Source organism: Equus asinus, chromosome 18, assembly GCF_041296235.1.
Source record: "Equus asinus isolate D_3611 breed Donkey chromosome 18, EquAss-T2T_v2, whole genome shotgun sequence".
NCBI classification, from domain to species: domain Eukaryota; kingdom Metazoa; phylum Chordata; class Mammalia; order Perissodactyla; family Equidae; genus Equus; species Equus asinus.
In genome coordinates this window covers 2,369,656-2,441,744 of record NC_091807.1, presented here as the reverse complement: position 1 = coordinate 2,441,744, position 72,089 = coordinate 2,369,656, and the positions used below count along the sequence as shown (strand labels likewise).

Here is a 72,089-nt window from a genome sequence, read left to right as displayed (position 1 = left end):
ATATGGAGATTCCTCAAAAAAATTAAGACTAGAGCTACCATATGATCTAGCTACTCCACTGCTGAGTATTTATCCCAAGAACGTGAAAACTTGAATGGATAAAGATGCATGCACCTCTTTGTTCATTGAAGCATTATTCACAATGGCCAAGACTTGGAAGCAACCTAGGTGCCCATCAAGGGACAAATGGATAAAGAAGATGTGGTATATATACACAATGGAATACTACTCAGCCATGAGAAATGATGAAATCTGGCCACCGGTGACAACATAGATGGACCTTGAGGGTATTATGCTAAGAGAAATAAGTCAGAGGGAGAAAGTCAAATACTGTATAATCTCACTCATAAGAAGAAGTTAAAAACAACAATAAACAAACACATAAAAACAGAGATTGGATTGGTGGTTACCAGAGGGGAAGGGGGGAGAAAGGGGTAATTAGGCACATGTGTGTGGTGAAGGATTATAATTAGTTTTTGGGTGGTGAACATGATGTAATCTACAGAGAAGTCAAAATATAATGATGTACACCTGAAAAAAAAAACAAAAATCAAAAAAAGATTTTTAAAGTATTTTTTCAAAAACTGATCAATTTTTTATCTTCTTTGTTTTAATGTATGAACACACTAAAGGACATTTAGGGAATGATTATATGCCAGAGTGTTGGTAGTGGTGATTTTGTTTGTTTTGCATAGAAACTGCATTTCAGTAAGCAGCAGGACATCAGTAGGAATCTGAAGGAAGTGTTCTAGATTTCCTGATATAATATTTCCAAAATTCTCAAATACCCTGAAAAATGGATACGTTAATTTCTCTAGGAAAAATGCTACCGCACTGTTCTCTTGATATAAATAGTGGAAGGGTTTCAGTGAATTGAGGAAGATATTAGTAAGGCATTTATTACATTTCTTCCCTTTAAACTCTGACTGTGGCCTCCCAATCCTGATACTTTCTCTGCTTGTGACTCCATTTCCTGAAAATTTCTCCTCTTTCATAATTTACTTTTCCTGCAGGAGGACTGTGTACTGCCTTGCTGTCCCTTCACAGAGCCTTGTTTGTCAAATACAAACATGAGAGACATTTGTGAGCAAGAATCACTAGGACTTAACGATTTATTTGATATTGCCGGCAGGGAAGATGACGGCATTCAGATACGGAGAAGCTGAAGACTTTGGTTACCAGCAGAAATGGGGTAAGAATTTATTTATTCTTACAAGTGATAATCATCTGTTGCACAGTTGCCTTACTGAAAAGTTTGCTGCCAGCTTGGGTTCTGGAACATTTTTTGAAGTTTCTGCGCTGTCCGCAAACAATCGAGAAACTGAGAGGAAGAAATCAGAACTGTCCTAACCACCCTTTCTGAGTTTCTGTCTATTTTAGAGTGCTTTTTGCCTTCATTTGCCGAAACAGTTTAGACTTTTTTTCTCTGTGCTGCCTTACCTGAAAGCAGGTCTTTTCTTCCAGATATTGACTATACACTTGAAACTGGAAACTTGAAAGCTTTTCACTGGGAAACAGTCTCCTTTGAAAGTCACATATGCCTAAAGTGTTACAAGAAATGTAATTTCTTGTCCCTGACTCTGAGCCCTACCCACTGTGAGTCCAGACACCGTACCAGCACTGGGGGTTCCATGGCAAATGAGAAAACCTCCCTGTCCCAAAAGGCTTAAAATTTAAACATGCAAAAAAGTAAATAGCACACAATATGGCAGGTGCATGATAAAAAGGAACGGAAAAGATGTCCATGGGGAATTCACAAATTCTACCCAGAGAACCAGGTATCACAAATGGCTTCACAGAGGCGATGCCTCTACCCACTTTTGAACAAGGAATAGGTGTTTGCATCTCATACAGAGAGAACAGGTGAGTATAGGTAGAGATGAAGCAAACAGACTCGTGCTCAAGGAATGGCAAGCAGACTAGTATGTATAAAACAACAGTGCAGAAAAGTATTCTACAAGAGATAAAAATGGACAGGCAGGCAGAACTCACTTTACAGGAGACCTATGACACGTCTGGGGGCATCATGCTTTCCTGTCCTACACCCACCCACCTATCCACCTTATGCCGCAGCTGTGTGGTCTGAGTGGGAGTCACTCCTCTCCAATCTCAGGGATGGGCCACGATTGACGTCAACCATCAGGGTAATCCCACTCCCCCTGCCACAGTGATGGGTGCAGTGAGAGACAATAACCGCAGCCTAAATGAGCCAATGCACTGCAATTTCCTACCCAAAGGGATTTGTTCGAAGAAGGTCCAATCCGCGTGAAGCTAAAGACCTTTTTTATATGATGGTGGGAATTGACTGTAACCTCCTTTCCTCTGGAGAAGGAAGCTCCTTGTCCCATTTGTAGCCGAATAAGGTCAGTCCAAGAATGAAGCTAATGCAGTGGGAGGGAGAGTCAAAGGAAAAGCAGGAAGAAAGTGCACGAAGCCCGCCTTACCGTTTAGTGAGATGATCCAGTCAATTGGCTTTACCATCTAGACAGAGTTCGTGTCAATTTTCTGATACAGTACCCTATGGAAGCCATTGAAACGTTTGGTTAGAGAGGTAATATTACCAGTTTTATGCTTTAGAAAGACCGTTGAAGCCACAGGCATAGAAGGGATTAGTAAAGCACACGATCGCGGTCAGGGCAGCCTGTCCAAAACCCGGTCAGTAGCCCACTGGGAGGAAACAACACTAGAAGAAACATTTGAAAATACAGATAAGGAAGGGAACAACAAATGTCGCTGGCAATGTCCTAGAAGAGATGGGGTGAGTTTGAATCAAGAGCACAAATGTAGAAGTGAGCCATGAATGAGAAAGGGGACGTCAACGCAAGGAGGTGGTTGGACATCTTTGACCCCCAAGGCGGAGTGCGGGCTGGGCTCGTGGTCTGGCAGAGCCAGGCACACGCCTCCATTTTACTGCGGTGGTTACTTTTCAGTGCTTTTCTCCCCATGAACCGTGAGCTCTGTGCAGCCCGTCTTGGTGTGTATCATCTGTTTCCAGGCCTGAGAACCGCGCCTGGGACGTGACGCGCGCTGAAGAAACGTGTGTTCGTAACCGGCGCTCCCAGAGCAGGACTGAGCCCTCCTGACTTAAAGGACGCGCTCTAAAGGTGAAGGAACTTACGAATAACTTCACTTAGCTCTCACTTTATTCCCATGGGGTCTCAGGATTAAGTAACATGAATAAAATAAAACACTTCAAAGTTATATTTGAGTTTTCTTTCTAGATTGTATTGGATTTTCTTACCATCAGAGCTGTAAATAACATTACAAACAGCTCCATATGCCCTCAACCTACTCTCACAATTGTCACCTACCTTCATTGAATAAAGGTCCTCCAAATGGGATATGCTTATTTGCAATTAATTCTTTCAAAGATGTGAAAAATTCTCCTGTTACGTGACCTCAGAATTATCGCTGCTACTTAGACTCCGTATAGCACTATTCTCTCTAAAGCATAAATAACTAAAGAAACTCCACAGAGTCCTTTGTACTGATGATAAAGTCAGAACCGTGTTTAGTTAAGCAAGAATTCCCCAGCGACTCACATAATCAATATTCTCTATGAAGGAATGGGGTTTAAAATACAAACGGGGTCTTTCCCTTTATACAAGTAAGCACACAATTGTGATCACCGTTCTTGCCCTTTCTCTCTTCCCAAAATGTCTCTAATCATATAAACAAAGGACCATAGTTCATGATCAGTGAACAAGAATAAGATGCCTTACTTTTGAAAATCTTATTTCAGAGAGACCTTGAATATCTTCGAAGTTCGAGTAACTGAACTTTCTTCATCCTTAGTTGATGACTTGGTTTAAGTTCTGAAGGAGAGACTGCAGGAAACAAGATGCGAGTGTGAAGCCGCTGCCATTGACTTCTACAGAAGAGATTACACCTTCTATTAAGAATAAATTCTTGACATTTTGTACCACATTTCAAATGTCATTACAACCAAAGATTAATGCAATATTGATTTCCAAGCTCTTACCAATGACCCACTTAATTCACATGAATGTTAGGAATACAAAATTTGCCCTCTAAGTGTTGACTTTAATTTATGTTACTCTGTTACAGCCCTATTGATCCTTTTGTATATATGTACCTACTAGGAATCTGTTCCACTCTAAGTGACAGAAAACCCAATTTGTAACGACTTACACTAATAGTTTATTTTTCTCACATAATTAGAAGTTCGAGTGAAGGAGGTGGCTGCAGCTGGTCGGCTGCTCAGTAACACCATCTGGCTCTCTGCGGCACCATCTTTAATATGTTCATTTGTTTCTCATGAATGCCAGCTTATGATCACAGTGTGTCTGCTACAAATACCTGTTGGTTTTCAAAACGGAAAAAGATGGGGATGGAAGATGCTGGCCACCACTGCTCTCTATTTCAAGAAAGGAAAAGCCTTTTTGGAAATCCCTCCACATATGGTCATTTCGGTCTCACTGGCCATTCCTAGCTGTAAGAGCGACCAGGAAAGCAGAGAACAGCATTCTAGAGATTGGACTAAACCAAACGTGCACTGCCTAGGGCCATGCTCACTGTTGTTACAAGCAAAACAAAAGAACAACGAAAGAAGAAAAGGGAGGAGATGGATTTGGGGTAGACAACTAAGCATGTCTGCCACAGTACATAATAAAGTTTCTATTATGTTTAGAAAATACAGTTCTACTTTTTCTAGTTACAAAAAGTTTAGGTAGTAACAACTCGACTATATATAAGCCCCTCAAGAGCAGCGCCTGTGATTTTCTCATTACTTTGTTACCACACAGATACAATAACTGATATATAGCAGACATCCAACAAACTTCTGTGGATGAATGGATACATAAATGAATGGACGACTGCAACCATACGTAAATTACTGACTTTCAGAAACTTGAGTGTCATGACATCATTCAGTACTAAAATTACATTGAATAATAGATATTTTATGACACATTATATAATTGTGATCCCCTCATGTTTTTAACTTCCTTTTAAATTTAATTTTTCCAGCTTTATTGAGATGCAATTGACATATAACATTGTGTAAGTTTAATGTATGCAACAAGTGGATTTGATACACTTATATATGGCAAACTGAGTACCACCATAGCATCAGCTAACACCTCCATCATGTCACTTAACTGCAGTTTCTTTTTTCTGGTGAGAACATTTAAGATCTACTCCCTTAGCAACTTTAAAGTATATGCTAAGTATGATTAACCATAATAACTGTGCTGTACATTAGATCCCAGAACTTACTCATCTTATAACAAACTTATTAATAAGTTTGTATGCTTTAACTAACATGTGTTTCCCCCACCTCCTAGCTCCTGGTAACCACCATTCTAGTCCCTGTCTCTATGAGTTCAGCTTTTTTAGATGCCAATATCGGTGATTTCATATCCAGTCACGTATCACAGAATGGCATCTTGGTCAACGACTGACTACACACAGATGGTGGTCCCATAGGATTAGTATCATATAGTCTACGTGTATAGTAGGCTATTCCATCTAAGTTTGTATAAGTACCATAGGGGAGGAAGAAATTTTTCTCTAATCTTCTAGATTCTTCTGGTTAGTCTAAGAATTAAAATGACATGAAACAAATTAACAGCAGAAAAACAAAGAAAAGATTAACAGTATGTATACATGTGAGATGTCCAGGAAAACTGAGTAACTGGCCAAAATGGTCAAAACTCTCACCTAAAATGCATCCTCAGCTGAAGACACAAGAAGATTTTGGGAGTGGGAAGAGTCAGAGACTTCAAAGGGAAGGACAGCAATTCACAGGTAGGGAAAAGTAGCAAATGTTTGGAAAACAAGTATTTGGCCACAGAAACAGAACATAGAGGGGAACCTAAAAAATGGCCTTTTCTAGGTTCCTTCCAGTCTAACACCTGATTCATGTTATGCTAGGGTGATAACTCCTGAGACAGGATTTTTAGTCTGAATTCTTTTAGGCAGTTAAGGGGAAGGTAACAAGAAAAACTTTCTGAGTCTTTTGTTTCTCAAAAACAATCAGCCTAAAATAATCCTCATGTTATAGAGACAAATTTTGGGTTGGCAAATTTTGCTCTCCTTTAGTACACTACGATGTTCACATAATGATGAAATTGCCTAACAATGTATTTCTCAGGATGTATCCCTGTCGCTAAGTGATGTATAACCGTAGTATTTGTCTTTCTCTGTCTGACTTATTTCACTTAGCATAATCCCCTCAAGGTCCATCCATGTCGTCCCAAACAGCAGGTTCCTTCTTTTTTTTGGCTGAATAATATTCCATTGTGCATATACACCACAATTTCTTTATCTATTCTTCCATCCACAGACACTGAGGTTGTTTCCGTATCTTGCTATTGTGAATAATGCTGCAATGAACATAGGAATACAGATATCTCTTTGAGATCCTATTTTCATTTTCTTTAGATATATGCCCAAAAGTGGGATTGCTGGATTATATGGTAGTTCTATTTTTAATTTCTTGAGGAACTTCCATACTGCTTTCCATAGTGTCTGCACCAACTTACTTTCCCACCAACAGTGCAGAAGAGTTCCCTTTTCTCCATAGTCTCACCAATACTTTTACTCTCTTATTTTTTTGATGATAACCATTCTAACACGTGTGATGTGGTATCTCATTGTGGTTTTAATTTGCATTTCTCTCATGATTAGTGATGTTGAGTACCTTTTTATGTATCTGTTGGCCATTTGGATGTCTTCTTGGTAAAAATATCTCATCAGTTCCTCTGCCCAGTTTTTAAATCAGATTGTTTATTTTTTTGTTACTGAGTCGTATGAATTCTTTATATATGAACATAAACGTTTTATCAGATATATGATTTGCAAATATTTTCACCCACTCCATAAGTTGTCTTTTCATTTTGTTGATGGTTTCCTTTGCTGTGCAGGAGCTTTTTATCTTGATGTAGTCCCACTTGTTTATTTTTCCTTTTGTTGCCTTTGCTTTTGGTGTCAAATCCAAAGAATCATCACCAAGACTAATGTCAAGGAACTTACTCCCTATGTTTTCTTCTAGGAGCTTTATGGTTTCAGCTTTCACATCCAAGTCTCTTATCCATTTTGAGTTGATTTTTGTATATGGTGTAAGATAGGGGTCCAGTTTCATTCTTTTGCATGTGGCTGTCCAGTTTTTCCACCACCATTTATTGAAGATACTATCTTTCCTCCATTGTGTATTCTTGGCTCCTTTGTTGTAAATTAATCTGGTCTTTGTCATTTCTATCCTTTTACTAACTTTGGGCTTAGTTTATTCTTCTTACAAGTTTTTAACTTCTGCAAAGCCAGAAATGTAAAGGCAGTTTCCTTTCTCAAAATGGAGATGCCTGGGCCAGCCTTGTGGCCGAGTGGTTAAGTTCGTACACTGCCCTTTGGGGGCCCAGGGTCTCACTGGTTTGGATCCTGGGCGCGAACATGGCATTGCTCATCAGACTATGTTGAGGTGGCGTCCCATATAGCACGACCAGAGACACTCACCACTAGAATATACAACTATGTACTGGGGGGCATTGGGCAGAAAAAGAAGAAGAAAAAAACAAGATTGGCAACAGTTGTTAGCTCAGGTGCCAATCTTTAAAAAAAAAAACAACTTGGTAACTTGGTGTTCTTGAGTGTTTAAAAAAATATGGAGATGCTAAGTTATTTAGATATTAAATGTAGATATTAAGTGTATAAGGATAAACAATAGAGTAAACATCCATAGTAATTGGTAGGAAGGAGGGAAGGAGAGGTAAAGGAGGAAGAGAAGCACAGAAAAGAAAAAGGAAAGGAAGTGCTCAAGCTATCAAAAGATTGTCAGGCTTTGGATGACAGCCAGAGGTCCAAGAGTGAAATGCAACATCATCTAAAGTCCTGGAAATAACAACGAAAAAGTATAGGTTGACTTAGCTTTGTCTTTTCAAGTCTAAGAATAAAACTAGGATTAGATTAAGTAGTCTTTGATGATAAAGTATAATAGAAAAAGTCCTTAATTATACCGGGACATTAGAAGCTCTTTAAATAATACTCAGAAAGATAGTTCTGTCTTTTTAAACAGTATTAAATAGTATGAGGTAAGCGAGGATTTTCTTCTCCCTGTAAATCCCTTTCTCTATTGTCCAACCCTCTCCCCAGTCTTCCACTTTTGGCAAAAGGGAGTCACTGGCTAGATTGAGAAGAGCCTCCTAGATTGCCCAGTACCAAACTAAGAAACTGTCAGTAGGAAAGTGAGAGAAAATTTCACACTATTTTCTGGACTCTATATGAGCCTATGATAGATAATAGTAAGTGTTTCTTGCTGGAAATAAGCTACCTCCACAACCTTGTAGAAGGTGCAAATGAGAAACTACCCTTTTTTTGCAGCTATTTTTCATAGATCTTAATTTTTGCAGGAAAAAAATAAGGTTGAAAAGTATCCAATACTCTATTTCTCTTAACCACAAATGAAAAGACTTGTTAAGCTCATGGGACTGTGCCCTCCAAGTGAGAGGTGTTTCAACTGCAAGGCAAATATGAAGGAGGAGACAAATAGCACTGTAAATGTCACAATTCTGTGCAAATACAAATCAATCAAGTAAGGGCAAATTCAACAGAACCATAAAAGTTTAAAGCAAAATAGACCTTCGAGAACAATGAATCTAACCTCCTCATTTTAATGCAGAATAAACTCATATTTAAAGCTATATAAGTGGATGGCAGAAGTCAGACTAAACCTAGGTATCCAACGGCATGAAATTAATCCATTTCATCATGCTGTAAATTTCTGGAAAGTATATGACTGTCTCTTGATTGAGTTTATCATGGGGACCATCAGATATGTAAGCAAATTTATATGTAAATAGCTGAAGTTAACCCAAAAACCAGTTTGACAGATTTTTGTTGACTACCTTGATTTGCCTAATGGCTAATGTGATTATGAATTTTAAAATTGTCCATATTAAATGAGGGTTCTTGGCTTTTGTTATGCAAAATTATTATGCATATAAAAATTAATGTGTGGAAGTTTGCATACATACTTGCCTGTGAAATTCTAACATGCATAATGTGGACATTAACCCTGGAGTGAAGTCTGTCAATGTTATGCTGCAGCTGGTAAAATCAAAGATGTGGCTACCTGCCTGCAAGTTAATTGCACATAACTTTTGTCTGAATAGAAAAGCATTGCTGCAGATTTGCATTCATTTAAAATCCATCCAAATTGCGTATGTGGTTGCCACAGACTAGATAAAAAGTTAATATTTCCATTGAAATTGTATGTGCTGATCACAAACACTGCCCTACCATGCCAACTTCCCTAACTGGGTATCGAATGTTTTCTTAATTATCTGGTATTATATGAAGGGTGGCACAATAAATATCATGGCAATGGTTTTATTTAATTAGTAACATACAGTTTCCTGCAGATTAGGTTTTTCTTTGTTTTTTGGAAGAATATCTTCATGTTTTATTGAGAAAATTAGCTGAACGTTATCTTATTGAACATATCAAAGCAAGTCTGATGCAGTTTATTATAATGAAACTATAACTATTTCATTTCTGAAGTTATAACCATGTTTTCTGAAAATCCAACATTAGATTTTTGTAAATATTCGACTAATGTCCATTTCCTCAGATTCTATTCACCATTGTATCCCCTGTCTCTTGTGCAATGACTGGCAAAGAGCTGCTCCTCAGTAAATATTTTACGGATGAGTGAGTGAGTGTGTGAACGAGTGTTGATCACAGGGGAAAGGCTAGCCCCTTGTCACAGAAGTGTGATCCTGGGACCAGCAGCAGCTTTGCCTTGCTCTAGGGTCTTAATAGAAAGTCATAATCTCAGACCCATGCAAACCAACTGGATGAAAATCTACATCTTAACAGGATCCTCAAATGATTCCTATGCGTTTTAAAGCTCAAGAAGCACTGGGATAGATTTTGCATGTCCTCCAGACTTTAGATAGGCAGATTCAAAAGAGTTCATCAAAAGTAATATGTGTAATTTTATTACATGAATGCCTGGGAGGGATTAAAGCAACAAATGAAAGTTGGGGAGCTCTAGGAAGTGATATTTTGACTTTAAAACTAATTCTGATGATGAATAAAAGAGTGTGGTATATAACAACAAAAGAAATATCAAAATGATGTTGAACGGGAGTTCTCTGTGAGTTCAGGTTTTCAAAATAACTAGTGTAACAGCTAATATTTAATGAAAGCTTTCTACATGCCAGATGCTGTTCTAGGCTGTTATATGAATTAACCTATTTCTCCCTTAATAATTGATTAATTACATTAAACCCATGCAGTGTGAGGGAATGCTGTCTCCAACGTTTAGATGGAAACACTGAGAAACAAAGAAGTTGAACAAATACCCCAAGTATAAATAGCTGATTCATTTTGGAGGCAAGTTTCAAATCTAAAAACAAATCTCTTCCCTATGAAAGTCATAAGACATTTGAACTGATCTGTGACTATAGCGTTTCACAGTCTTAAAACCAAAGTGAGGTTTGTGACGTCTACATATAACACAAAGGCCTTTCTTTTCCTTTCTGTTGAACTGAGTTTGAATAAAAGAAGATCAAGAAAGAGATAGTCTCAGTGTTTGGGCCCAAAAGTATAATTGCTGATGGAGGAAGAAAATAGCAAACTTCTTCAGTTCTGATTTTGTGGCTGTCTTCCCTGAAAATGGCAATAATCTCTTTACTGAAAGTGGTAGAACAAACAGTTTTAGAAAGGCAGATAAACTTGAGATGGAGAAGAGATTTGAAAATCCACTTTAAATGAGTTAGTCACTTGGGCACAGACAAGTTACATCTTAGGGTATTAAGGAAACCTAAAATAAGAAAATGGGGAAACTATAAATGGTAATTTAGAAATATAAAAAGGGAAAAAATCCTAAAATCTAGAAAAAGGGGAAGAAGTGAGTTATCAAAATTAAAAATATAATTTTTAAATATCTTGACAGTGATTCTAATAAAGATATTAGAAAAGTTTGTATTATATAAGAAAAAGGCTATACATACATATGAATGCTCATTTCAGCCCTGTTTATAATATCAAAAAACTAGAAACAACCTAAATAACCAATGATAAATTATTATGCAAATTATCCTGTCTCCATGCTATAGAACACTTTGCAGTCTATAAAGGTAACTCTGTAGACAACTATATGAGCATGGAATGTTTAATAAATATTTCTTGTTTGTGTGGTGTGTGTTTAGATGTAAATTTGTTGGACAATGAAATGTGTAGAAAAAGTTCATTGAAAGATAAAATGTGTAGAAAATTTTCTAATATTTATAGGAGAATTTGTGGTGATTTTAAACATATTTTTATCCATATTCCATAATCTTTATATAATAAACAAGAATTCTCTTTGAGTTTTTAAAGTCTCGTAAAGCAAGCTTTATTGAAGAGATGGTTTATGAGCAGCCCTCACCACTCCAAATGGGCTCATGTCTAGTAAGGTCCGCTTATGTCTCAGGGAACTAACAGACTAGTAGAAGGGAAAATCATGGTAGGCGTAGAGGATCTATACCAAATAAGCAAATTAAGAATAGAACGTCACTTCCCAAAACTGATAGAAGTATCTCGTTTCAGTTTGCTGAGAGGTTGAATTTTGCCAAAAGATTTTTCTGCATTTACTCCCATGATTATACAGTTTTCTTCTATATACTGTTCATACAAGAGATTACATTCATTCATATTAGAATGTTAAGCCATTCCTGGAATAAACCCTACCTGCTTATGAGGCATTAGCATTATATGATTATGATGCCTAAAGAATGTGCAGTGATAATTCATCTTTCATTCACTAAAAATCTATTAGAACTGTTGAACAAGTTCAGCAAATTAAGGGTTATATGATCAATCCATAAAATTCAATTGTATTTCTAGACATTAGCAGTGAATAATCCAAAAAAAGAGAAATTAAGAAAAACAATTCCATTTCCAATAACATGAAAAAAGAGAAAATACTTAGGAATAAACTAAACAAAAGAAATACAAAATGTATAGTCTGAAAACCACAAAACAGTATTGAAAGAAATTAAAGAAGACATAAATAATTGGAAAGATATTCTTTTTTCAAGATTAGAAACACTAACATGAGTAAGATGGCAATACACCCCAAATTGACTTACAGATTTATCACAATACCTATCAAAAACCTGGTTGGCTTCACTGAATAAATTTACAAGCTCATCCTAAAATTTAAATGAAAATTCAAGGGATTGAGGATAGTCAACACTATTTTGAAAAAGAACTCACATTTCCCAATTTCAAAACTTACTACAAAGCTTACAGAAATCAAGAAAATTTACTATTGGCATAAAAGGATAAACATATAGATCAATGGAATAATATTGAGAGTCCAGATATAAACACTGACATTTACAATATTGGTTTTCCACAAGGTGCCAGGATAATTCAATGGAGAAAAAAAATAATCTTTTGAACAAATGATGCTGAGACAACTGAATACCCAATTGAAAGTGGACTCTTGTCTCACACCATATACAAAAACTAATCAAAATAGATTAAATACCTAAACGTAAGAGCTAAAATTCTTGGAAGAAAATATAGGAATAAATCTTATTGACCATGGATTAGGTGAAGCCTTCTTAGCTATGACACCAAAGGCACAATCAACAAAAGAGAAAATAGGTAATTCGGACTTTACCAAAATTAAAAACTTCACAGGACACCAACCAAGAAAGTTAAAAAACACCCACAGAATGAGAGAAAATAATTGAAGATCATATATCAAATAAAGGAGTTGTATGTAAAAATGTATAAAAACTCTTATAACTCAATAATACAAAAACAACACAACTAAAAATGAGTGAAGGATCTGAATAGATACTTCTCCAAAGATACACAAATGGCCAATAAACGCATGAAAATAAGTTCGGCATCATTAGTGATTAAGAAAAAGCAAATCAAAACATCAGTGTGATACCACGTCATACCCAGTAGGATGGCTATAATCAAAAAGGCAGATAGCAAGCTTGGCAAGGAAATGGAGAAACTGGAACCCTCATATTGAATGTAAAATGCTACAGATGCTTTGGAAAACAATCTGGAAGTTCCTGGAAAGGTTAAACATGAAATTATCATAAGACCAGCAATTCTACTCTTAGGTATGGAGAGAAATGAAATGAAAACATGACTATGCAAAAACTTGTACATTAGTGCACATAGCACCATTATTCATAACAGTGAAAAATGAAATAAACCAAATGTCATTCATCTGATGACTGGATAAATAAAATGTGATGTGTATACCCCTACAGTGGAAGACCATTCTGCAATCAAAAGGAACAAAGTACTGCTACATACTGTAACATAGATGATCCTTGAAAACATGCTAAGTAAAAGAAGTCAATCATAAAAAACTATGTATTGCATGTTCCACTTGCATTAAATGTCTATAAGAGGCAAATTTATAGAGATAGTAAATTAGTGGTTACCTAGGACAAGGGGCTGGGGTTGGGGAAATGGGGATTGAGTGTCAATGGTTATGGTGTTCTTCAGGAGATGCTGTATATATTCTAAGATTGATTATGAGATGGTTGCACCACTCTAAATAAACTAAAAACCATTAAATTGTAAACTTCAAAAGGGTGAATTTTATGAGACATGAATTACAGCTCAATAAAGTTGTTTAAAAAAGACTATAACTAAGGTATGAATTGTGTTAGTGAAAGAGCAAAGAAGCAGGGCAGGGGTAGGAGGGAGAGAACAGGCCTAGAGACAGGGCTGAACAATAAAGAAAGGGCTGGAATTGGAGCTGGTAGGATTGTCCCAGAGATTTTATAAAAACTCAAATTCAAACTTTAAAATACTTACTGTAGAGCACTACATAACTATTCTTAGCAGTACCTTTGACTTTAAAATTAAATCAATATACACAACTGTTTTCCATTCATAGTGTTTTGGGAGGAAAAGCATACTTTTAAATCAGTCAATGTACACAACTGTTTTCCATTAATAGTGTTTTGGGAGGAAAAGCATACTTTTAAATCAGTCATAAGATGGATTTAATCCAATATATGCCACTTACTAGCTGGTTGACCCTATGAAAGTTATTTGGCTTCTCTAAGCCTTAGTTTCTCTATTTGTGAAATAGGAATTCACACATTTCTCTTATTCTCACAATACATGTAAGGTGCTTGTGCCTGGCATGGTTTGGACTCAATAAATGGTAGTTGTTGGTGGAAGTAGTAGTAATAATCATTACCATTAAGCGACAATTGCTAAGTTACAGTGACGGTTTGCCATAGTCTACTGAAAGTTTTGCACATAGGATAATCTAAACCTTGATACTTACTGGAGTATTGTTTCTAGGTTCTATAGGAGGACGTAGCTAAAAAAGCTTTTCCTTTCTATTTCATATCAAACAATTATAGAATAGCAAATATTTTTCAATATATACAAGAAAACATTGGAAAAAGACAATAAACATAAATAAGTGACCTGAAGCCTAACAGTATATTATTACACAATAATCTAACTCTCTCACTATGGTATCACTATTTAGAAAAGTAAAGTGAAAGGAAAATAGAGTTAGAGGTATAGAAAATAGGAGACTGATAGAGATTGGAATCTCAAAAAGAACAAGAAAATCATATACACCTAAAGGAAAATAATTCTGTATTATTATTCCATAAACTTAAAAAAAGGACAATTTCACTTATGACAATAACATAGAAAAGGCAAAAATGATGTAAATTTTATATGTTGTAATACCGTATTGTAACATATTACAATATATAATAATATATAATAATTAGGGCCAAACATTTGCCTATCTATTTTACAGAGACACCTTCCTTTAACTTTGAAAGGTTAATTACACATCATGTATTTGTACATTTACCCCTGCTAACATGGCAGTTAAGAAATAAAATTGGTGTTGAGCTACAACAAATGAAAAAACAAGAGAGCACACATGAGATTTCCTTATTTTATTAGGAGATGGGAAAACTGAAAGCAGATAGATGAATGGTAGCGGGCTCTCACATCCGTGAAAGGCTCAGAACTGGAAAGCACAGGAGTCTTGGAAGGTGGGTGTAGCATAATACCAGAAACAGGTGCACTGGTTATAAGTCTTGTATGCGTAATGGAAAACTATGGCTAGGTCCCCTGACCATTCTTTGTAGCTGGCCAATAATTTCTCTATCCTCACCCCAGAAGAGAGATTGGATTTATTCTCTAGAAAAATTGCACCAGAGATGTTCTGCGTGGAAAACACTAGACACAAGGGACAGCATAGGAGGATTAAGTGAAAACTTACATAATAAAGAGTGCAAACCTTAGGTCCCTTACTCCTTACTATTCCTGGAACGCCTCCAGAAAACGGACTGAAGGATTCTTGTCTGGCATAACTGAACAGCCCCAGAGAATAGATTCTGCCTTTCCAAGGAATATACAGTTCACTGATCCATCAATTTCAACGAAGCCCACTCTTAGGTAGGTACAACCTGGAACACAGAGCTCCTGTGTCCCACTTTTAAATATTAAAAAACATCCAAAGAACATCAGTCATTTGAAGACACCTTCAACATGAAAAGCAGAGCACGACAGTAGGGGAAGAGAGGAGGGTATTTTATATGGCGTCATTGGAGGACACTGTAAAAGGCACTGAATAACTTCTACCATTCAAGAAATGCCAATTTTGAAAAACAAGTGAATAAATTTTATTTAATATAAAAGTTAAAAATACGTACTTGATATATTTATTCACGTATACATTTCAAAAATTACTTAGCATCTTCCAGTTTCTAGGCACAGGGCAAATTACCAAGGGTAAGCAAAAATGATATGCTTTTTAAAGTAATATAAGGAAAATTTATAACTAAAAAATGTTTAGAAATTTGTCTGTCTTTGAAAACTAAAAGATTTATGAATGAGTCCTATTTCAAAGAAACTGTCTACTGCATTGGCTGTTCTTAGTAAGATTCCAGTTATAACACAAGACTTTCCCATATTACTCCACTGCTGCGCTGGGCTCTTTATTTTCAACTTTGGGCTATTATTGCGAAGGCACTTTAAAGGGTGAGAGAATTGGCATGGATCTTTCAACAAATTGTGTTAAGATTCTTTGAGAATTGTATTTAATTAAGCAATAATAATTCATCAACAGCTTTACCAAGCTGTTAGTTAATTAGTCTCATTTCACATTCATAAGAAGAAGCATACACATAAAGATATAACAAACATATTACTTTTAAAAGAATCAAAATTTTTTCTCCATCAAGGACACATATTAATCAATCTCCTAAATACTAATGTTTTGGGATAATTTTGTTCTATTTTAAATACTTGTAGTCTACTTTGTTGTCCTAGTAAATTTCCAAGAGTAGACATTAATTACAGTAAATCCTATTTTACATATATTATTAAGAACTGGCAATGATCCAGTAGAGGGTTTTACCCGATTTTTCAAAAGCAACCTTGTTTTCATTGGCATTTTCTCTATTAGCACATCGATAGAGAAATAACAAGCAGGACATTGTGAGGACAAAAGAGAAAGACATGTACATCTCAAGTACATACTGGTTTTCCAATGTTGCCCGTTGGTACCCCAGTTGGTTGAGCAGTCACTGGTACAAATGCATGCAAAAGCACGCTATCTGGCCGACCAGGAGCTGTATACAGTAGTCCCCCCTTATCTGCGGGAGATACATTCCAGGATTCCCAGTGGATGCCAGAACCCTTGGATAGCACCAAACCCTATGTTTTTTCCTATGCATAACTATCTATAATAAAAGTTTGATTTATTAATTAGGCACAGTATGAGATTAACAACAACAATAATAAAATAGAACAATTATAACAAATACTGTAATAAAATATATAAATATATATTATATATAATATAATAAATAAAATATATAAATGTGGTCTCTCTCTCAAAATATCTTATTGCACTGTACTTACCCTTCTTCTTCTGATGATGTGAGATGATACAGTGTCTACATGATGAGATGAAGTGAGGTGAATGACACGCACATCATGATGAACTTCTGTGAACTTCTGACCTTATGTCAGAAAGAGGATCATCGATCCCTGAAGATGTCAGTGGTTGGATGTCAGGAGCAGAGGACTTCTATGGCCTGGGTGATCCAATAAAGGGATGATTCACATCCCTGGCCGGACGGAGCAGGATGGCATGAGATTTCATCATGCTACTCAGAATGCGCACAATTTAAAACTTATGAATTGCTTATTTCTGGAACTTTCCATTTAATATTATTGACTGCGTTTGACCTTGGGTAACTGAAACCTCGGAAAGTGAAACCGCAGATAAGGAGGGACTACTCTAATTGCAAAATTACATTTCTACAAAATACCTTCACTTTAAAATTTGGTTTGTAGTTGACATAACACGATTCTGATGAAAAGAGGAGCAACCTTGAAGAATCTCCATAAGGGTCAAAACCTAATGGTTTTGTTCTGATTTCCTTACTAACTTTCTTCACATAAATTTGATCCTATACTGTGTAACACTTTACACCTTTCAATGAAAGTTCATATACTATACACTTCTATACTCAGGGAAACTTCTGGAGATAGATTTGGCATTATTCCCCTAAGAAATTTCAGGAAGCTGAAATTGGGAGAAATTAAATATCCTCTTTAAGTTACCAAACTGTTTAATGGCTAGATGAAATTAAGAGTTGTTGGTTCAATTCTAATGCACAGCTCCTTCAGGATCTTTATGCCTAGTTCTCTCATGAACGCAGAGAGATAACTGCAATTTTCCTGTTGCCTTACCAAAATTCAGAATAAATGAGAAATTGTGCAATGATATTGAAAATATCAAGACTAATATAGGGGCTGGCCCCATGGCTGAGTGGTTAAGGTCGCACGCTCTTCATCAGCAGCCCAGGGTTTCGCCGGTTCGAATCCCCCAGTGCGGACATGGCACTGCTCATCAGGCCACGCTGAGGCAGTGTCCCACATGCCACGACTAGAAGGACCCACAACTAAAATATACAACTATGTACCGGGGGGCTTTGGGAGAAAAAGGAAAAATAAAATCTTTTAAAAAAGACTAATATAAATGATGACTGTAGGTAAAACACAGTTATAACTGAGAATAGTATCAAAATTATTAAGAAACACGGATTTATTAGTATAGACTATCTCTTGAAATAACTAGGGTTTTTAGCTGGGGGGTTTGATTACATAGCAGATTACGTTGTTAGTGTCCCTTTAATTGAATTTGAGCAACAGTTGTTTTTCTATCATACCATCATAGTAGACTTAGTCACTGCTTGTTTTTATGTCTTACAGTCTTCAGCATTTTTGCCCATCCATATTGCGTATCGTAGTGTGAAAACACTGTGCACAATTCTTTCAGCTGTGGAACCAAAGAACAAGGTGGCAGCAGATGAGAGCATCATTTCAGTGTTTGTGTTCACCTTCGCCACTATTTCTCTACCCAATTTCAGAGGCGGACTAAGTGTGGCCCACTTCACCTACAGTAAGATTGTTCTATAGCGACAGACCAGAACTTTCTAGTTAAGTGATCTTTCTGCTACATCGTACTGCATATTTGGAAAATAACTCATGATTAAGCTAACTAGAATGGGAATTGTAATGATTTATATGAAAGAACCAATCTAAATTGTGAACCTAATTTCTCTGTTGTTATTTTAGATATGGTGATATTCTCTCAAGAGTTGCCTAGGCATATTTTCTACTTACAAGAAAATAAGCATTATTGTATAATAGGGATTATTTTCCAATCCAGTCCTCCCCTGCATATCATGGAATTATTAAATTACATTTACTCAACCTTTTCATACCTTTCTATTTGACTTCCTTGCAAAAGAACTAAGAAATTATCTGATGAACTGAATGAATGAATGAAGTCAGTCTGAATGATTATGAAGAAGTAAAATGCTTTTTCCATAAACTTAGGGAGAGGTTGCTTATTTGATTGCTTTAATTTGCTTTATGAGTTTTCAGTTTACTCTGCAGTATTTTCTCCAAATAGAAAAAAAAAAAAACAGTACTGAACGCTTCTAAAAAGTGCCTTTTGATGCCGTGGAATGTGTCGGTGGATCTCACCTGTGAGGTTTACTAGGCCAGGTCAATCACCTGTAGTTAGCAACTAACTCAGGGAAACATAAGCCATTGAGGAAGGGCTACATTATTCAGGCCTGCAGTATTTGTACTAATTCTGTCTACTCTCCTTACATCTTTGTACAACTTCTTATCATTTTCCTTAATTTTTGCCTTACGGCTGGCTTTTACAGTTATCCTAACAATGCAGTCGGCTTAATTGAAAGGAATAGGGAACTTCAACTCAGTCTTAAACTGAGATCCATATTATCAAAATAGGGCAATTTGCCCTCAATGAAAATCTCCTTTCTGGCAAAAGCTCAAGAAATAGACTATTAGTGCCTTGCCTATTAATACACATGTCTCCAAATACTTAAGATTAAAAACAAAACAAGACCTTCAAGCGCAGACACTTTCTGGATCTTTTGTCTAAGCTTTCAAAAAGAATTTGTGATGATTTAATTCATCCTAAACAAATTAAAAGCCATGAACTTAAAAACTGACTGAGATCCTGGTCTCTTTCTGTCTGAGATTCAGCCTTCTAACATGCAGTAAGACATCTAAAGCAGCAGACTAGTTACTCATCCTCTGCTTACTGAGAGTAATGCTTGCTGAGTGCTGTGACTATGTCTTGCCTGCTGGTGAAGTACCTGTATACTGAACAGCAAGTGGAATACACTAGGGCAGAACGTCCCGGTGCAGCAGGCAAGACGGCTTTTCATCACTGTTATCTAAGCAAATTTGTTCGCTGCAGTAGCAATAGCAGAAACACCTGAAACCTTAGATCCCCTTTGCATCCTAAGTGAGGTCTTTCCCACATCTTCACTTAATCTATGCTCTAGATGTAATTTAGAATTGTTAGCTCTAATTGCACAAGTCCAAACATGGCATCTGGAAACATCCTCTAGATAAGGGTGGAGACATTCCCAATCTGCTTATTGAGGTAGTATAACCTTGGACTCTCTCCATGGTTGTCATCTACAAGATTTGTTACAAATTACTCTGGGTACAAGTGTAAAATCAAGGTGGTCAATATCATATCTTTTAGGGAAATTACTGTGTTCTATTAGGAAAGTTATACATCTTGACTTCCTCTGGGATTATTTTCATGATGCTTTCCTAAATGAGTAGCCATAACCAGAGTCACATATTTACAAGGGCACAGGGAATCAAGGTTTCAGAATTACGTGGGAGAATAAAAACGTGAAACAAATGCTAATAATAATCTGAAGTCATTACCCATAATAATTCAGCTAACATTTCTTGAGGACTAAGTGCCAAGCATTATGTTTAGTGTTTCATACACAGTATCTCATTTAAATATATGATGCCAGAGAACAAGGTTGGCCTCACCAACAAAAGAAAGATGGGCTGGAAAATACAGATTTAGTGCATCAGAAAGATTTATATCAGATCATCTCTGGATGACAGAAAGTCCTGGGAGGTGGGAGGGCGGAAAGCATCTTCAGCGACAAGAGTTCCCTTCTGCGAAAAAGAATCTAGAACAGTCGGGTCCAGGGTGAAACAGCCCTGGGAGGGTCAACCCCCGTGGGCTGTGCGGGTGGTGCTCTGCACAAAAACTTTGTCCTGCCCTTCCCAGCTTTGGAGACCTGCTGGAACACTGCCACCTTCCAAGAAGCACTCAAGTTTCTAGGGTCAGTCAAAGCCCCGGTTTGGGGAGTTCTTGGTAAACTACAGCTGAAGGATCTCTGTCTTCTGGGCTGTGAAACGTTAATCTGGAAAAAAGATTTGAGGCCAGAAACAGGAAAGGCCAAGTATTTTCTCAAGGCCAAAGCCAGGTCAAAACACTAGATATGTATTCTAAGGCATCTCAAGAGCAAACCGCTATGGATGCCTTAGAATAAAGATCTGAGTAAAGCCTGGATCCACAACACTGCCTCTCGCTCTTCTCTCACCGCAACCTCACCTCTTCCTCAGGACACGCCTGCTTGGTGAAACTCTGGGTAAACGGATCTCGGGCCCACTCAAGGGCTGGTTCTCAGTCCCCCTTCGGAACAGGGGTGCCCCTGCCCCTCCACTCCCTGGTCTGACCTCACCTCATTCCCAGCCACCCAACCGGATAAAAAGAGCCACTCAGAACACGCAAAGATGAAAAGGAAAAGGAGACTAAAGTCGTTTTACTTTAGATGCTTTCCGAAAGGTTGTCCACGTCATTTCCAGATTCCATGAACAGATAATCTCCAAGGTATCACTCAAGTTAAAGAGACGGGACTTCTTCCCTCCCCACCCGTCTCCACGCATCAGTGGAGGGGAGGGAGGAGACGGCGGACAGAAGAAGGAGGGGGGGCAAAGTGAGAAAAGCAAGATGAGAAAGGGGTGTGGAAGGAAGGATGAGAGGAGGGCAGGGAGAGAGGACGATTAGGGCTGGTGGAGAGCCCGGGGCGTCTGCCCGGGCACGGGACCCGGTCCCGCAGCGCGCAGCCAGCTCCGCGGCCCCGGAGCAGTCGCAGCCCCTGCCCGGCCCGGCCCGGCCCGGCCCGCGAGCCGCCTTCCCGCTCCGGACTGCGGCGGGCAGCGCTCGCGGTGAGTGTGCGGCGCCGCGCCGGTCCGGAGAACTGGCGCCCGGAGAGGGGACGCGGGGGCGCGCGGCGGGGGAAGAGGGGCAGGGGGGCGGGGGCCCCGGGGGCGCGCGGAGAGGGCGGGGGCCCGGGGAGTGGCTCCTGCCCTCGGCGGGGGCGCCGGGAGCCCTGCGGTCTGGAGCGTCGTTCGTTTCCCACGCTTCTTTGGGGCGAGCGAGCAGTGCTGGCATTCAAAGGTCGCCCTTTTCCGCTTGCTCGCGACCTCTGCTCTCCCCCGGGGGCGAAGTCGCGGGGAGCAGGCGCGGTCCTGGGCGGGGCGGTGGTTCAGGTGGGGAAGGAGGGTTCGGCCGCGGCCCAAGGGCTAGAGGTGGCTTTCGGAGCCTGCGACAGCCACTTAGGGCGCAGCTCCCGGAGCTCCTGCCTTGAGGAGCCGCCGGGCGGAGAGAGACGGGCCCGGGCCCGAAGCCAGCACTGGAGGGACAGGAGAGTCTTTGAACCCATCCCTCGGTGGGACCTGGGGAGGATCCTAGGGAAAATGAGAAATAAATGAGGAGCCGGGCGGAGGCGTGGGTCGGAGAAGAGGCTGCAGTTTCCACCCCGACCTGCCGCGGGTCCTGCCAGCAGGGAGGCGCCTGCCGCTGTCGAGGGCGGTGGAGCAAGGGAGAGAGGGACCCAGTGAGGCTTCAGCCTCAGGGTTCCTGTCCCCGAAGGGGCTGGGAGAGCCGCGTCTCCGTCCCCTGAAGTTAAGGAATGAACTGGAGGAGGAGAGGAGAAAGAATACACACGGAGATAGCACTTTGGGTGCCCCACAGGGTGGGTTTGGGTTTTGGTTATTTTCGTTTTCGTGTAAGAGGTGGCCTCTGATCGGGCACTGGGTGGAAACAGGAGGTGCGCTGCCCTGCACTTGGAAGAGACCTTGAGAAGGCTTCGCTTTCTGCATGTGAAGTACTTCCCAGGCACCTGACGGTTGTGAAGAGTTCAGCGGATTTGTTAAGCGAAGATTTAAGATGACACAAGTAGGGAGCGTCACCTGCCCCTTCCCTCAGTTTTTCTGGAATATGTGTGTAGCCAGTGCAGTCTGATGAAATTTTAGTGGGTGTGCTATACTAAAAGCCAGGAAAATGAAACCAGTTCGAAATGGGTTCAGTCTGGCTCCATTTCCGTACAAATCTTTGACATTTGATTTGGTGATCAAGTCTAATCACCCCTAAGTTTGAGTTGCCTCGTTTGTGTGTGCGTTGGGGGAGGCGGACTGCACTCAGCTGGCTTTCCCTCCCGCAGCGGGAGCGCCCTGCCGTCCCTCTGGGCTTGCAGCGGCCCTTCCTCCGCCTCTTTCCCTTTCTCCCTCGCCAAACCCTGAAGCAAGTTCAGTCGTCATCACTTTGTGTCTCCTCCAAGGAAAGTGCAGCTCTTGCTCCTCTCCCCCCACTGGAACCTGTGTGTCAGGATAATGAAAGTCGTTATTCACTCCTCCAGTCAGATGTAGTTTTCTATGCTTTGGGTAGATTTTTCATTAAACTCAGATGTTTCTAGAACTAATGCTTTACTTGCCTAATATTAGCTTAGGAGTCCCCAGATATGAAAAATAATTTATTTTACTTATTTTGTCCAAGAAGTTTCGGTATATGTTACCTGCACTCCGTTTGGTCAGTGTAAATCATTTGTTACGCCTCCTCGGCGGAGGCTTGTTACAGAGCTAAGGAGCTTAAGTTACATGAACGGATCGTTCCCTTGCCCCAGTGTGTAAAGGTCTCTGTTGAGGTGAAGACTTAAGGAATAATGCAATTTTTGCCACTTTACCTCATTAGGCAAATTGTATAAATGGCTTGGATTGAGCAATAGCACATTTGTAAAGGCAGTTTTTTCATTATTTTAAATAAATAAATGTATTGCCTAAGTTTTGTAAACTTTGTAGGCATAGTGTTGTTGTAAAGACTACCATAAAGCTGCTAATAAAAATAATACGAAACACCTTTCTTAAGAAGTTTTTGTTTTTAATTTAAAATTGGGTACATATTTCTTAACAAAGACTTGCAAAATTATAGCTCAGTTCTTAATGGGAAATGAGAAGAGTGATAGTTTGAATTATCTAGTAAGTGTGGTCCCTTTTGAAGTTAACTATTATGGAAATCACTTTTTGAAGGGCGCTTTCTAGTATATTAGTAATTAGTGGTTAATACAAAGCAACATGGATAAGGTAATATTTGAAAGGCCGCGGCAGGGTTCCCTTTTCTTCAATATTAATTTGAGGTGGGAGAGATGCTATTTGAGCCGAGTAAACAAGATGCAGTGTGTAGCTTCCTGACTGCCATTAACTGAAAGCTCTGATAACCCTAAGGTGAGGGAGTCCCAAGACCCCCAGGGAAGCATCTCACACAGAACCACAGCTCCTGTGCCCACACTGGGAAGCTTGCTTTTCCATTCCCTCAGCCTTAAATTAGGTAGGCAAGAAATACTAATTTCTGCTCTAAAAGTGAAGAACCCTTGAAGTGCTGTAGGGAAACTTGGAATTGGCATCTGTAACAGAAATTATTGCTTCCACTTGAAAAGGTACAAAGACCTTTCAGAACCTAGGAATAGCATAAATTTAAGCAGAGATTGTATCAGTGAGCTCACATGAGCATTAAAGCGGGGACTGTACTCATCTGATAATTTCTCCACCTCTTTGGCTGTATTTCCCTCTCTCAGAAGCAATAGGTGGCCTTTAACTAACTCATGGTGCAGAGTTTCTACTTGCCTCTATGTACGATGGGAAGCCATTAAAGTGTTTCTAGGAGTAAACTGTTTTACCAGGATCCTCTTGCTATCGTTTCGAGGTGATCTGTTGAAAGACAAGAGGGAGAGTAAGCTGGCTGTGAGGAAGCTACTAGTTTCCTAGCCTCGTCTTTCGCCAGAGTGGTAGCGGTGGAGATGGTGAGAAGTGGCCAAATTCTGAATATTTTTGGAGTTAAAGGTGACAAAACTTGCTGATGGGTTAGATATGGTTGCTGATGGAAGGAAGGGAATCAAGACTCATGCCTAGACTTCTGACCAGAGCAATTGGAAGGATGCTCTTGTCAGCAGCTAATATAGGAAAACCAAGGAGAAGCAGCTCAGTTTTGAGCAGCCTCCTCGATATTCAGTTGCAGGCGTCAGAGGGTGGTTGGGACAGAGCTCAGGGGAGAAGTCAAAGTTGGAGACAACAACGAGTGAGTCATCAGTGTATCAACGGTATTCAGAAGAGTGGGACTTAATTAAATGATTTAAAGACGGAATGTATTCAGAGGATTGGACTGAGAAAAGAGCACTAGAACAGCCCAAAATATGGACAGTGAAAAGAGTGAGAGTCAGAAAAGGAAGCAGAGAAGGAGCAGTCAGTGAATTAGGGGGAAATATGGAAGGTGTAATACCATGGAAGCCAAGAGAAGAAAGTATGTTAAGAAGGAGGAAGTGATGACCAGCTATCTCCAGTGCTGCAGAAGAGTTAAATTGAGTGAGGACAGAGAATTACCTTGGAATTTTACTTGACCCTGATAAGAGCTACTTCAGTTGAAATGGTGGTGACAAAAGATTGACCAAATAAGGATTGAACAAAGACTGGTGACCTAGTGATTCCAATCCTGGGAATTTATCTTACAGATATAGTTGCCCTTAGGAAGCCTATGTACGCAAGTATATACAAAAAACTGGATAATGGTGGTTGCCTACAGGGAAGGAACCTGACTGATAGAGTACAGTAACGGGAGGGAGATTGCCTTGTGTATACTGAATGCCTTTGAGATACGTGCTCATAGATAAGCTATTCAAAATATTAAATAAAACTTTATGCATGAATCAAAACAATTATAGTTTAAAATAGTTTAATTGTAGAGAAAAGAAAGAATGGGAGGTGAGGAAGTAAATACTCTGTATAAAATAACTGTTTCAAGAAGTTTTCAAGAAGAGGATTAAAGGTAGCTGAAGCAGACCGTGGAGATTTGTCTTTAACATGGGGCTTATAATGTCAGAATTAGATCAATGAGAATGAACCAGACAGAAGGAAAAGTTGATCTGGAAAAAAAGAAAGGACAACTATGGCAGCAAAATTCTTTAATAAGTGGAAGGGGATGGAGTTCCAGGTGCTAGTGAGGGAGGAAACTAGCATGACTGGGAAGAGAGGCAGTGCCCTTTCCTACAAACCCCCACATCTGGATCAGTCCTTTGGTCAGCTTTCTCATTCCCAAAGTTAGTTGCTACCTGGGACATTTGTAGGAGCTGTTCCAGTCGATGCTATTGTAAAATCTTAGGTCGAATGTCATTTGGACCCTCAATCTCTCCTCAAATCTTTTCTTACCATCGGGTGGCGTCCTCTCTAGTTCACCTTAGCAGCTGGAGCACAGCTTACCACTCTTCTCAAAACGAAGTCTCTGCCTTGGCCCTTCACTCTCAGGCTGATTCTTCTCTAGTGGAACTCAGAGACTCCCAGGAATGACACTCCCTCACTGCTTCTAATCGCTGCATGTTTATCTGCTCAGCTGCTCTCCTGCCCTCCCATCCTATAGTCAAGCTGGCCTCCCTTACTGCCCTGGATCCCACTCCAATCTGAACCTTGCTTCAGAAACTGTTCTTTCCATCACTTGCAGTGTTGTCCTCTTTATTTAATGACTCCATCATTTAGGTGTATTTTTAAGATCATACCACCCCAATACATAAAACAAGCAAACAGAAAAGCCTCTCATGATCCTGAACACCCCTACATCTAGTCTCCCACTCACTCCTTTTCTCAGCCAGCTTCAAGAAAAAAATGAATTTTTACTTCTTGTCACCATCTCCTCCCCTCCATTAACTCCTCTCACTACAGTCTGGCTTCCACCCTTACCACCCCATAAACTTGCTCTGGCCGTGGGCACCACATTATTAAATTAGAGGCTAATGATGACGGAAACTCTAGCTCGCTGAATTATGTAGAAGCATTTGACAGGGCTAGCCGTTAATCTCTCGCGCCTTCTCTCTCCTTCCTTAGACTCAAAGTTACCCTCCTTCCTCTTGAAGAACGTCAGTGGCGGCACTCTCGTGGTCCACTTCCTATATCTTTGAATTTCTCCATTCATTTCGTGTTCCTCCTCCACTGTCCATTCTTAACTCTCTTCTCCATTCACTTCCATTTTTCTTATTCTCTCTTGATCAAAGATCCCTCTGAGAATCTAAAAACAAAAACAAACAACTATGGTATCTCTCCCCAGAAAAAAAAGCACATAGATACAAATATATGCAGATCATTTTTGTCAACTAACAGACTCACTGAAGCCCATCCATGGGAAGTAGGAATCCTTCCTAGCCCTTCGTATAAAATAATCTCATTAGCTACTGTGTTTTCAGTTACCTCCAGATGAGATGATGAATCCTGGTTGTTCCAAATGTGAGGATGAACCTCAGTTCTAACACTGCCCGTTAATGGTCTGCCTTTGTGGTAGCCAAGTCCCAACACCTACGGCCTTCCTGAATTTTTTGATATATTCACAACATATTATTTCTTCTTTACGTAATTTCTCTTTAAGTTGAATCACATTTTAAAATATAAATAAATAAAAATAAAATTCTTATCACTGTTGTTAACAGAAAAATCAAAATTACTTCCACAAATAAGAGGCAATGATTTAAAAAGGAATATAGCAAAAAATACAAGCTTATAAAATTTTAATCAGATATTTATCGCCAGTTAAGAGCCTTGAGCCTGAGGCCTACTTTCCAGTGGCTTATAAGGGAAATAGCAAAAGCTGAAAACAAATTTTCACCAAACTGAAGCTCTCTCAAGGGGTTAATCCAAGAGGAAGAAAAATTGAAGAGGGAATGATACTACATGATACAGTGATATTTAGGGCCATGACCTAATACAAGTCAGGTCATGTCGAATACCACCAGTGGGACTGAGTTGGGAAAATTCCCCTCTTCTGCATAGCCAGCCCAAACTTCCTCACTAAGCTGCAGACCCTGGTGATTGCCATATGGACAGATAAACGACCTCCAGGCCCAGTCAAAAGGTTCATAATTAAACTCATTTTCTTTTTCCCTTAAATGTTTAAGCCTCATATATTCCATAACCCATTAGAGAAACTCCCAAATTTCCTTTTAAGTTTTTCTCCATACCCGGCCAAATTCAGTTAGTCTACACTCGATGGTAGACTTTCCTGATCATCCATTAATTTACTTTAACACAATATACCTGGCCAGGACTCTTTTAAATACCTTCAACCCCATCTTCCTAGATCTAGCCTTGCCCCCATGAATCATTTTTGCCATACTGTCACCAAATTAATTTTAGAGATTTGTTCTGTCCTGTGCATAGTATCTTTCAGTGGCTCCCCATTTCCTTCTGGGAACAAGCCAAGCCATGTAGCTCACTCTTCCAGCCCTCCTTTATTTGGATTTCTGTCCAGCTTACTTGTTGCCACTCCACCTTGCCCCCTTGCCAGCTATGCTTCAGCCTTAGGGAACTACTGACCCTTCTCTGACACATGAGGTTTTCCTTCTGTTCTTCATTTGGTTCTGAATGTCCTTCCTTCCGCCTGACAAATTCTTTTTTTTTTTTTTTTTTTATTAATGTTATGATGGATTACAAGCTTGTGAAATTTCAGTTGTACATTTTTGTTAGTCATGTTGTGGGTACACTACTTCCCCCTCCGTACCCTCCCCCCACCCCCCCTTTTCCCTGGTAACCACCGATCAGATCTCCTTCTCAATATACTAATTTCCACCTATGAGTGGAGTCATATAGAGTTCGTCTTTCTCTGACTGACTTATTTCGCTTAACATAATGCCCTCGAGGTCCATCCACATTGTTGTGAATGGGCCAATTTCGTCTTTTTTTATGGCTGAGTAGTATTCCATTGTGTATATATACCACATCTTCTTTATCCAATCATCAGTTTCTGGGCATGTAGGCTGGTTCCACGTCTTGGCTATTGTAAATAATGCTGCGATGAACATAGGGGTGCAACGGACTCTTGAGATATCTGATATCAGGTTCTTAGGATAGATACCCAGTAATGGGATGGCTGGGTCATAGGGTATTTCTATTTTTAACTTTTTGAGAAATCTCCATACTGTTTTCCATAGTGGCTATACCAGTTTGCATTCCCACCAACAGTGTATGAGGGTTCCTCTTTCTCCAACATTTGTCGTTCTTGGTTTTGGATGTTTTTGCCAATCTAACGGGGGTAAGGTGATATCTTAGTGTAGTTTTGATTTGCATTTCCCTGATGATTAGCGATGATGAACATCTTTTCATGTGTCTATTGGCCATATTCATATCTTCTTTTGAGAAATGTCTGTTCATGTCCTCTGCCCATTTTTTGATCGGGTTGTTTGTTTTTTTGTTGTTAAGCAGTGTGAGTTCTTTGTATATTATGGAGATTAACCCTTTGTCGGATAAGTGGCTTGTAAATATTTTTTCCCAATTAGTGAGCTGTTTTTTTGTTTCAATTCTGTTTTCCCTTGCCTTGAAGAAGCTCTTTAGTCTGATGAAGTCCCATTTGTTTATTCTTTCTATTGTTTCCCTCAACTGAGGAGTTACAGTGTCCGAAAAGATTCTTTTGAAACTGATGTCAAAGAGTGTACTGCCTATATTCTCTTCCAAAAGACTTATTGTCTCAGGCCTAATCTTTAGGTCTTTGATCCATTTTGAGTTTATTTTGGTGTGTGGTGAAAAAGAATGGTCAATTTTCAATCTTTTGCATGTGGCTGTCCAGTTTTCCCAGCACCATTTGTTGAAGAGACTTTCTTTTCTCCATTGTAGGCCCTCTGCTCCTTTGTCGAAGATTAGCTGTCCATAGATGTGTGGTTTTATCTCTGGGCTTTCAATTCTGTTCCATTGATCTGTGGACCTGTTTTTGTACCAGTACCATGCTGTTTTGATCACTGTAGCTTTGTAGTATGTTTTGAAATCGGGGATTGTGATTCCGCCGGCTTTGTTTTTCTTGCTCAGGATTGCTTTAGCAATTCATGGTCTTTTGTTCCCCCATATGAATTTTAGGATTGTTTGTTCAATTTCTGTGAAGAATGTTCTTGGGATTCTGATTGGGATAGCATTGAATCTGTATATTGCTTTAGGTAGTATGGACATTTTAACTATGTTTATTCTTCCAATCCATGTGCAAGGAATGTTTTTCCATCTCTTTATGTCATCGCCTATTTCTTTCAAGAAAGTCTTGTAGTTTTCATTGTATAGATCCTTCACTTCCTTGGTTAAGTTTATCCCAAGGTATTTTATTCTTTTCGTTGCGATTGTGAATGGGATAGAGTTCTTGAGTTCTTTTTCTGTTAGTTTATTGTTAGTGTATAGAAATGCTACTGATTTATGCACGTTAATTTTATACCCTGCTACTTTGCTGTAGTTGTTGATTATTTCTAATAGTTTTTCTGTGGATTCTTTGGGGGTTTCTATGTATAAGATCATGTCGTCTGCAAACAACGCGAGTTTTACTTCTTCGTTACCTATTTGGATTCCTTTTATTTTTTTTTCCTGCCGAATTGCTCTGGCCAGCACCTCCAGTACTATGTTGAATAGGAGTGGTGAAAGTGGGCACCCTTGTCTTGTTCCTGTCCTCAGAGGGATGGCTTTCAGCTTTTGTCCATTGAGTATGATGTTGGCTGTGGGTCTATCATATATGGCCTTTATTATGTTGAGGTACTTTCCTTCTATACCCATTTTACTGAGGGTTTTTATCATAAATGGGTGTTGGATCTTGTCGAATGCTTTCTCTGCGTCTATTGAGATGATCATGTGGTTTTTGTTTTTCATTTTGTTGATGTAGTGTATCACGTTGATTGACTTGCGGATGTTGAACCATCCCTGTGTCCCTGGTATAAATCCCACTTGATCCTGGTGTATAATCTTTTTGATGTATTGCTGTAATCGGTTTGCCAAAATTTTGTTGAGGATTTTTGCATCTATGTTCATCAGTGATATCGGCCTGTAGTTCTCCTTCTTTGTGTTGTCCTTGTCAGGTTTGGGGATCAGAGTGATGTTGGCTTCATAGAATGTGTTAGGGAGTTCTCCATCTTTCTCAATTTTCTGGAACAGTTTGAGGAGAATAGGTATTAAGTCTTCTTTGAATGTTTGGTAGAATTCTCCAGAGAAGCCGTCTGGTCCTGGACTCTTGTTTTTGGGGGGGTTTTTGATTACCGTTTCTATTTCCTTACTTGTGATTGGTCTATTCAGATTCTCCATTTCTTCCTGATTCAGTTTGGGGAGATTGTAGGAGTCTAGGAATTTGTCCATTTCTTCCAAGTTGTTCAATTTGTTGGCATATAGTTTTTCATAGTATTCTCTTATGATCTCTTGTATTTCATTGGTATCTGTTGTGATTTCTCCTCTGTCATTCCTGATTTTATTAATTTGCGCTTTCTCTCTTCTTTTCTTGGTGAGTCTGGCTAGGGGTTTGTCAATTTTGTTAATTCTTTCGAAGAACCAACTCTTTGTTTCATTGAGCCTTTCTATTGTCTTTTTTGTTTCAATATCGTTTATTTCTGCTCTTATTTTTATTATTTCCCTCCTTCTACTGACTCTGGGCTTTGTTTGTTCTTCTTTTTCTAGTTCCGTTAGGTGTCGTTTGAGGTTGCTTACGTGAGCTTTTTCTTGTTTAGTGAGGTGAGCCTGTATTGCGATGAATTTCCCTCTTAGGACTGCTTTTGCTGCATCCCAAATGATTTGGTATGTTGTGTTCTCATTTTCATTTGTCTCCAGATAATATTTGATTTCTTCTTTAATTTCTTCAATGATCCATTGTTTGTTGAGAAGCGTGTTGTTTAGTCTCCACATTTTTGCACCTTTCTCTGCTTTTTTCTTGTAGTTGATTTCTAGTTTAATAGCGTTATGATCAGAAAAGATGCTTGATATTATTTCAACTCTCTTGTATTTATTGATGTTTGCTTTGGTTCCCAAAATGTGGTCAATCCTTGAGAATGTTCCATGTGCACTTGAGAAGAATGTGTAACCTGCTGTTTTTGGATGAAGTGTTCTATATATATCTATTAAGTCCATCTGGTCTAATTTTTCATTTAATTCTATTATTTCCTTGTTGATTTTCTGTCTGGATGTTCTGTCCATTGGTGTTAATGGTGTGTTGAGGTCCGCCTGACAAATTCTTAGTCACTTGTCAAAATTCAAATTTATTTGTTTTCCTTTCCAGACCCCTTCCTTAACCAGAAAAGCACCCCTCCTGTACACTAATTATGAACCATTTGCAAGGGTCCATACTGCACTCTCTAGGCTGTTTGTATTTTATTTATTTACATGTGTCTTCTCTCCACTTGGACCACTGAGTCCTTCGAGGCAGGAATTGAGTCTTTCTCATCTCTTTTCCCCAGACTGAATGAGCCCAGTGCTTGGCACAAAGGGCATCAAAGGGAAACTTGTCTGACTCTCATGCTGCCGGGGGTAGGTGTGCCTGTTGACAGGCCATGGCACCGAGCAGTCCACAAGCTTTTGGGTGAGAGTGATTTTCTATACATCATTTCAAAAACTTCTCTTTGTCTATTCAGCGGTGGCTCTCTGTATGGCATTTCACTCTTTCAAACTGTTTCATAAAATTAAAAGGCCAAAAAACCCTCAGAGAAGCTTTCTAATGTAATCTTCTATACCTACAATCTTGAAGACAAATGGCTATTTTTCTCATATACTAAAACCTCAAGGGAAGAAAATTATGTAACTTCACTCAATAACCCACTTTTGTGTTCAACTACCTTCATTTTTTATAGAATATAAATTGGCATTGCTGTAGTCATTTCTATTCCTTTTTGAAATGGACACTATGCGGTTACATTTTCCTTATATCAATCTTTCATCCATTTCAAAACAATGTCAACTAATATTAAACAAAAATATCTCAATTAAATCAAGAGTTGTTGATATTCATTTATCTTGTGCAAGTGTTTAACTTTCAACCTTATCCAAGATACAGAGGTCTTTGGCTCCAGTTCAACTTGAATTTTCTTCTCTTTTTGTGTTATTTCCCCATCTTGTAATTAGTATATATCAGTGTATTAATACGCTCATAGTGAGAATTATTGGAATAAATTCGTCTTTGAGATAGATGTTTTATATAAATAGAAACTGGTATATGCGTTAAAATAGTCAAGGTTATCTGCAAATACCTACCATCAAAAGCCCTAATTTTATAGTCATGATTTAGTCTTATAATAATTTGCTTTCTGAGGCATTTGTGATATTTTGAAAAGTAGATAAAGTATGATTTTGTTTTCTAATTACCATAGCAACAGGATTCCTTACTACTGCATTAATAGCTATGATAATTTCAGGAGAAGACTAATTTGGCTCATGCTTACAAGCAAGGGTGCTTTAGTTATGGTACAAGTAATAATGATGAGTTAGTCACATATTTTCATACCTTCTTATTAAGTAATGTTTGAAATAATGAGTTCCAGATTTGGCAAGTGGTCATTTCAACATTTTGTCTGCATCTCATCCAGTGCAGCCACTGCAACACAGCACTGATAACTCAAGTCATCTTTTAGCTCTTCTTTGGGATCGTGGAGCTGTGCTTGACAAAGCAAGGACCCTTCAGTCTTTATAATTCTTGTTGAAATAAAAGCAGTGGAGCTCTCTGACTTTACCTTTCATAACTAAAGTCTAGACTGCATGATTTGGAACCTTTCTGTTTTGAGAAAACGAGCCTGGATTTCAAATGCTCAAAGAACCATTTTCTCTCAAATTCATATGTGGATCTTTCTTTCCCCTCTTCTCTGATTAGGTTCAATCAGCCACCATTAGTCCAAGAACGTATCAGAAGAGAGGAACTAATATTCTTGCCATCATAGTCATAATTGTGAAAAGGGCTTTCAAATGAGTAGGACAAAATCCTGACACACTTCATTTTTGTCCTAAAGAAGTTTACCAAGATTTAGCTTAAATCTGTGCACATTTCCTTTGTGTGCTTCTCCTCCCAGAATACCCTCTCACTAAATGCAGATGGACCTTTCATTGAGCATCATTGCTACCTCAGAACCTAAGTGGAGAAAATCTGTCAAGAGTGTCGCACTTTTTAAAAAGTACATAAATGCACCACACCATTGTAAAATTGTAGATAGACAATAATTCTGCAGTGGCTGAAGAAGGTTACATTAAAACCACTGTCAAATGTTGGAACATTTGTTTTCTCAGAAAAACAGATAATTTGATGTAAGATACGAATATGTAGAATTCGTAGTGAAACTGGAGAGAAGTAAGTGCTTTCTGAATGAATAAATTTATGATTATCTGTAGCATACAAAAGTGGTGTTGTACTTCACTAAATGAAGAGTAGAAGGAATGCCTCTGCCGTGGATACAAACTAACTTAAGTGGAAAAATAATTGACAAAATTAGAACTGTACCTAATTCCATGAGCACAATCATAATGGCTTGAAAACAAACTGTTTGATAGTTTTTACAGTTGCATTCCAATATAGTATTGCCTTTTATCTTCACATCCAGACAGGAATGTTTATCCCCACTTTACAGAAGATGGAAGTGATCCCCAGAGCCTACATGGTTTCCTATAGCTCAGAAATGCAGGAAGTGAGGGGCGCAGATCCATGTTCGCCTGGGGTTCAGTCAGCTGCCAACTATAGGACATGTTGCCCTTTGACCCTAAAGAATTTGAGAAAAAAACTGCATCCTCCTCTGGATTCATTTTTAAGATGCATTTTGCCATTTTTATTGTTAAGTTTAAAGAAAAATGAATTGCAAACTTTACACTTTAAACTAAAAGGTATTTTCTTTCTTATTACTTATTTTACAGATGCTTCTAATACACAAAATTGGGATTTTACTCTAATAACATTTTCTTCATTGTTAAAAATATGAATATATAAAACTATTTAAAGAATAAAATGAAAATCTCCATAATTCTATCACATTATCATAAGAATTATGTATTATATCTTAGTTTTTAACAAATTTTTGCTGAACTGATAGCCAAAATTATACATCTCAATTCTTGTTGATATCATATATTTTTCATTTGATTACCTGTAAGACAATATAATTTTTAATATTCCTATGGTTATTTGAATTTTTCCTTTTAGAATTTTCTGCATTGCTTTTCGGTTCTATTACTATAGACATGTTTATGTTTTCCCAAAGCTGTATCTGCCATATATTGCAAATTTCTCCCTTTGTTACTGTCTTTGAACTTGTTCCATGGTAATTATTAATGGCACATAAGTTTACATTTTATGTGATTCAACATTTCAATTTTTTTACTTTGGTTTGCTTTTGGTTTCATGAAACCAGAAGTAAGTTTACAACTTTCCATTCCAAGATCAGTTGGATATTTGTTCCTATTTTCCAATTTTAATGGTCTTATTTATTGTTTAGTTCTTTCATCAAGCTGTAATTCATTTTTAAATGTCATGTGTGACAAGTTACCATCTTGATCTTTTTTCTGAAGACTTAGCCTATTGCCTTAATGCCATGTCTTGAAAAGTCATTCCATCCCACTGGTATGAAATATTCAATTTATCGTCCACAAGGTGCTTCTGTAGGCGGTGATCAGTTCTCTTTAATTGCTCTCTCTCTTAATTGTTGCAACAGACCGGCACTCCTTTTAGTTACAGTAAATTTTACAATATTTTATCAACTGTAGGGCAAGGATTTTTTACAGCTCTTCCCCAAAATTTTGTTTATTCTTTTCCATTTCTTCCCCCTCAATGAGCATGGGTAATTGTGTCAGACATCAAAAACAGATTTTCCTTGTAGAATTTTGAGTAAAAATTAATGTGAAAGGACTGACTGGATTTCCCATGGAGGAATGTATCTTTGAATTTATTTAGAACTTATTTTATGTTTGTCAATGAAGTTTTATAATTGACTTCTGGGTTCCACACATTTCTTATGTGGGTTTTTCCACGGTATTTCATATTATAGAATATTAATATGGACAATTATTTCTCATTACATCTACTTGTGGCTATAGCTAGTTCACAGAAGAGTCACATTTTTATTCATTTATCTTTATTTGATTTGCTAAATTCTTATTGATAAGAATTAACTTTTAGTTTATTCTCTTGGCTATTTAAAATAGACAATTACATATTCTGAATCTAAAAATCTTGTTTCATATTTTAAGAAAACAATAGTATATAACTGTATTTATAGAGCTATTGCACTAGAATTACTGTATAGCATTCTCAATAGTGCAAACTAGATAATGTACTGTTGAATTCTAGTGTTCCTCTTTGATTCAAAAGTTGTTTCAGGGGCCAGCCTGGTGGCGCAGGTGTAAAGTTCGCACATTCCGCTTCTCGGTGGCCCGGGGTTCGCCGGTTCGGATCCCGGGTGCGGACATGGCACCGCTTGGCACGCCATGCTGTGGTAGGCATCCCACGTATAAAGTAGAGGAAAATGGGCATGGATGTTAGCTCACGGCCAGTCTTCCTCAGCAAATAGAGAAGGACTGGCAGTAGTTAGCTCAGGGCTAATCTTCCTCAAAAACGAAAAGTTATTTCGAAGAAGCTATTATAAATGACAAGATTTGGGGGTTTCGTGTTTAAATATTTTTAGTTGATGTTTATTTTTAATATATTGTGGCCAGAAAAAGTGGCCAGCACAATTCCTATTTGACATGCTTAAGTAAGGTTTTATTTTTGGTTTACATATGTTTAATTTGTGTAAAATGCCAGCGCACACTTGAAAAACAATGAATCACGTGCTGTGTATAACACTAAAATTCAACATTATATCCACAACTTCTATATTCTTATGTTGTTTTATATGATTGATGTATTAGAGAGATCCATTCAAGTCTCTGTCTACAATTGTATTTGTCTGTATCCCATTGGATAGCCAACTGAGGATTATTTGTATATTGTGGTGCTTGATTTGGGGGCACTTAAAGATGTATAATCATCTGGTTTTTCTATGTGAAATTTATTTTATCTTTTCTTCATTGAATTCATCTTGCCTAATATTAGCCTTATTATCCTTCCTTTCTTTAGGTTTGCCTAAAGTTTGTTGGCTTGAGTCATTTTATATTTGGATTTTTCTTACAAGCAAAATATTAGGTTTTGTTCTTACCTGATCTGGGTATTTTTCCCTTTTAATAGATGAACTCACCTTGTTTTTTAAATTAACTACTATAAATATCAGGTTCCATTTTGCCTGGACCGAACAATTTTCAGTGTTTTCTTGTCTTTTCTTTCCATTTTGTCACTTCTTTTCTATTTTCTCCTTGTCTTTGGCATTGATTGGTAATTTATTCTTTTGGAGAAAAATGCGTGTTTATTCAATTTGGGATTATAGGCAAATGGAGTTTATATGGATTCTGTAAGAAACTGGTATAGGCCATTGTTTGAATTCCTTATCATTTCCCAGACCCTGTACACTGATAGGAAATGGAGGGAATGCAGAGTTCCCAAAGAAACTTCTTTCATCAAGGTGTCATCATTCCCTCTTTTGATGTTACTGTCCTTGCCAAATAAACTTCAGCAGTGCAGTTCCGTACTTTGCCAGACCACACAATCCTGGATGTTGGCGTGCCTCCCAGGGCTGCAAGCAGACAACAAGCATAGGAACACCTTCCATTCCTGCCCAGACTGTCTCTTACTGCCCTTCCTTTGCCCATTCGTTTAGAGTGTGGCAGGTCGAGTCAGCGGGATCATCTTTACTTACTCCCAGCTATACAGCTTTATTGAAGGAGGTAAAATTGAAAATTGTTATATTCCCATCCTCTATGTGTTTCATCAAACTGGTTTACACTTTTAAGCAGAAACTCCTGAAATTTTGGCCAATAAGATGTCAGATATTACTAGTTTCTAACAATAGCTCAGTTGTTTCCTTTATTGGTTTATAAATTTTTTCAATAGAACTCAAGTGGGTGATGAACTGTGTGCAGTCTTATAAAGAAATTCCTTGAGTTGTGGCTTTTGACCTAGTTTACATATCATGTGAACAAGGATAAATAGAAACTTTGCACAGGAGATATTAATTTTAAGAAGCACTTAGCCAGAAGTGTAGTTTAGAAAGGCTCCTCGCTTTATACTTCTTAGATTCTCACTTAGGAAATATTTTAAATTACGTATGAACCCTGATCACAAAATGGAATTATCCAATACTCTGGCTCATTGGCTTCTCTAAATGATTACCCATAAATCTTCCCTGGCAGTTAACTTATTTTCAGAGCATTCAATAGAGTTCTGTTGTGAAAAGAAGCATTCCTACAGACAAGCACTCAAACTACTTGAATGTGATAGCTCTTGGCATGACTACACATTGAAATTGCAATTTTAAAAAAGAGGGAAGGAAGGTCCATGAGTAATTAAGGGGAAAAAGGGAAATTGGTGTGTTTTATTTTGTAATAGTGGGAAGTCTTTGAAACATAAAGGGCACAACAATGATATTTCAAATGTCAACAGATGAACATCTAGCTCTGAAAGATTTATGGTAGCAAAGGAAAGATAGTAATGTTAAAATTATAAAAAGATGCTTTTAAAGATTCTGTATGAAAGTGTTTTGAGTAGTAGTGTTCTGGCGAATGTTTAACAACCAACTTGAGGAGGGAGAGCAAGAGCCCTGATTTGTAGCGTTTGCCAGTTTTCATGGTGTAAATACTCCTGGCATGAACAATTTCAAATATCAAGGTGAAGTCACTGAACTTATAGTTGGGAAGAAACGTGCCCAATGACTCTCATGAGCCAATGGGAGCCAACTCCAGTGTCCCACTGGTATAATCTTTATAACATTTTAAAAAATGGTTACCAGCCTATGTAAGATCTAACTCATAAAGGTAAAGGATATCTTGTGCCTGGTAGTGTGTGTTTAATTCAGAGTGACTGAGACCATAGGATCAGATATTCGTGGGTTTGAATCCAAGCACCATCACTTAGTGTGTGATTTTGGCAAAATTACCTAATTTATCTAAGCCTTAATATATTCATCAGTAAAATTCTGAATGATGAAAGCTATCTCATGGACATCTTTGATGATTAAAAGACACAACAGATAACAATGTAGTTGGCATATAAATAGATAATAAATAATAACTGTTTCCTTCCATCTATATTACTCAATTTCTTCTTCCTGTCTTTACTCATCTGAAAGTAGTAAAATGAGGTCATAATTGATGTAGCGTAATTAGTAAGGAGATGATCAAGCCTCTAGTATTGACACACTTATGTAACTACCTGAAAATTATCCCCTTATAGGAGGGAGAGTTCTTGAGAAATGCAGACACCAGGGAGAATTCGGGAAGAATTACCTACATTTGTTGTTCTTTCTATCTTTGAAGTGTCAAAATAAAATAAGCACAAAATTTTGAAGACACTTTGGGGCAATGGCACATGGATAACATTCATAACTCAATTTTGTCACTTATCGTTTTGCAGTCTCTATGGAAAAAGAAGGAAGGAATGTGGAAGGGGTATTGAGTGGGCTAGCCCATGGTATTGGCCACAAAAATACAATTGTGGAAAAGGTAGAAAAAATGTGTCATGACAATTCATAGAAAAAAATAACTTTTGGCTATAATAAACAGGGAAGATTTAAAAGCCTGACATTTAAAGTGATATGTGCGGGATTTTGATGGATGAAGACAGTCAGATTTAGAACATTTTGGGTGAGTCAAAAAAAAATGAGCTGAGACAGAAGTAGATGAGATTAATTTTCTAAATTAAAAAGTAATTAAAGTAATATATTCCAAGTGCAAAATAAACCTAGGGTAGATTAAGCATATATATTACAAAAGTAGGTTGGTACCATATTACCAAATGAGAGTTTGATTTCCTATTTAATTAACACATTTAAAGATGCATATGCTATACTAGCTGCTTTATATATCTTTCTGTTTAATTCCCAAAAACACTAAAAATAAAGCATCATCTCATTTTATAGAAAAAGAACTGCAGCCCAGTTATACAACTTATCACCAGAGAGACACTGACAGTTTTCGACCAGGAAGGTAACACGATGGGAAGTGTAAATTCCTACAGTTATTTCATAATCACTAATTGAAATTCTTAACTTGCTCTATGCCGAAGGTGAAGTCAGAAGCTATTGATTCCTACAGATGTGGAAGGGTTGTTCTTCATGTAGCAGATGATAATGTCTTAGTAGCTTTTCTTATGAAAGCAGGAGTGACCTCCCTAGCATTCACTTACCGCCTTCCCTCTTTGCAACAGATCGGTGAAGGTGCTTTTCCTCTTTCTGTTATATAAAACAAAAGTTAGGGGCTGGCCTGGTGGTGCAGTGTTAAGTGCGCACGTTCCACTTGGGCGGCCTGGGGTTCACCAGTTCAGATCCCGAGTGCGGACGTGGCACCGCTTGGCAAGCCATGCTGTGGTAGGCATCCCACATATAAAGCAGAGGAAGATGGGCATGGATGTTAGCTCAGGGCCAGTCTTCCTCAGCAAAAAGAGGAGAACTGGTGGCAGATGTTAGCTCAGGGCTAATCTTCCTCAAAAAGAAAAAGTTACCTTGGTGATTATTTCAGACTTTTTATCCAGGCTTTCATTGAGGAATGAGTTAACCCATCTACTCTCATGCAATGCATGAGTTTGGATTAATTTTTCAGAGAACTGAGGCTTGAGGAAATTTGAAACATGACAGAAAAAAATATTGATTATGGAAAGGACAACTTTTGCAAGCATATGATTCTAGTTGAGGGGAAGGACTTAGTAGAACGGCCATGGAGATATCATTCTCCTGTAATTAGTCTTACTGAAATCACCAGTGACCTCCAAGTTGATAACTCCAAAAACAGTCTTCAACCCTCATCTTCTCTTATCGCTTGGCAGAGTTTGATTATAACCTACAGAAACTACTACTACTTTTTTTTTTTTTTGATAAATATTAGCCCTGAGCTAACTACTGCCAATCCACCTCTTTTCTCTGAGGAAGCCTGGCCCTGAGCTAACATCCGTGCCCATCTTCCTCTACTTTATACGTGGGATGCCTACCACAGCATGGCTTTTACCAAGCAGTGCCATGTCTGCACCCGGGATCCAAACCAGTAAACCTTGGGCCGCCGAGAAGCGGAACATGCAAACTTATCTGCTGCGCCACTGGGCTGGCCCCTACTCCTCCTTTTTTTAAACCACTTTATTGAAGTATGATGGATATGCAAAAAACTGTACCTATTTAATATATGCAACTTAGTAAGTTTGGAGATAAGTATATATCTGTGAAACCATCACCACAATCTATGCCATAAACACATCCATCACTTCCAAGAGTTGTCTCTTGCCCCATTTATTTATTATTTTTTTGTGATAAGAACACAACACAAAAGATGTACACTTTTAGCAAATTTTTGAGAGTGCAATATGGTATTATTAAATATAGGTGCTATGTTGTACAATAGATCTCTAGGCCTTATTCATCTCACATGACACTTTGTACTCTTTGACTAACACCTCCCCATTTCCCCCTTCCACTCGCCCCTAGCAGTCACCATGCTACTCTCTGCTTCTATGCATTTGTTTTAGACTCTTCATATGAGTGATCATGTAGTATTTGTCTTTTTGTGACTGGTGTATTTCAGTTAAGATAGTATCCTCCAGGTCCTCCATGTTGTCACAAATGGCAGCATTTCCTTCTTTTTAATGGTGAATAATACTCCATTATGTGTATATGTCACATATTCTTTATCCATTCATCTGTTGATTGGACATTTGGGCTGTTTCTTTATCTTGGGTATTGTGAATAATGCTGCAATGAACATAGGAGTGCAGAGATCATTCTGAGATGAGGATTTTAATTCCTTTAGGTATAGACCCAGAAATGAGTTTGCTGGATCATATGGTAGTTCTATCTTTAATTTTCTGAGGAATCCTCACATTGCTTTCCATAGTGTCTGCAACAATTTACAGTCCCATCAACCTTGTGAGTGTTTTCTTCACATCCTCTCCAACATTTGCTATCTCTCATCTGTTTGATAATAGCCATCTTAACAGATATGAGGTGGTATCATTGTGGTTTTGATTTGCATTTCTCTGATGAATAGCAATGTTGAGCACTTTTTCATACACCTGTTGGCCATTTGTATGCCTTCTTTGGAGAAACGTCTATTCAGTTCCATTTTTAAATCAAGTTATTTGGGGGTTTTGTGCTGTTCAGTTGTAGGAGTTCCCTATACATTTTGGATATTAACTCTTTATCAAATATATGGCTTGCAAATATTTCCTCCCATCCCATAGACTGCCTTTTCATTCTGTTTATTACTTCCTTTGCTGTGCAGAAGCTTTGTAGCTTGACGTAGTCCCACTTGTCTGTTTTTGCTTTTGTTGCCTGTGATTTTGGTGTCATGTCCAAGAAATCATTGCCAATCCCAATGTCAAGAAGATTTTACCCTATGTTTTCTTCTAGAAGTTTTGCAGTTTCAGGTCTTATCTTTAAGTCTTTAATCCATCTTTAGTTAATTTTTTGTGTAGTGTAAGATAAGGGTCCAATTTCATTCTTTTGCATGTAGATATCCAGTTTTCCCAATACCATTTATTGAAGAGACTACCCTTTCCCCATTGTGCATTCTTGGCACCTTTATCAAAGATCAGTTGACAATATACATGTTGGATTTATTTCTGGGGTCTCTATTCTGTCCCATTGGTCAGTATGTTTGTTTTTATGCTAGTACCATACTGTTTTAATTAGTGTAGCTTTGCAATATATTTTGAACTCAGGAAGTGTAATGCCTCCAGTTTTGTTCTTCTTGCACAAAATTGCTTTGCCCATTTAGGATCTTTTGTGGTTCCATAGGAATTTTCAAATTGTTTTCCCTATTTCTGTAAAAAATGCCATTGGGATTTTGATAGGGATTGTGTTGAATCTGTAGATTGCTGGGGCAGCATGAGCATTTTGACAATATTAAGTCTCCAATCCGTGAGCACTAAATGTCTTTCCAGGTATTTGTGTCTGCTTTAATTTTCTTTATCAGTGTTTTATAGTTTTTCAGACTACAGGTCTTTCACCTCGTTGGTTAAGTTTATTCATAAGTGTTTTGTTCTTTTTGATACTATTGTCAATGGGATTGTTTTCTTAATTTCCTTTCCAGATAGTACATTGTTGGTGTAGAGAAACACATCTGATTTTGGATGTTGATTTTGTATTCTGCAACTTTACTGAATTCATTTTTCAGTTCCAACAGGTTTTCTTTTTTTTTTTTTTTTTGGAGTCTTTAAGGTTTTCTACATATAAGATCATGTCATCTGCAAACTGATAGTTTTACTTCCTCCTTTCTGATTTGGATGGCTTTTATTTCCTTTTCTTGCCTAATTCCTCTGGCTGGGACTCCCAGGACTATATTGAACAGAAGTGGCAAGAGCGAGTGTCCTTGTTTCTTCCAGATCTTTCAGGAAATCTTTCAGTTTTTCACCACTGAGTATGTTAGCTGTGGGCTTTTCATATATGGCCTTTATGGTGTTGAGGTAAGTCCCTCTGTTCCTAACTTCTTGAGAATTTTTACCAGGAAAGGGTGTCAATCTTGTGAAATGCTTTTTCTGTATCTATTGAGATGACTCTGTGACCTTTACTCTTCATTCTGCGAATGTAGTATCTAACATTAAGTGATTTGCCTATGTTGAAGCTTCTTGTATCCCAGGGATAAACCCCACTTGGTCATGGTGTATGATCCTTTTAATGTGCTGTTGAATTCGGTTTGCTAATTTTGTTTTTCTTGCTGAGGAAGATTAGCCCTGAGCAAATATCTGTGCCAATCTTCCTCCACTTTATATGTGGGTTGCTGCCACAGCATGGTTGACAAGTGGTGTGGGTCTGTGCTTAGGATCCAGACCTGTGAATCCAGGCAGCCAAAGCAAAGCACACTGAACTTAACCACTAGGCCACAGGGCTGGCCCATCAGTTTGGTAACATCTTGTTGGAGATTTTACATTCATATTCATCTGGGATTTGGCCTATATTTTTCTTTTCTTATGGTGTCTTTGTAGAGCTTTAATAATCAGGGTGATGCTAGCTTCATAAAATAAGTTTGCAAATGTTCCTTCTGTTTTTGGAAGTGTTTGAGAGGCATTGGTATTAATTCTTTAAATGTTTGGTAGAATTCACCTGTGAAGCCATCTGATCCTGGGCTTTTTTAAAGGCAGAGCTGAATGTAATTGGTCTTTTCTCTCTTTTCTTTTTTCTTTGCTGGGAAAGATTCACCCTGAGCTAAGATCTGTTGACAATATTCCTCTCTTTTGTTGTTCCTCCCCAAAGCCCCAGTACATAGTTGTATATTCTAGTTGTAGGTCCTTCCCGTTTTTCTATGTGAGCCACTGCTACAGCATGGCTACTGACAGATGAGTGGTGTGGTTCTGCGCCTGGGAACCGAACCCGGGCTGCTGATGTGGAGCGCGCCGAGCTTTAACCACTGGGCCATCAGGACTGGCTCAAGGACTTCTTTTTTTTAATAGGAGATTTTTAATTTCCACTGAAGTCTCCTTACTTGTTATTGATCTGTTCTTGCTCTCTATTTCTTCTTGATTCAGTCTCAGTCAGTTTTCCTGCTAGGTCAGTCAGTATGCTGCTAGGAATTTATCCATTTCTTCTAGATTTCTGATTTGTTGATGTATAATTATAAATAGTAGTTTCTTATGATCTTTTTTTTCCCTGTGTCATCAGTTATAATGTCTCCTTTTTCACTTCTGATTTTATTTATTTGAATATTCTTTCTTTTCTCTTGGTTAGTCTTGCTAAAGTTTTGTCAATCTTGTTGATCTTTTCCAAAAAAATCAACTCTTAATTTCATTGATTTTTTTCTATTTTTTCTATTCTCGTTTTCATTTATTTCTTCTCTACTCTTTATTATTTCCTTCCTTCTGCTAACTTTGAGCTTAGTTTGTTCTTCTTTTTCATAATTCCTTGAAGTGTAAGTTAGGTTGTTCACTTGAGATCTTTCTTCTTCTTCTTTTTTTCAAGGAAGATTAGCCCTGAGCTAACATCTGCTGGGAATCCTCCTCTTTTTGCTGAAGAAGACTGGCCCTGAGCTAACATCCATGCCCATCTTCCTCTACTTTATGTGTGGGACGCCTACCACAGCATGGCTTGACAAGCAGTGTGTAGGTGCATGCCCGGGGTCCAAACCAGCAAACCCCAGGCCACCAATGGGGAGTGCGTGAACTTAACCACTACGCCACTCAGCCAGCCCTGAGATCTTTCTTATTTTTTACCACATGTGTTTATCACTATAAAATTCCCTCTTATTACTGCTTTTGCTGCATTCCATAATACAGCAATGTATATGTCTCAAGCTATTTTCTAATTTTCCTTCTGATTTCTTCTTTCACCCAATGATTGTTCAAGAGTATGTTGTTTGATTTTCATGTATTCATAAGTTTTTCTATTTCCCTTTTGTTATTCTAGGTCTATACCATTGTGGTTAGAAAACATACTTTGAATGATTTCCATGTTCTTAAATTTGGTGAGACTTGTTTTGTGACCTATATGTGATTTATCCTGGAGGACGTTCTTGTGTGCCTGAGAAGAATGTGTATTCTGCTGCTGTTGAATAGAACATTCTGTATACATCTGTTAGGTCCATTTGTTCTAATGTTGTTCAAATCTGTTGTTTCCTTATAGATTTTCTCTCTGGATGATCTATCCAGTATTGAAAGTGGGGTTTGAAGTTTCCTACTATTATTATAGACAGCCCTGGCGGTCTAGTGGTTAAGATTCAGCACTCTCACCACCATGGACCAGGTTTGTTTCCCAGTCAGGAAACCATTCCACCCTGCTGTCAGTTGTCACACTGTGGTAGCTGCATGTTGCTGTGATACTAAAGGCTCTGCCACCCAGATCTCAAATATCAGCAGGGTCAGCCATGGTGGACATATTTCAGCAGAACTTCCAAACTAAGACAGACTAGGAAGAAGGAACTGGATATCCACTTCCAAAATAATTGGCCATGAAAATCCTATAAATAGCAGGGGAGCATTCTCTGATATAGTTCTGGAAGATGAGAGGATGGCTCAAGAAGACCAGACTGACTTCTGCTCTGCCATACTAAGGTTGCCAGGAGTCAGAATTGAGTTGACTGCACTGACAACTGCAAACTATTCTTGTGTTGTTGTCTATTTCTCCCTTCAAAATGTCCATATTTGCTTTATATATTACGTGCTCCAATGTTGGATGCATATATATTTTAACTGTTATAGTTTCCTGGTGAATTGACCCTTTTATCATAACGTAATGACTGTTTTGCCTCTAGAGACAGTTTTTGACTTAAAATCTGTCTTGTCTGATTTACCTCTGCTCTCTTTTGGTTACCATTTGCATGGATTATCTTTTTCCATCTTTTCGCTTTCAACCTATATGTATCTTTAAATAGAAAGTGAGTCACTTATAGATACCATATAGTTGGAAATTGTTTTCTATCCCTTCAGCCATTCTACGTCTTTAGATTATGGAGTTTAATCAATTTACATTTAAAGTAATTGTTGATAGAAAAGGACTCACTATTGCCATTTTGTTAATTGTTTTCTGTCTGTTTTGTAATTCTTTTGTTCCTCTCTTGCTGTTGTCCTTTGGGTTGTGATGAAGCTTTTTGGAGTGAGAACTTTGATTCTTTTCTGCATATCATTTTTATATCTACTGTAGTTTTTTTCTTTATGGTTACCATGAGGCTTGCATAAAACTTCTTATAATTGTAACAGTCTATTGTAGGCTGATAACAATCTAACTTCAATCACATACAAAAATTCTACATGTTCACTCCCCCTATTTTAGGTTATTGATGTCAGAATTTACTTCTTTTTGTGTTGTGTATCTATAAGCAAATTTTTGTGGTTATAGTCATTTTTAACACTTTTGTCTTCAGAGACTACTTCTTTCTTTTTAGGAATACTAAGGTTAATCAACCTTTAATTTTTTGAATGTTTTAATTGAATTCACAATAGTTTACATCATTGTGAAATTTCAGTTGTACCTTATTTCTTGTCTGTTACTACATAAGTGTTCCCCTTCACCCCCTGTACCCACCCCTCACCCCCTTCCTCTGGTAACCACTGAACAAATATTTTCTTTGTCCATGTGTTTGTTTATATTATATGAGTGAAATCATATGGTGTTTGTCTTTCTCAGTATGGCTTATTTTGCTTAGCACAATACCCTCCAGATCCATCCATGTTGTTGTAAATGGAATGATTTCATCTGTTTTAGGGTTGAGTAGTATTCCATTGTATATGTATACCACATCTTCTTTATCCAATCATCGGTTGATGGACACTTGGATTGTTTCCATGTCTTGGCTATTGTGAATAATGCTGTAATAAACATAGGGGTGCATATATTACTTTGGATTGTTGATTTCAAGTTGTTTGGGTAGATACCCAGTAGTGGGATAGCTGGGTCATATAGTATTTCTATTTTTAGTTTTTTGAGGAATGTCCATACTTGTTTCCATAGTGGCTGCAATAGTTTGCATTCCAACGAGCAGTGTATGAGTGTTCCCTTTTCTCCACATCCTCTCCAACACTTGTTGCTTTTTGTCTTAGTAATTATAGTCATTCTAATGGGTGTAAAGTGATATCTCAGTGTAGTTTTGATTTTCATTTCCCTGATGATTAGTGATGTTGAGCATTGTTTCACATGTCTGTTAGCCACCTGTATATCTTCCTTGGAAAAATGTCTGTTCATATCCTCTGCCCATTTTTTGATTGGGTTGTTTGTGGGGTTTTTTTGTTGTGAGTTGTATGAGTTCTGTATATGCTTTGAAGATCAACTCCTTGTCTGATAAATGATTTGCAAATATTTTCTCCCAGTTTCTGGGTTGTCTTCCCATTTTGTTCATGGTTCCTTTGCTTTGAAGAAGCTTTTTAGTCTGATGTAGTCCCATTTGTTAACTTTTTCTTTTGTTTCCCTTACCTGAGTAGACACAGTATTCGAAAAGATGTGGCTAAGACCAATGTCAAAGACTATACTGCCTATATTTTCTTCTAGGATTTTTATGGTTTCAGGTCTTACATTGAAATCTGTAATACATTTAGAGTTAATTTTTGTGTATGGTGCAAGATAGTGGTCTACTTTCATTCTTTTGCATGTAGCTGTCCAGTTTTCCCAATAGCATTTATTGAAGAGACTTTCCTTTCTTCATTGTATGTTCTTGGCTCCCTTGTCAAAGATTGACTGTCAATAGATGTGTGGTTTTATTTCTGGGCTCCTGATTCTGATACATTGATCTGTTTGTCTGTTTTTTGTGCCAGTACCATGCTGTTTAGATTATTATAGCTTTGTAGGATGTTTTGAAGTCAGGGATTGTGATCCTCCAGCTTTGTTCTTTTTTCTCAGGATTGCTTTGGCTATTCAGGGTCTTTTGTTGCTCCATATAAATTTTTGGATTCTTTGTTCTATTTCTGTGAATGATGTCTTTGGGATTTTGATTGGGATTGCATTGAATCTGTAGATTGATGTAGGTAGTATGGGACATTTTAATTACATTTTATTCTTCCAACCCATGAACATGGAATATCTTTCCATTTTTTTATGTCTTCTTCAACTTGTTTCAATAATGTCTTACAGTTTTCAGTGTACAGGTCTTTCAACACTTTGGTTAAGTTTATTCCTAGATATTTTATTCTTTATGTTGCTATTGGAAATGGGATTGTATTCTTGATTTCTTTTTCTACTAGTTCATTGGTAGTGTATAGGAATGCAACTGATCGTTTTAAATTGATTCTGTACCCTGTAGTTGTTGATTATTTCTAATAGTTTTCTGGTGGATTCTGTAGAGTTTTCTATATGTAGAAACATATCTTCAAATACTGAAAGTTTCATTTCCTCCTTTCGAATTTGGATTCCTTTTATTTCTTTTTCTTGCCTAATTGCTCTGGCCAATACCTCCATTACTATGTTGAATAGGAGTGATGAGAGTGGGCGCCCTTTTCTTGTTACTGTTCTCCGAGGGATAGCTTTTAGTTTTTCCCCATTGAGTATGATGTTGGCTATTGGTTTGTCATATACAACGTTTAGTATGTTGAGGTGTTTTCCTTCAATACCCATTTTATTGAGAGTTTTTTTTTTTATCATAAATGGATGTTGGAGCTTGTCAAATGCTTTCTCTGCATCTATTGAGATGATCATGTGATTCTTATTCCTCATTTTGTTAATGTGGTGTATCACATTGATTGATTTGTGGATGTTGAACCATCCCTGAGTCCTTGGAATAAATTCCACTTGATCGTGGTGTACGATTCTTTTAATGTATTGCTGTATTGGTTTGCCAATATTTTGTCAAGGATTTTTGCTTCTGAGTTCATCAGTGATATTGACCTATAGTTTTCCTTCTTCATGTTGTCCTTGTTTGGTTTTGGTATCAGGGTAATGTTGGCCTCATAGAATGAATTAGGAAGTGTTCCATCTTCTTCACTTTTTCAGAGTAGTTTGAGAAGGATAGGTACTGAATCTTTGAATGTTCGGTAGAATTCTCCAGAGAAGCCATCTGGACCTGGACCTTTGTTTTTTGGGAGGTTTTTGATTACTGTTTAAATCTCTGTACTTGTGATTGGTCTATTCAAATTCTTTATTTTCTCTTGATTCAGTTTTGGGAGGTTGTATGAGTCCAGGAATTCATCCATTTCTTCTAGGTTATTGGGCCGGCCCAGTGTCACAGTGGTTAAGTCTGCACATTCCACGTCGGCAGCCAGGGGTTTGCCAGTTGAGATCCCAGGTTCAGACCTAGCACTGCTTGTCAAGCCATGCTGTGGCAGGCGTCCCACATATAAAGTAGAGGAAGATAGGCATGGATGTTAGCTCAGGATGATCTTCCTCAGTAAAAAAAGAGGAGGATTGATGGCAGATGTTAGCTTAGGGCTAATCTTCCTAAAAACAAAAAGAAAATTCATTCTTCTAGGTTATCTAATTTCTGGGCATATAGTTTTTCATAGTATTCTATTATAATCCTGTGTTTTTCTGCTGTATCTGATGTAATTTCTTCTCTTTCATTTCTAATTTTATTTGTTTGAGCCTTCTCTCTTTTTTTCTTGTGAGTCTGGCTAAGGGTTTGTCAATTTTGTTTATCTTCTCAAAGAACCAGCTCTTAGTTTCATTAATCCTTTCTACTGTTTTTTTAGTCTCTATTTCATTTATTTCTTCTCTAATTTTTATTATTCTTTCCTGCTGACTTTGGGCTTTGTTCTTCTTTTTCTAGCTTTGTTAGGTGCATTTTAAGATTATTTATTTCAGGTTTTTCTTGGTGGTTTGGCTGAATCTGTATTGCTATGAATTTCCCTCTTATGACCATATTGCTGCATCCCATAAGAGTTGGTATGTTCTATTTTCAGTTTTGTTTGTCTCCAGGTATTTTTTAATTTCCCCTTTGATTTCTTCAATGATCCAATTGTTGTTCAATAGCATATTGTTTAGTCTCCACATATTTCTGACTTTCCCAGTTTTGTTCTTGTGGTTGATTTCTAGCTTCACAGCACTGTGGTCAGAAAAGATGTTTGGGATGATTTCAACCTTCTTATATTTATTGAGGCTTGCCTAGTTACCCAACGTATTACCTATCTTTGAGAATGTTCCATGGGCACTTTAGAAGAAAGTATGTTCTGCTGTTTTTGGATTGAATGCTCCATTAAGTCCATCTGGTCAAGTGTTTCATTTAAATCTACTCTGTCTTTGTTGACTTTTTGTCTGGATCATCTGTCCATTGATGTGTGTGGGATGTTGAGGTTCCCCACTATTATTATGTTGCTGTTAATTTCTCCCTTTAGGTCTGTTAATAATTGCTTTATGTACTTTGGTGCCCCTGTGTTAGGTGCATATATGTTAATAAGTGTTATGTCCTCTTGGTGGAATGTCCCCTTTATCATTATATACGGCCCCTCTTTGCCTCTCATTGTCTTTTTAATTTGAAGTCTGCTTTGTCTGATATAATTACGGCAACACCTGCTTTCTTTTCTTGGACATTAGCTTGGAGTATTGTCTTCCATCCCTTCACTCTGGGCCTATGTTTGTCTTTGGAGCTGAGGTCTGAGGTGCGTTTCCTGGAGGCGGCATATTTTTGGGTCTTATTTTTTAATCCATCCAGCTACACTGTGTCTTTTCATTGGAGAATTCAATCCATTTACATTTAGAGTGATTATTGTTATATGAGAGCTTAATGCTGCCATGTTACCTCTTGTTTTCTGGTTGTTCTATGTTTCCACTGCTTCTCTTGCTTTGTATTTCTAACTGCCATTTCATTTTGGTGGTTTTCTGAGGTGGATTTCTCAGTTTTCTCTCCTTTTGTGAATTGTAGTTCTGCTCTGATTTTTTGTTTAGTGGTTACCATGGGGATTGTATGGAAGATATTAGAGATGAGATAGACCGTTTCCTCTTAGCCTCTTATCTCCGTTAACCTAAGCAGATTCCTTCCCTTTCCTCTCCCCTTCTGAGTAATTACTGTTACAAATTGTTCTGATTTTAATCTTGTGAGTTTGTGGCTAAGTTGAAGTGTTTATCATTACTTTGCATGCTTTCTTTCCCTTTCTCTTTTAAGTTGTAATTGAGTCCTTGTCTCTCTGTTCTGGTAGAAAGCTGCAGGTTCCTGATCATGTCTGCCTATTTATCTTCTTGCTCAGAGCTTTGTAGATCTTTGGCTTTTTGTTGCTTGTGTGAGAGCATCTTTAATTATTTCTTGTATGGGAGGTCAGTGGCAATAAACTCCCTCAGCTTTTGTTTATCTGGGAAAGCTTTTATTTCTCCATTGTATCTGAAGGAAAGTTTCACTGGATAGAGTATTCTGGGCTGAAAGTTTTTGTCTTTCAGTATTTTGAATATATCATTCTATTCTCTTCTAGCCTGTGGGGTTTCTGCTGAGAAATCCACTGAAAGCCTCAAAGGGTTTCTTTTGTAGGTTATTTTCTTTTGCCTTGCTGCTCCTAATATTTTTCCCTATCATTAACTTTTGCTATTTTTACTATTACATGCCTTGGAGAAGGTCTTTTAGCATTGATAATGTAGAGCATTCAATTAGCTTCATCTATCTGTAAATCTGACACCATCCCCAGGTTTGGTAAGTTCTCGAAATTATTTCTTTGAACAAGCTCTCTGCTCCTTTCTCCCTCTCTTCTCGCTCTGGAGTACCTATAATCCTTATGTTGCTTTTCATAATTGAGTTGGATATTTCTTGAAGAGTTTGGGTTTTTTTAAATCTTAGTTCTGTCTCCTCCTCCACCTGCAGAATTTCTACATATTTGTCCTCTAGAAGACTAATTCTTTCCTCCATAAGATCTGTTTTATTTCTTAATGATTCCAGATTATTTTTTATTTCATTAATTCTGCTTTTCATATCCAGAATTTCTGCTTCATTTTTTTTGTAGTTTCAATCTCTTTGGTGAAGAGATTCATTTTATTGCTGAGCTTCTTGAATTGTCTATCTGGGTTTTCTTGTAAGTCATTGAATTTCCTTATGACAGCTATTTTGAATTCTCTGTCATTTAGATCATAAATTTCTACGTCTTCAATCTTGGTTTCTGGAGAATTGTCATTTTCCTTCTGGTCTGAATTGTTGCTGCAGTTTCTCATGGTGTTTGATGAACTACTCTTTTGTCGGGGCATCTGTGGTATTCTTAAGACGTCGATTCCTCCTGTTAACACTAGGAGCAAGCAGGGGCAGCATTTCTGGGACCACCCCATCTGCTGGAAGCTGCAGGGTATTATGGGTGCTGGCCCCAGGCTGGGGTGCATTCAGGCACTTGTGTGGGCTGTCCTTAGTGGGCGAGGCTTCCTTGCTGGGCTAGGGCCACTCTTTGGCACCTCAGGGGCACTCTGAGCTCCCCCTTCCTGCCAGAAAGTGATCAACAGTGGGCTAAAAGCTGCTGCACCTCTTCCCACAGCCACCCAGGACACATTCCCTCTTTGGGGGCTCAGTGGCACCATGAACACTCATGCACGGGCCTGGGGAATGTTTGCCCTAGCACGTAGATCTGTTGCTGTCTCTGTTTACGGTCCACAGGGCCGCTGTGCTCCGCAGACAGGGCTTCCTTGCTGGGAAGTGAGCTAGGTCTGCTCCTTGGTGGCACAGGGGCATGGTGGGCTCCCTCTCCTTGCCAGGAAAGTGAACCCGAGTGGGCTCAAAGCTACCATACCTCTTCCCACAGCTGTCCAGGACACGTTCCCTCTTTGGGGGCTCAGCAGCACTATAAGCACTTGCATGCACACCTGGGGAGCATTTGCCCCAGTGCGTAGATCTGCTGTGGTCTCTGTTTACAGTCTTTGTGATGTGCAGGGCCACTATGCTTTGTGGGTGGGGCTCCCTCACTGGGACCCAAGCTAGAGCTGCTCCATGGTGACGCAGGGGCATGGAGAGCTCCTCGTCCCCACCAGGAAAGTGAACCCTAGTGGGCTTAAGGGTGCTGCACCTCTTCTCACAGCTGCCCAGGACGCGTTCCCTCTTTGGAGGCTCAGGAGCACTATGACTGCTTGTGCACAGGGCTGGAAAGTCTATCCCCTAGCACACAGGTCTACTGCAGTCTCTGTTTACAGTCTGCAGGGCTGCTGTGCTTGGTGGGCAGGGCTTCCTTGCTAGGAGCCAAGCTAGGGCTGCTCCTTGGTAGCACAGGAGTGCAGTGGGCTCCCTCTCCCCACCAGGAGAACAAACATGAGTGCAGGCTATGGGTTACTGCTGCCTCCTCCTATGGTCGCCCTGGCATGTGTTCCCACTTTCAGGGCATTTGCATCAGGTTGGAAAGTGTTCTTGTGCGTGCACAGGGCTACCAGGGGAGATCAGAGTGTACTCACCTATCTCCGCCACTTCCCAGGGGGCCAGTCCATCCACTCTCAGATGTATAGCTGCATGGGTCTCTCTCTCAGGCATCCTGTTGTGCTATGTGGGCTTCCTCCATTAGTCAATGAATGTCCATTTAGTTGTAGTTCAAAATGGAGAGAGACAAAGAGAACAGTTCACTCCACCATGTTGCTGACGTTAATCCCAGAAACTACTTCTTAAAACTCTCTCTTTAGTTTCTACATCAAAACTCTCCTGATTTTTCGTTTTAACTATTTATTTCTATATTTTTCATAATTTGTTAATTTGTTTGATTTTGTTTTGGTGGGACTTGGGGGTTGATGGAGTGTGGTGAAAGCAAGGCTTAGAAGAGTGATAGAATCAAGTGCTTTTAACCTGGTGTAAAGATGCTTCACAGTCTGGCCTTATCTATATTTTCAATGTCATCTCTAAACCAGATTAGCTCACCATTCTGGATTTTTCAACTGAGAACCACTTAGCAATCACATCCTCAACAGAATACGCCTAGAGTCTCTCTAGAAATTGTTATTCAGTTTACCAGCCTCTCACAGCTCTTATTTGTATATATTTATAGTTGAACTTGTTACATTTACATATAGTTCACGTATAAAAATATCTCTGCCACCACCCTCACTATACCATGAACTTCTGAAGGGCAAGGAACACATCTTTAATCATCGTGTACCCAGTGACTAGTGACTAAAATAAGGTTTAAAAATATCAACAAATTCATATTTAGTAAGCAATGAAAGCTTGATGAAGTAATCCTCCCTAGGCCCCTTATTAGTAGTGTCATCTTGGTCAAGTCTCAAACATCTTTTTGTCTTTGTTTGTTGAGCTGCCAGAAATGTATAATAATTCTTGGCCTCCTTAAAAATCTCACAACTGTTGTTGTTATCAAAATAAGAAAATGCATTACAGAAATACTTTATAAATATAAAGTATTATGTGTACAAAGTAGACCAACTTGAATGTTATGAGACCATAGTTTTTTTGAACTTCCAAATAACCACCTACATGCATGCAGGGGTGTGTGTGTGCACACAGACACACACACACAAATGAAATTAAATGCTACCCAATTTCTTATTATTACTAATTCTTATATTTCCCAATGTGTAGAAAAAGTATCAGCTGTGCTGAATTGGTAGCCCTACAAATGAATGCCATCAAGGGGGAGGTATTAACTTCATTCAACAGAGCTTTCTGAATCATCTTAGTCTACGTCATTATTGTTCTCTTAGACTTTAAGTTCCCAAAAGATGAGAAGTGCATCTCTATGTAGTACATAATATATCATTATACATAAATAGTCAATAAAGAGGCATTTTAGGGGGTCAGCCCAGTCACGTAGTGGTTAAGTTTGTGCGCTCCACTTCAGTGGCCCTGGGTTCGTGGATTCAGATCCCAGGCACAGACGTACACACTGCTCATCAAGCCATGCTGTGGAGGCATGTCACATACAAAAAATAAAAAAAGAGGCATTTTTGATAGTGATAATGATTTTTTAATGTTTGTAAACAGGATTAGAAGCAATAAATACACAATAAGAAAAGTTAGGCAATGGTTCTTACCGTTCACATTGCAAAATTCCTACACAGGTTGTTATGCATTTTAGCTGGCAAAACATGATTTATGAGTCCTTGAAACTGTACCAGTTTGGAATGATACACTTGGATTTCTGAGAGTTCTGGCATTTCATTATTGTTCTGTATATGAACTAAGCAACACTTTTGGCATCCTGCAAACTGTTAAATTTTGCAAATGAGATCACAGCTAGAATGTGTCTTGACTTCTGATTCCAGCAGTATTTCAGATGCCTTTACTCCAAGTGACTTACAGGAAGTTTACATTTAAAAAGTTAAAGAAGACAAATGGTAAGATTACCAAGGTGTTTTAAATATACGTCAAGGTTATCATCATTCCTTGGTTTTGCAGATGCTGCCTCGGTACTATTGCTCTCGTTGCTGATGAAGCCATGCTATATAAAGTACACCTCTGTCAGACTCAGGAGAGTTAGTAGAAAGATATTCTTTGTGAGAAATGGAATCGACAAGTACAGATTCTGTGGAAACTGATAACCTTCAGAAATTGCATTCTACTTTCGTAGAATCCCAAGAAGACACCACTATCAGGAAGGAAAACAAGAGTTCTTGTGATTTGTTCTTGGTTGCTCTAAAGAAGTACACAAATGCAGTGTAACTCTGTAAATTCTGCACTTATTTATTTTCTCATGTCTGAAGAGCTCTCAACAGAGAAACCTCAGCTCAGATGTAAAGCAGCCATCTGAATGAATCAGAGAACCTGAAAAGAGCTGCACTAAATACATACATAACCACAAAAATCTTCAGTTTTTTTTCATTATTGACAGTATTGATACCAATTGACGTACAGACCAGAGAGTTTGTGAGAGGAACTTCTATGTACAAGGCAATGGGGCTGATAGAAGGGTGACAGTGAAGAGTCAAACCCACTGTTGAGAATAGCAAGGCTATATGTTTCCGGTGTGTCAAGGGAAAATCTAGAAGATACTTGTATTTGAGCCATCCTGCCAGCACCCTGCCATGAAGCCTGCTCATGGAGCGAGTCAACTCCAGAAGCAAAAGATGTAGAGAGCAGGAGGAATGGTGGGAGATGATGGCTCAGACCTAAATGTCATCCTGGGCTTCCGCTTGATCTACAGGAGACAGATACCCTGTCATGCCAAATGGGGGGCTTGTAAGCTCCTCCACTGCCGCCCCTCTTTCAGCACCCCATTCCCCACCACCCTATCTCTGCCTCTCTCTATTTATGGTTTCCCTTGTTTATGTGTCACACAGACATACCATTAAGTCTACAGTCTAAACCAATATCCAGTAGGAAAGAAGCCTAGAGTGCATATTTAAGGAGGCATTTACTCTCAGGGCTGTGCAAGTACCTCCTTCAATTCTGCACTCCAGAAAGCTTACTTGCCTCACCCTAGACCCAGGTGTGAGGGGAGGGTATAACAGGGTGTCTTAGTTCAGGCTGCTATAACAAAAATGCCATAGACTGGGTGGTTTATAAACAATAGAAATTTATTTCATGCAGTTTGTAGGCTGAGAAGTCTGAGATCAAAGTGCTGGCAGATTCAGTGTCTGGTGAGAGCCACTTCCAAGTTCATAGATAGCCATCTTCTGTCTGTGTCCTCACAGGGTGAAAGGGGAGAGGGAGCTCTCTGGGGTCTTTTTTATAAGCGCACTAATCCCATTTGTGAGGGGTCTACCTTCACGACCTATCACCTCCCAAAGGCCCCACCTCCAAATATTATCACTTTGGGAATTAGGTTTCAATATAATGAATTTGGGGGGACATAAACATTCGGTCTATAGCACCGGGTAACCTTGGAATCCTCTCCATCAGCTCTGCAGGAATTTGCCTCAGTAACTAGAACCTTTTTGGTAGACTTTTAAACTTACATATTGGGTTCTTCTTGCCTCCTGTCTTCAGCTTTGGCTGAAATTCAAGGAAACAGAAAAAATATTCTTCAACATCCTGTTACATGTAGAACAACAGAGAATTTTCTTCCAGTTTTTCACTGTTATAAACAATTCAATGAATTGTCTCTTGTGCGTATTACTTCATTTAAATTATTTCTGCATGATAGATATCCAGCAATAGGATTACTAGTCAAATGATATGGACATGTTTGGGATGAAAGAATTTTACCAATTGTCACGGTAAATTTGTACGGTTGTGTTCATTTCTCCACAACCTGACACACATATAAATATTTTAATTGCTAATCCAGTTTGCACAAGATGGTAAGATTTTTCTTCTGAAGTCTTGAATATTTTTATATATTTGTGTCAATTATTTAATTTTTTGACTTTTATAGGGCAGTTTTATTTTTCATCTAGTTTGTGAGTTTGGATCTTCTAAATTCATGGAAGAAGGCTAGAATAATTTTTGTAAACTACCTCATGTTAATTAGATTCTTCCTGTTTAATTTTTCTCTTGCCTTTTTTTTTCTTTGAGATCATCATTATAATGCTATTCCTTTTCAAAATACCTTCCGCTTTTAGTTTTCCACGTTTATATTTATGCTGAGATGTGGCAAAGATATATAAAGAAATAAAATTGGGGAATATGATCATTTATTAATTTAAAAACTTTATAGTTGACCAGTATCTCCATCATGCCAGCGTATAAGATTATAAAATTTTAATGTATATAGTAATAAAATAACATTAACTAATATCAAGCCAAACCTTTTTTATATTTTATAAATTCCCCAAAGTGAGATTCAATATTAATCAGTATTTCAAACAAAATTCATGCTTAATATTGACAAATACAGACTCAACCAAAATGAGGAAAAAAATAAATATGGAATGTGAACAGTTTAACTCTTCAACTTATTGAGATTGTTTTCAAGGCTATTGCACTGATATATAATTTCAATTTTTAACTTTAATATTCTGCTTTTTTTACATTTCTACGTGAATATTTACATTTCTTTTTGAGCAGTAGAAATACTTTAACCCAACTTTGAAAGGTAGTAATAATGAGCAAGTCTAAATCCTAAAATCTGATAGAAAAAAGTGAAAGAAATAGGCAAGAGTAAAGATTTAAATGTCTCTAGTCCACTAGAATTACGAGCCATTTTAACATGATTTGTGCTCAAATGCAGAGAGTAGGATCTGTTGTTTACTGCCAACATCTCTAAGATGTTGAGAAATATGTGATAGGATGGTCATATATGATCAAAGATGCAATTAGATGCTTGGAAATATACTAACGTTGTTTTAGAATATTTACTTAATGCTTCGTAAAGTAATTGATCATATTTTTACATTTTTTTAATTCAAAAGGTAAATTCTAAGCAATAAATTTGGGAGTTAATATTGGTACACTTGGTTAAAGTCAATCTCATAAATTTATTATTATTAATATTGCTAGTTTTCTACCTTAATGCAAAAGGAATGAGCCAAAATAAAGTGGCTAAGATTTACGGTTCAACCAGCAGTATTTATGTTTTGTAAATTTTTTCATGACTATTTGAATATAACTCAGGCAAAGCAAGTTTTAAATTTATCTTGAAGGATACTAAATATGACTAAACCAGAAGTCAGTATAAGCATTCTAGAACATGTCAAATAAACAGTTACTTTTCAGTTGAGGGTAATGTGCATTGATTTCCTAACTAACTGATTCAGAGAAGTAATAATAGTATCGCCAATGAGTAAACCAATCCTAAGGTAATATTTAACATTTCCTATCAATAGTGCTTTTTCAACATTTTATTCAGGCTTAAAGATATTGAATGATGTATGCTTTTGGTGCACAGAGATTGTTTAAATTAAATTCTATGAAAAATTTTCCTTTGGATTTTATATCCACGTTTTCTGCATTATGTTCTTTTATTGAAAGCTACTGTAAAGAATTCTAGGAACTCATAATAAGTTATGTTTATGTAATCTTTATACTTTCCCAAGTACTTCCAAGTACATTATCTCTTTTCATCTTATCAACTCTATGATATAGAACAGGCCAATATTATGGGTTCCTTTTTTTCATGAGAAATTGATGACAGACTATATAGCCAGTGACCTTATGGCATTCTACCCTTAATCCCACAAAGCATGGAATGTAGTATGCCATTAGCTTATTCTAGATTAAAATGTTAGCGATTTGATGTCCCACACCTGGTAGAAATAGAGTCTTCCCATAACCCCTTAAATCCTGAAATATTCATCATTGCCTTTCTGTTATTGATAACACTAGTCCTGCTCCCCATTGTAGAACAGATAGATGAACAGGTCAATGAAACCACTGTCCCAAGTGTTGTAATTCAGTTTACGTCCAGTTCTCTATTTGATCTTTAATCAAATGTCTGATAGATATTGATAAATATTAATTACAAAAAGAACTAGCCAAATGTCCTCATTTAGTATGCAGTTCATAACGCAGCGATTACAATTTATCTTCACACACACACAAGTCTTTTTCTTTTCTTTGACTTCTAAACCTGTTGTTTCACTTTAAAAAGTGGCTATTGGTGGGGGAGGGAGGAAGGGCTCCAGTTTCATCAGGACACCAGAGCCGGGGTATCATATGGCTGGAAAAGTTTCAGGAGAATAGAAAAGAAATAATTTGTTTCATTCTTTTTTTCTCTTTTAGGGAGGCCCTAAGAAGAGAGAGTGAGATTATTGGACTGTGAGCTTTTCCTTAACTTCTCACAAGAGCAGGAGCATGAGGAGGTGGAGTGGTGATGAAAACCAATAAGCCAGTCTATCACAACATGGTGAGCATTCTCAGATTTAAATGATGGGGAAAAATAAGTTGAGAATTAGGGTTAAAACGAAAAGACAATGTGGTAAATCAGGAACGGAGAGCAGAAGTGACACTGAGGTGACAAAAGTCAGTATGAGAACAGTTTCCAGGAAAGGCCACCACCATTGGTTGATTGGGTCACTAATGGCCAGTAGTGTTTAAAAGTGAAAGGAAGGAGGGGCCCAAGAACCTGCTGGAAGAAGATAGGGTGGAAACTTAGAATTTTCCTTAGGGAATGGAGCATTTAAGTGAGTAAACATGAATTAAGGATAAAGCAAATTAAGAGAACTGCTTCCAGAAAATGAAAAATAGATGTAAAATGCTATATCAGAAAGAAAACCTGCAGAATTTTAGATTTAACAAATAATCGTTATTATTTGGAAAATCTAATTTTCCTTTTTTTATTATTTGGAGGGATGATCATTATCCCTGATGTGTTGACAAATTGGCTTTAGCTCTTCTCCCTCCATGTTTCTGAGGTTGTTTGAAGTTACAGTCAATGTAGAGTGCTATTTCCATCACAGCCACTTCCAGTGTTGCTCAAGCTGCTTGCTGCCCGGTGTGAGGGGACCATGCATAGCTCACCATGCAATACACAACTTGCACAACCCACACACATCCTCTGATTCTAAGTGTAAATAAGAAATCGAACTCCATAGTAAATGGTGATCTCGGGGAAAAATAGTGGATTAAGAGTCATAAGATCCTTGTTTGGGTCGCACATCTGCTAGCTCCTAGCTGGATGTCATTCTTCAAATCAATTAATCTCTGAATCCCACTGTGCTTATTAGCAAAATGGTGGTAATAATACCTTCCAAACTTTACACAGTTGTCTGAGTTAATCAAAGAATGTTTTAAAAATTTCTAGTTTTATAGAAATACACCTTATTATTTAGAAGATTAATATACTTGTGTTGCACATATATGGATTTAATATTTTTAAAGAGACAACGTAGTATACTATATTATGTAAGCTACAAAGTTAGAAGTACCTGTTTAATAAATGAACTATTTTTTTGTTAAATAGCATATGTTACCATCTATGAGAAATATTTTTAAGTTTATGCTAATTTCTTCTCTATATTTTAGATTTAGAAATTCCAGTGGTCCCAATTCTGCCTGGTATTCCTTTCAAAGGGTTTTTATTTTCCCAGTGCATTGATTTTTGATTGTCATGGAGAATGTCAGCAGTTTACAAGCTGTGGTGGATTGCCAGCTTGAGTTGGAGGGAAGTAATGCAGAGAGCAGAGGTGTCCGGATTCATGACCCTCCTGCCACGCGCAGTCTACTCTGCAGCTCGTCCTCCTCGTCAGGACCTCAAGATGCTGGGGCGCCCTCTGGTCTCTCTTCAGCCCTCGTCCCTTCTTTATCCACACTCAGGTTGTCTCTACTGTTCCCATGGCTTAAAAAAATGTACATATTCAGAAGTTCTCCAGATTTATGTAGCCGGCACCCTGAATTCCCATGGCCTCTAGACATGGCTATCCAATGGCTCTACCACATCTTCCTTTGCATGTCTAATCCACATCTCAGAATACACAGGTCCCAAGGCAACCGCTCTATGTTCCATCTGAACTTGTTCCTCCCCAAATCTTGCCTGTTTTTCTTCTGGTACCACTAAACCCCTGGTTGCTTGGGCCAAAAATATGGATGTCATTCTTGACCCCTCTTTTTCCCTCCCACTTGCATCCAATCCATCAGCAAGTCTTCCTGGTTCTGCTCTAATATATATCCCTTAACAAGCCTGTGAAATGCTGCATCATTGGATCCTGGCCACTATTTCAAGCTCATCCGTGTAAAACAGGCCTTTTCCCTTATCACTCTTCATAGCACAAAGCCGCCCTGGGAATTATATTTATACTTATCTGTTTATCTATTTATTGTCTCTTTCCCCTATTAAGGAAGGACCTTTCCATTTTTATTCTCAGGCCCATACCTAAAATGCTGCCTGGAACACTGTAGACACTCAATAACACTTTGAATGAGTGAATTCATAGCCATCACATGAGTCCCTCAGCAGAAACAGGCTTGGGTTGGCTCAGAATCAGATTGACAGCTGCACACAACTGCCAATGTGCCAGGTGTGCATTCACAATCACGTTGTTTGTTTATGAAATACATTCTTGGCTTTTCTTTTGAATACAGAAAGCCAAAAATGTCATATTGATTCAAATAAATAATTCTACTTATTTTCAACTCAAGATAATTCTATAAGAATGAAAGCTCTCAAAAACGAGGCAAAGGAAAGTCGTTTTGTTTTTATTTGAACTATCCATCTCTCCAATCATCCTTCTCTACCTCCGGAATTTCTATACTTGGGAACATACTTTGTGTCTCCTCCCATAGTCAAAAATGATGTTCAGACTCGATGATAGTGATCATAGGAAGCATTACTATGCCAAATCATTTCAAATTGTGCAGTAGCCAAAGTACATACAAGTATGTCATGGTAATAAATCTGTCTTATTTACTCTAACAACTTTTCAAGCAATAGCCATAATAAATTAACTTTCCATTGTGATTTTCATATCTATCACCAGAAAAGTAGTGTCTGTTTCAGATCTTTAAGTTCTATTTGATGTATTTAAATGACCCTCAATAATAAACTTCAGAGTTGTCTTGACCTGACTGATAATGAATTATATATGTTCATTTGCCTGGGCCTGCAATAAATCAACTACCAGGAAATGTATGAAATGTGCTGCTGTAAAATCCTGGTTTCCCTCTCCAGAATATATTTGAGTAATTACTAATGTATGTTTATTGTTTTCAGGCCAGATTTAATCTGTTAATCATGGAGCTTATAGCTCCTCCTATATTCTATACGTTGGTTGATGGTACCTTCTTTTACCTGCTCTCCCAAGCCAGAAGAGTCATTCCGTAATGCCCGGCTCCTCTTCATTTCACATAGTATGGGTCGCTGTATCCTCTCAGTTCTGCTTACAGAACATCTCTGGCATCTATTCCCTTTTCTCCAGCACTGTGGCCCCTATTAAAGGTGAACCCATCCTAGCCTCACAGAGATGTATTGACCTGGCTTCTGACTGTACTACACCTTCCCCATAAAACCAGAGAGCTCCGAATCCTGTCCCAGAGCCCTCTCCCTGAAAGGTGTAGGGTTTGGGAATGGCCAGTCATCTGTTACTGCAAGCTCAACTGTGAAGAGGCGGCTTGAGGTAAGAGACTACACAAAGAGTGTGAGCTGTGATATCAGACAGGGAGGGTTTCAGATCCTGTCTCTGCCTCTAGCAGGGGTATCATCCTGGGCAAGTTCACCTCTCTGGAACTTAAGTCAGCCATATTTGACTTTGAGGTAATAATTCACACTTCATAGGGTTGCTGTGAAACCTAAATAAGATCATGTGTACTAAAAGGTATTTCCTGACGTGTTGGATGCTCACCAGACATTAGTTCTCTTCTTGCATTCTCCTACCGCTTCTAGGCACCATCATATGTTACCCAGAACACACCTGCAGAAATCCTGCCTTCTTTTCTTGCCGTCTTATACTGATCTCTTTGGGTAGCAAGGATTCCCTTATTTCTCAGCCAGGATAAGGGAACCTGAGTGAGACTCTGTTCTGTCTCAGGGAACCTGTTTCTTTCGATGCTTCTGCAAATCCTCATTCTAGAATAACTAGAAACTATTTCTCTTCAAGCTATTTTCTTGCTTTAATATATATCAATAACTCCCCCTAAGTTACAAACAAAAATACAGATTTCTTAGCCTTCTCTGTCCTACCCTTGCATATTTTTACAAACTCAGCTCTGACACTCATTCTTTTTAGTTGCTTGGCTTCCTTGTCAAGTTCATGGTCTTTCACTTTTCTGTGCCCTACGTTGCCCTCTCTCATGAGAATGCCTTTCTCTGCTTGAATGTCCAGTAAGCACCTCATATTCTTGGGTGAAGTTCTCTGTAAAGCTCTGTCAACCTTGACCTCATCTCAGGACGTCAGTTTTTCCCAGCTTAGTCTTTCCATGGAACTTTGATATGTCTCTGGTCATATTGGTACTATTGTGTACTGTTTCTCTTACCACTATCATGTAAATTCCTTGAATGGATGACAGTACCACAGCACCTAGTATGCGCTTTAAGGTCCATAAATAATTAATTGATAATGGAAGGTATTATTATCATTATTCCTATTGCCTTTACCTATTTAAAAATTTTTCTTTTCCTAGATTTTTTTGTCAAACTATGCTACCATTTTGTATTCTATGTCATAAACTAATATGATCGTTATGCAAATGCTATTTTCATATAATTCTGAACACCAAGATTTGAAAACCTAGATGAACACTCTGGTATGTATACTTCTCTCATTTGCATAAAAATGACATTCTGCAATTGAGATTTCATGGTTGAGAAATTTCAAAGCCCTGTTTAAAGAAAAAATAACCTTAGAAAAATTAATCATGTTTTAGCCAGTTTGTTAAATAAATAAATTGAAAAGCAAAGAAGCATAATTTTAACAACCTTCAAAATAAACACTCACCTTACTTCCAAAGTTCTTTCATATTGCAAATTAGTGCCAAAAAATACATCCCTACCATTAAAAAGACTCCTTACTTGGAAAAGCATCAGGAGATAAGGAGCAGCTGGCATCCAGTTATCCACCACATTTAGCTCAGTACAAGCAGGCCAAAAGGGACCACACATACCCAGGATCTACATCCTTCTCTCCTAGGGTAACTTCATGGACTTCTGTGGTTCCCTGCATAGGCTTTTCATCACTGAGGTGAAAATCAGAGAGAGGTGAGCACTTAAACGTCTAGCCACTGCGCCTCGTCTATGGCAGATCTAGACCAGAAGGTGTGAAGATTTCTGTAATGTCATCTGGGAAGGGGGAGGGTAATTGTACCATCCTTTCCCATGTTTGTGGTATGTTTCATATTATTTACATTACTTTAAGATCCTTTTGTAAATTCTGTCCATCTCTTAAGAAATCTGATAGGTTATCATATGTCTTTACATTCTTTAGTTTGCTCATGAGAATTTCAAAAACCTACTTTATGAGATAACTGACAAAGTGAGGAACTTATACTTTCTGACATAACATGAACTGAGACTGTCATTCAAGTTTGATTAGTTAAGCATTAAAAAATATCAGTCTCATGCCTGGGGAAAGATAATATTTTTAGGCCCTTTTTATTACTTTAAAAGAAGTTTTATAGCAAAGTCAGTTTAAGTATAAATACAACTCTTAATTACCTGTGACAATGGGGAATGGAAAATTGAAATCTACAGATAATTCAAAATTTTATTCTAAAGAGCTTCCCACTGAGCTTCTTAACATTGCTCAGAGCTGAGCCTTAATTTGCTTGGACTCTATCTTCTTTTTTTGACACCTCATCATGGAGGAGGGGTTGATCAGCAGTAAATTAGACTCTAAGTAGAGAAGAGCAGAAAAAGAGCAAAATCAGAAACCAAAGGACTTGAATCAACCAGAAAATTCATATCTAAATCTTGAAAATAGTAAGTGAAATAAATCTTTGTTTTGGTTTTATAATAGAAATAGACATTCTAAGAACTAGATAGAAACCATTTTGAGTGTGTGAATTTTCTAGAAAGGATCGTCTCTTGTCATTTGAAAATATAGATTAATACTTTGATTCATCTACATCAAGGAGAGCAAAGAACTATTTCAAACTTTGTCAAATCCATTGCTTTCTAAGCAACAACAATAAAAGAAAACACATTTTCTATTTACTTAATGGATTTTTCAAGTGCTGCTCAGAAAATCATTTACAGATGGGATTCCATTTTGAAGGTGGGCAAGTAAAGTTTTTGAGTATTTTTTTTTCTTTTGGTGAGGAAGATTGGCCCTGAGCTAACATCTGTGCCAATCTTCGTCTATTTTGCACACGGGATGCCACCTTAGCATGGCTTGATGAGCAGTGTGTAGGTCCACGCCCAGGATCTGAACCTGCAAACCTTGGGCCACTGAAAGCAGAGCACACGAACTTAACTACTACATCACAAGGCAGGCCCCAACTAATGCTTTTTAGATGTTGTGCAGAGTCAGAATGCAAAAAAAAAGAGTCAGTAAGATCTGTTCTGATGCTCTCTTTGGTTCTGCCTCTCCGTTTCAAAATGCTCACCACCCAACCAGCCAGTACCATACAGGAAACAAGCAGCAACCACAGATGGCTTCCTTTGCAGCCTCGTTGACACCTCCTTCTGCCTGTTGCAAAACCTCAGTTTTGTCTCCAAACTCTGATATTTTGGCTGGCTGACTTCATGAGAATTATCCAATAATTTCTAAAAGGGTATTCATTTTCATTTATTATCATTTGAGGATAAGTAATATTCTATACTTGTATGTAACATGCAGAATCTGAAATCCGGCACTGAAATTGTCAAATGAAGCATAAGTGATACGTTAGATGTGCCTAAAGAGATTTTCATCTTTTTAAGAAGCGAAAATCCAAATCCTCCAAAGTGTGACATTTTCAGAAGGCATGCACACCGCCCCCCCATAATCGTTCTCTGGGGATTTCCCACTTCCTGAGGGGTCTCTTGGTTCCACCTGCACCTCCACTGGCTGACTGTTCGTTGCCTCAGGTAATCCAGCCACTCATGCAAGACACAGCATTATTCTCATGGAGATAATACATAGATCCTCCTTTGGAAAGAGAATCATTTGTTTGAACTGTTTGTGGAAATAATGATAGAAACTTTGCTACTTAATCAAAGGCGTACAAAATTTGGAAATACTTTGGAAATAACTGATATCCTCAGTTAAAACCAATAATTAAAATTGCAATAAAAGTGTAAATGAAATGAACTCAATGAAATGACTAACCACTATTCCTTGTTTAAAATTTTTAAGCTAAAATAGTCTTTAGTATGACATTTCCATTGAGGTCCCCTAATGTAAGCAAACTTAACCATTAGTCTTATTTGCACAATAAATTGAGTCCTAATATTTGATTTGAAAATGAATTTTTTATTTTGAAAATAATTTGGCAGAGCATGAAAAGAGGAATTCTCCCCAGGCATTGAAATATTTAGTGTAGACACAAGTCTTCTACAGCATTCTTGCGACTCTAGAGCACCGTACTAGAGGGTCTGTGAGCCCTTTGAAATTATGAGCAAAAACGTACGTCTTTGTGTATATCATTTTGATGGAAAAGTTAAAACAGCTTTCCTCAGAACCACGGCATAAAACAAAACTCATTCGTTGTGTAAATTCCTCTATGCTTGTGTGTTTTTAAAGAACGAAAAATACCCGTGTGTATGGACTCACTGAAGTGTATGAAGAATATCAGTAAGACCATCGGCACATGCACATAGGTATATTTTCAGAGCAACAGGAATATTTCTGGTCATAACATAAATGATATGTATTAAAATGATACAATTTTATTATTCATTAGCTCATTATGATTTCATTTATCATCATAAAGATATTAATTTCTCATGATTTCTCTTGTTCACTTTATGGAAAAATTCCTTTATTGAAAAATAAATATCTTGAAATTAATGGCAGCAAAATAAATTTGAGAAGATCTGTTTAATGTGCATTTAGTGACATCTCACTGAACTTTGCTTACTTTAAAATGCAGAAAAATATTTTGGATGTTTAAAAAATGAATTGCAGAGCTGGAGAGCTGCCTCTGTGAGCGCTGACATTAATTGCCACCTGTACCTTGAATTGGGGGACTCTGATGGACTTGCTCCAGATAATTTAAGTTGTGTAAAGAAGTTTCTGGGTAAAAATTGACATCACTTAACAAAAATGCTTTGCCATGGGTCTTTTTGTAATCAATGCCTAGGGCACATGTATTGACATTTGAATTAGAAATGAGTTTCAAATAAATATTCCATATAAATAACTATTAGATACAGTTCCACGGGAGAAGGAGCTAGCTCCTCTTCAGTGCGGTATCTTTAGAGTCTGACATTCAACCAATAGTCAAAGATTGAAAAATCAGTCAATCCATATATGCTGTAAATCCATAGTTATCTTTCTGGTTTCTGTGAGTACTAAGAGTGGTGCATGACTCTGGGATAGTCTAAATACCTCTCTAGATGTTCTTCTATACAGGGGAGGAATTTCCCAATACGATGGACAAGCGTTATGTTACAGTAAAGTGATAAACTAATTGGAGATAACAAAACATTTTGGCCTACAAACTACGTAATAGTGATAAAAACATTACTAACTAACTTTCATAGCTCCTTTGCATGTTAAATGGTATTAAGAAAAGTTATTTAAGAAGTGTAAACAAGGCAAAGGGGCGTGCTTTTAATGTCTAACAGGTCCACTCCAAATTATTTAGTAATCTAGAGAATGTGCTTGTTAAATTCACTGTTGGCTATTGATGAAAAGTCCAGACTTAATGACATTACATGTTAACTTGTAAATTTTTTCTAACAGAAATAATTTCTGTCCAGGAGAAAAAGAAACTCAATTGATACAGATTATTAGAAACGATTTCTATACAGGAGAAAAATAAACCCAAGTGTTACAGATTATTATCCCATAAGATGTTAATCAGTTTTGAATCTTACCTAGAAATCTTTACTAGTATTGTTTCAAAATGCCTATAAATACCCAAATCCTCAAAATACTCTGAATCAGCCTTGCCATCTGATTGGTTTATTTGTTAATTAATGAGTTTAATAAAATCTTTGCACATCTTTATTTTATATTTGAATGAGACATGTTATTAACGTTCTGAAAATGATACTTAAAGAATGGATTATTGTAATCTTCACAACCACAGGAAATAAGTACTAAAATTGTCCCATGCACTGTTATTATTACTGATAGTACCATGCGTCTTATTGTCAACCCTGTAGAGAATCTGAGCATTAGGGAGGTTAAGTGGCTTGTCCGAGGTCACACAGGTGAATGGGATTGCAAACTCTCTAATGCCAACAACCCATGCCCCTCACTGTCCTGCGACACTGCCCGGAGGCGGGAAGAAAGCTCACGCTGAAAGACTGGAGCTGAAAGCTGTGTCTGCATGAGTCTGAAAAGCACTGTTAAAGGCAAAGTGAATTTATAAAAGTACTTCATGAAATTAATGTGATGGGAGAAGCTATTAATAACGTATAATGCATATGTATGATATATATATGAATTGGCACACACAGGCATACACAGAAATACTGCCTCATGTAAGAAATGGTCATCATAGGCATATTCTGCACGTGAGTCATAATCAAGGCAAAACCTTTGTCCCTTTCGGAAATCCAGCTGCATCATTGTCGATTGCCCCAGGGTTTCACATTGTACATATGGGCAAAACAGTGGGGTTTGAAAGTTATATTCAAAATGTTTGAAACTTTTATCAAGAGTCCCAGAACAGAAAGCATTCTGGATAGTGGATGAATAGAGAAAATATTTGTGAGGTTTTGTTTCCTTTGTTGTTTTGTTTTTGTCTTCAAACTGGTCTAACAGGGATTATGCGTCTTGAAATCACCATTTTCTTACCTGAAGGTTCTTCTTTAGGACAGCAGGGTCTGAATCAACAACAGCTTTCCTTCGGCCATCAACGAAAGGCCACGTATGAGAGGTTTTTGCATCTCAGTCCGACTTTTAAGCTGCAAAAGGTAACACGCAGTTTGTCTTTGTCTGCAGCGTTCTGCACTGTGGCCCCGAGCTGCTAAGCTCCCGCCCTAGTGGGGTCTGCTTCCTTTGAGAGTTGTCTGTAAATAAAAGCAGATAGAACCAACAGCCTTCTGCCTCCCTTAGGTGTCTGGAATGTTCTCAAACTGGTCCTAGGAAAAAATAAAAGCCTTAACTGTGGTCCTCTTAAAGCCACTTCCCAAGTGTTGTCCTTGAGCCCATTATATCAACATAAGCGAATCTGCTTGTTTAAAAACATGCATACCTCTTGGCCTCACTCCTGACCTGCTGGATCAGAGCCTCTCAGCTGCGATCAGGGAAAGAGAATTTCAACGAACCACTCAGCTGACCCCTGCAGCCTATAAAGCTCTTTGAAAGCAGTCCTCCTTACAGTTACACACCTTGGACTTGTACACATCTTAACTTTTGACTCTGAAAAAAGCATCTACTTGTATTTTAAATAAGCAACTTGGGAATCAGAGCTTGGGTGTTAAATTCTGATCAATTTTCAAGGAAAATTATTTTGTTCCAACTTCAAAAAAACACTTAGATTGGCTGTTTAACTCAGGAGGGTATTTTGTTTTGTTTGGCAAGAAAATACTTAGTAAGATGAGTATCCTAACTGTTGCAAATTACCTGATAATCACATTCCTGATGTGTTTCAATGGCTGTATTTCTGGGACAGAGATGATATATTTGGATGTAAAACCCAACTTGGGATGCCGCTAATCAGTAAATTACAAGTGATGTGTGATTGAATTTCTCAATTAGAACTGTAACCTAGTGTGTGTGTGTGAGTGTGTGTGTGTGTATACATATACACCATAACAAATAGTGTTATGCCGATGTTGTTTTAGAGTCTTTCCTTTTATATTTTTAAAGAACCAATACTTAATAAATGTTAAATTTCTGGGGAAAATAGCTACTAACATCTGTATAGATCTTTAGCCTTTACAAAGTAATTTCTATTTCATATTTAACCCTCTTAATGGATATTACTGTTGCTTTTGATGACAGTAATAGTAACTAATGTACATGCTGTCTTCATCCTCCTTAGCCCTCCAGTTCCATCCTCCCCTCATATTACTATGTCACTTCATGCAGACTATAAGGTGCATTTATTCTATAGGGTGATAATCATCTGTGTAAGTGTGTCCCCTCCATGAGACTCTGGGTTCTTTGAGAAATGGAACCATGTCTTTTAATCTGTGATGCCTAGTACAGTGATAAGCACATATCATTGAACAGTGATGAATGAATAAGTGAATGTATGAATGAATGAATGAGTAAGAAAACAATGGCTTAGACTGAGGATCTGCAAACTATGGCCTGCAGGCCAAATCCATCCTGCCACTGCTTTTGGGGTTTTTTCTTCTTATTAAAGTATAGTTGACATAGAATGTTGTATCAGTTTAGGTATACAACACAGTGATTCAACATTTATTTACAAAACGGTCACATTGATAAGACTAATAACCATCTGTCATCAATAACAAAGTTATTACAGTATTATTGACTATATTCCCTATGCTGTGTTTTCATCCCCACAACTTATTTATTTTGTGACTGGAAGTTTGCACCTCTTATCCCCTTCACCTATTTCGCCTCCCTCTACCTCCTCCCCTCTGGCAACCACCAATTCGTTCTCTGTATGTATGAGTCTATTTCTGATTTGATTTATTTGTTCATTTGTTTTGTTTAGATTCCACATATAAGTGAAATCATACGGTATTCTTCTTTCTCTGTCTGACTTATTTCACTTAGCATAATACCCTCTAGGTCCATCCCTGTTGTCACAAATGGAAGGATTTCACTCTTTTTTATGGCTGAATAATATACCATTACATATGTATACCACATCTTCTTTATCCATTCATCTACCGACGGATACGTAAGTTACTTCCATATCTTGGCTATTGTTAAGCAATGCTACAATGAACATAGGAGTGCATATATCTTTTCAAATTAGTATTTTCATTTTCTTCAGATAAATACCAGAAGTGGTATTGCTAAATCTACTTCTGTGGTTCTATCGAACTACTACTTGAATAGTGGTTCTATTCTTAATTTTTTGAGGAACCTTTATACTGTTTTCCATAGTGGTTTCAACAATTTACATTCCCACCAACAGTGCACAAGGGTTCCCTTTTCTCCACATCCTCGCCAACATTTGTTATTTGTTGTCTTTGGATAATAGCCATTCTAACAGGTGTGAGGTGATACCTCTTGGTGGTTTTGATTTGCATTTCCCTGATGATTAGTGTTGGAGAGCACGTTTTCATGTACTTGTTCTGCCACCTGTTTTTGGATAACCCAGAAACTAGAAATGGTTTTTACATTTTTAAATTATTTTAAAAAATCAAAAGTATGATAATATTTCATGACACATAAAAATTGTAGGAAATTCAAATTTCAGTGTCCATGAATAAGATTATGTGTGTGTGTGTGTGTGTTGGGGAAATCAGCCCTGAGCTAACATCTGTGCCAATCTTCCTCTATTTTATGTGAGATGACACCACAGCGTGGCTTGACAAGTGGTGTTAGGTCTGCGTCTGGGATCCGAACCTGAGAGCCCCAGGCTGCTGGAGTGGAGTGTGCCAACTTAACCACTACGCCACCAGTCAGCCCCATGAATGACATTTATGAGAAAACAAACATGCTCATTTGTTTAGATATTGTCAATGGCTGCTTTTGTGCTCCAATGACAGAGTTGAGTATTAGCAACAGAGATCATATGGCCTGCAAAATTGAAAATATTTACTATTTGGCCTTTTACAGAAAGTTTACTGATTCTCCGGATTAGACAGATTCATTGTCTTACCCCGGATGCTACAAAAAGTAAATGATAGATCTGGAATCAAAGTCAGATGTTTTGACCTCAAATTTAATGCTTTTTCCTCCATACTTTGCCAGCCCGGAAAACTGATTTTAGTTCTAGACCATTAACGCTTGCTTCCAATTCTAGAGTTTCTTGTTAGGCAG

General features: G+C 38.0%; 1 long non-coding RNA gene across 3 annotated transcripts; it reads left to right on the top strand.

The window, feature by feature from the left end:
• Positions 1 to 21,237: 21,237 nt before the first annotated feature.
• LOC139040969 (uncharacterized) lies at positions 21,238 to 64,353 on the top strand. 3 transcript variants are annotated; one of them, XR_011495330.1, is made up of 3 exons: positions 21,238 to 21,573; positions 59,377 to 59,500; positions 64,215 to 64,353. It is a non-coding gene; the product is annotated as an uncharacterized lncRNA (long non-coding RNA). The 3 variants fall into 3 exon arrangements; XR_011495329.1 differs by lacking the exon at positions 64,215 to 64,353 and adding an exon at positions 60,619 to 62,161; XR_011495328.1 differs by lacking the exon at positions 64,215 to 64,353 and adding an exon at positions 60,684 to 62,156.
• Positions 64,354 to 72,089: the final 7,736 nt, after the last annotated feature.